The sequence below is a fragment of the Salvia hispanica genome, chromosome 2 (genome assembly GCF_029641045.1).
Source record: "Salvia hispanica isolate PSC_SH4W2 chromosome 2, Shi_PSC_v1, whole genome shotgun sequence".
In the NCBI taxonomy this organism is placed as follows: domain Eukaryota; kingdom Viridiplantae; phylum Streptophyta; class Magnoliopsida; order Lamiales; family Lamiaceae; genus Salvia; species Salvia hispanica.
This window is the reverse complement of record NC_142693.1, coordinates 12,422,768-12,493,468: the sequence shown is the minus strand read 5'-3', so window position 1 is coordinate 12,493,468 and position 70,701 is coordinate 12,422,768. Positions and strand designations below refer to the sequence as shown.

The following is a 70,701-nucleotide window of genomic DNA, read 5'->3' as shown; positions in this document are numbered from 1 at the left end:
ATCGAAAAACTGAATTTAGTCCAAACCCCAAACCGAACTGAACCCGAAAAACTGAAAAATCGAAATTGAAAAACAGGAAATCGAACAAAACCAAAAATACCGAAATTATATGAAAAAACCGAAAAACCGAAAAAAAAACATATATATTTATATATGAATGCGTTAATATGACAACATTCTTTATTGTAACATCATACCACCAATTTAGACTGTTAGATCTGAAGATCGATAGTTCTTGTTTTCAGTTTGTTACCAGATTATCTTACTCTATGAATATTGGAGTGTTACCCTATGAATATTGCAGTGTTACGTGTACATAATTCGTAATAGTTTTTACCTTACCAGATTGCAGTGTTACTCTATGAATATTGCAGTATGCCAGTGTTACTATGTAGTATTTGCAGTTTACATATTACCAAATCTGTTTCTAATTTAAATTTTTGGGAATTGACTAAAATAAATACCCACGCTTGCAATATCCAACACATAAGACTGCAATCCGAACTCTATTTCATCAATTTAATCCTAGACGTCCATCTAATAGATCTAAGGGCTAGGATTAGTGGTATTGCGTCACTTTAAACTTGGTGGCACCCTAATGCTCCCCAATCAATATATATATATAATATATTTTATTTTATAATATATATCTATAAAATATAAGATATAAAATTAATAGAATATATATAATATATATTATATAGAATATATTAAAAGAATATATATAATAGTATATTTAAAATATAATTCGGTTATTTGGTTTTTCGATTTTTTTTTCCGCCCGAACCAAACCAAACCGAATTTTAAAATTTCGGTTTGAATATTCGGTTTTCGGTTTTTTGCTCACCCCTAAGTATTAATGTAATGTAACTTATATAAGATGCTTTATTATGTTTAATAATGCTACTAAGTCACAATATTTAGAACATACACCGATATAACGATGACAATTAGTGTAACAAGTAAAAAAATCCACTAAAGCATACTAATATAATCTAATATGAAAGATAATGTTGTGATGCAAGTTCATTTTGTATTGATCATTGGCAATATTTTATGTTAGTCTCGTGTGTTTTGACATCAAGCGGAAAATATAAGTAAATTTTTGTAGATGTAGATTTTGAAATAATTTTGTATTGTAATATTGTAAATGTTTAATATGGTCAATTATAAATATATTTTTATTCTTTTTATCCAAAATAAAACATTTAGAATAGGAAATAAAATTTCTCTTTAAAAGTGCATTTACAGAAAGTTCACTCATGAATTTTATTAAATGTCCGTTTACCTCAAGGATCAAGCCTATCGGTGAAATGGGTTGGATTAGGCTTTTTTTCTAAAAATTCGGACCTGGTCTAACCAAGGACCACCAAATCTAGTTCATAATCTAGTTAATGATCAGTTTTTTTACACAAGCGTGTATTATTGTTAATTACATATACGGAATGTTTTTTTTCTTGAATACTATTCTTACAAATTTATCTTGTAATAATGTTTAGGCGCATCAGTGTTTGATTGTGCGGACCAGAATATATTTGGCCATGTCAGGAACAGAGAGAGAAACCGGTAATGTATTAAACTACGTTAATGTGTTGTGCATTTGTTGTTAACTCTGTTTATTTCTTCAGTAACGTGTTACTATTCGTTGTTATGTTAATTATGTAAGGCGATGAAATAGCTAATCTAAGATCTTCTAGCATCGGATCGATCCAAGAATTTTTGGATTACCTCCATCAATACATGCAGCCTACAGTTAAACCGAGTCGATATGAAGTCTCGACAGAAGGGTTTCCTAGGTAGTGTTTGCATATGTAGAAGAGTTTGGACTGTCCTTACAAGTATTCAACCGTGAATGAGTTATGTATCTACTTCTAAAGATATAGATGAAATTAAAAATGGACTGTGATCGTGTAATGAATGGGCGTTACATACAAGAGGTAAGTACAATTTTCTACACATGAATCTTTCAAGGCTCTATACTCTAATGCAAATAAATCTTAATTTTTTTTTACGCAGTGAAAAAATTAGTATAAGTGTCTTTACACAGCAACTCAGGGACGGAGAAATTGAAAGAGTATCTATTGACTTGTGTCTTTTATGCCTCCAAGAAAGATATTAAAAAATTTGCATAGTGGGAATGAAACCAGTTATCTTATCACATTACTTGTATAACCATAGTTGTATGATTCTTAATTTGGCATGATTTTTTTTAGGATATTATGAAATGTGATAGCAAAACATATGATCCACGTCACGCCATAACCATTGTTGGTTATGGACGTGAAGACAAATACTACGTATGTCAGAACTCTTACGACGTAGAATGAGGGCATAAAGGCTATTTTAGAATACTACGACACTTAATTGGAGAGCACTATAACTCTGTTGGAGTCCTGTAGAGACTTAAAGTCTGAACTCTCATGTTTTTTTTACATCAAATAGAAAATATAAGTAAATTTTTTGTAGGTGCAAATTTCAAAAAACTTTGTATTGTAATATTGTAAATGCTTAATTTTTTGTCACTTATTATAATATTTTTATTCTTTTTAACCAAAATACAATATTTAAAATATAAAAGTATAAAGTTCTCTTAAAAAAAATGCATGTACAGAATTTTACTCATGAATTATATTCAATGTCCGTTTACCTCAACTATAGTGGTCAAATAGTCTTAGCCGATCTAGCCCCGCTATGAGCCAACCCGAGACCATCGGTGAAATGGGTTGGGCTGGGCATCTTTATATAAATTCAAACTTGGCCTAGCCAATGACCTCCACCGAAGTGGGCTTGGTTGGGCCGGAATAGATTGCATCGAAAATTATTTATTCTCATGTTTAATTTTAATTTTATGTATTTTAAATTACATTAGATACTCTCTCCGTCCATAAAAATATGTCCACTTTTTATTTTTTTTCCTATAAAAATATGTGCATTTCCATTTATGGAAAGTTATCCACTACATCAAGTTATTTACAACTTATATCACATCAAAATACTAATACTAATGTGGATCACGCTATACATGAACACTACTTTAACCACTCATCTCATCCTCTCTCTTATTTTACCAATTTTTTCTTAATTTCCGTGTCATATCATATGTCCATATTTTTATGGGACGGATGGAGTATTATAAATAAAGAATAGTTGCATTTATAGGATTAAACTATTTACAAGTATTTATAAATAGTTTCACTTAGAATATTCATCGTATGATTTTAGAATTGCATTTAATATTACTAAATTAATTTAAAAATATTACACTGAAAATGGGTTAATCTGAACTTGGGTCAATTTAGTCTGACGTCGATGCCGCGAAGGAGGTTGCCACAGTCTTAATGATTTTTATAACTAAATTTATCATTTACTTTATTTTTGTTTGAGTTAACTATTATTTCAAATGCTCATTATGCAAACTTTGTATTCCATTTTTTTGTTTTCAACCTTTTATCATTCTTAATCTTGTAAAAACACTCTGTTCATGTAAAAAAATTTAATTTTATAATAATAGACTTTTATTTTATTATTAATATATACAAATTAAAGATAAAGAAAATGCAAAAAAATAAGAGTTGACGTAAGAGAAAGTGTGCTAGCAGTTTGTTCGAAAACAACATTTTTGAGTTAATCATGATTTCATACTACAATTTACCAATGTTACATTCCATTTTTTCTAATTTTGTTCCACTAATTATTGATGGATTTTTATTGTGTTTTTTTTAATAAATATAAATTAATAACAAAGATAATAAAAAACAGAAGAAAGAAAAAATAATAAAGAAAAAACAATTATAAAATGCTGAGTATCCGCATCCTAATTATCAATTTTGAAGGCACATTTCATTTAAGAGTAATGCGAAAATTGGTCCTGAACATATGCCCATTTTACGATTTTGATTATAAACTTCATCTTTCGAATGTTTGCATCCCGAACATTTCAACTCGCATCACAATCGGTTCTATACTAACTGTTCCATCAATTGCTAACAGTCAACGGAATTTAATCCCGATTTTGACCAACTTAAGCATGTGAAATTGAGAGAGTAGGTTGATTTTCTTGACATTTGGGTGGGGTAATTACACTATACACACAAAAGGTTTTACCATTGTTCAATTTAGTACAAAAAGTATTAAGTTTACTATTCCATACAAAAAGTTTAATTAGTGTTCGAAGTTAATACATTCCTTCCAAATCCTTTTAGCACTGTTAATTTTCTTATTTTTCCCATCTTATTCACTCCAATCTCAAAACCGGGCTGCACCACTCGCTCTTCAGTTGCTCCTTGCTCACCCTCCACCATCGGCAGCGCCTCCATCGCCGCCACTCGTGCCCAACCCGCTCATTCCCTGCATGTTCAGGAGGGGGCTGTCCTCGAGACGTCGAGCTCGTGGCGGATTTGGGCGAAGCAGCGTGGCTGCGCATGCATAGTATCTCGGCGAGTTTGGTCGTGGTGGTCTGGGGGCGATACAAAGTGTATCTACGTCTGGGGGCGATGTCAAGCCAGAGATTTCACTATATAATTTCAGGATGATTTTACAATGAGGGGGCACCTCTATTTATAAGCAGAATAGAGAACCATAATTCTAGTCAAACTAGGAAACATATTCCATAAGGAAATATCTTCTATGGAATAAATCTATCACAAGGAAATATACTTCTAGGAAACAAATCCTAAATATGATAGGAGATATTTTAGGCTCCATAATAACAATCTCCCACTTGGAGACTACCAACTCATACGCCACCATATCCTCGTGATCTCATCCCTGCATCCGCTTAACATCGCCTAACCTTCTCTTCAAGTTCCAAGGCCAATTGAAGCTATGCATAACTTCAATTTCTTTAAGGTCACCACCTTAGTAAACATGTCTGCTGGATTCTCACTTCCAAGTATCTTCTCAAGTTGCAGGATTTTCATCTCCACTAGGTGCCGAATGTAATGATACTTCAACTCCACATGCTTTGTCCTAGAATGAAACGTTGTATTCTTTACCAAGAAAATAGCACTCTGACTATCACTGTAGAGTCTGCTACTCTTGTTCTACTTCCCAAGTTCATCTAAGAAACTCTGCAACCACACCATCTCCTTGCTTGCCTCCGTCGCAACTACATATTCAGCCTCCGTAGTAGACAAAGCAACGGTCTTCTGCAACTTAGAAGTCCATGAAATAACAGTACCACCATAAGTAAATACATACCCGGTTGTGCTTCTTCTCCCATCAAGATCATTGGACGCTAAGTCTGCATCCACATAACCTGTCAGCTCGACATTCTTACCATTGAAACATAAGACTCTTTCTGTAGTACCTCTCAAGTATCTAAGGATCCATTTAATTGCTTTCCAATGTTGCTTGCCAGGATCACCCGGATCACCCATGAACCGACTCACTACTCCCATTGCTTGTGCAATATCAGGCCTCGTACACACCATTGCATACATAATACTGCCAATTGCTGAAGCATAAGGAACTTTCTTCATTTCAGCACGTTCTTCTTTTGTACTCGGCGACTCCTTCTTCGACAGCTTGAAGTGACAGCCCAAAGGCACACTTACTTGCTTCGAATTATCCATGTTGAATCTTTCCAAAACCTTACTACTGTAAGCAGCTTGCGAAAGATACAATTTTCCTGCCGCCTTGTCACGCTTGATTCTCATGCCCAAAATTTGATTAGTCTCTCCAAGATCTTTCATGGAGAATCGTTCAGACAATTGCCTTTTCAACTTATCCATCTCCTTTGGATCACCTCCTGCGATCAACATATAATAACAGGATAAGATAGCTCTTGTCACACCTCTAATAGTAACAACAATGGTCAGCGTAGCATCTTTCATAGCCAATCTCCATCATGAATCCATCAAACTTCTTGTACCACTGCTTTGGAGCTTGCTTTACACCATACAAGCTCTTCTTCAACTTGCACACAAGATTTTCCTTTCCTTTTACTACGAATCCCTCAGACTGTGTCATGTACAACTCATCCTCCAAATCACCATGAAGGAATGCCATCTTTACATCCATCTGAAGTAACAATAGATTTTCTGCAACTACCATACTCAACACCAAACGAATAGTAGTCAGTTTCACAACCGGAGTGAAGACATCTGTATAATCAATACCGCATCGTTGCTCAAATCCCTTGACAACCAGCCTAGCCTTGTAGCGCTTGCTACCATTAACTTCACATTTGATTCGATAGACACACTTGCAATGCAATGCCTTTTTTCCTTTTGGAAGTTCCACAAGCTCCCATGCGCCATTAGGAGAAGAGAGACGAACTATGCCAATTTTCCACCTTCGTTTATCAGGGCCTTTTCCTGCCTCTGCATAACACTCAGGTTCACCACCATCAGTAAATAACAAATAGAAATTAGAAGGCGAGTACTTATCAGGTGCACGTCGCTCTCTAGTCTGTTTAGGCAGCGGAATAATCGGTGATGGAGTGCTTGGTTCTTCTTCAAGCACCTCTTCAACATTCTGACTCTCCTTGCTCCCACTCAAGTTTGAGATGTCTAGCTCGACTACTTGGGGCTCAGAACTCGACGTCTCCAATCTATCCTTGTATAATACCTGTTCATTGAAAACGACATCTCTACTGCTAATAACCTTACGGTTCTGCTCATCGCCTCCATAACCAATGAACGTACACTTAATAGATATGGCATCTAACTTACTTCTCTCAACAGAACTAACATGAGCATAAGCAACACAACCAAAGATACGTAGGTAAGATAGATTCACCTCTTTTCCTGTCCAAACCTCCTCGGGTATCCGAAACTCCAACGGAACTGATGGATCTCTGTTGATTAGGAACGCAGTTGTGTTGACTGCATTGCTGGGCTTTGGTACCCCTTGCACAGCGGAAGACTTGTACAAAACAAATAAATCAGACGTAGGATCTATTTGACCGATTATGCGATTAATCAATTCACATGTTAAACAGATAATTGCATGCTAGAATGCAAATAATTCATGCTCATGGAAAGTAAATCCTAAAACATGAATACTACGGTTTAGGGTTACCGATTTTGATTCTCCAAAGAATCGACGATTGCTCGCGCCTTCTCCACGTGATGATCTTCGATACTAGACCACGGATCTTCTCTCTGGTTCCCGAACTGTATCTCGATATCAGGGTGCGCTGATCTCATCAAAATACTAGGACTCGAATAAAGAAGACAGAAGAAATCCTTTTGGGAAAAGGAGTGGAATTCGAAAATTCCTACAGCTGGGGAAGCTGAAATTTTCGAAAATTACAAATAATGAAATTGTGTTCCTTCTGTCTCCTTTATTCTCCTATTTATATTAAGTTCCTTATGGGCCCAGACAGGGATCTATGGAAGGTTTTGGATATGGGCTCGCCCAATTAGCTTTTTACTAATTAAATTGAACCCACAATTTAATACAAGCTTATATTGGAATATTACGAGCAGCCACTACAGAAGTAATATTGAACTCTCCCCATCCAAATCCGAAATTACAAGTAATCCGGGTTTCCGTTATTTATTATTTATTTCCCGCGCTTAAGATATAAATGTCCATTAATTAATTAATGTCTGCTATGGACTTAATTAATTAATATCTTATTAATTCCAAGAGTGGACTTAGCAAGAATCATTTATTTATTATTCATAGAGTAATAAAACTCCAACTGGCCAGTTTTCCGAATAATAAAACCTTGTTCGAGCTCTTCTTGAGGACATTATCAAACGAGACTCACCTCGTGCACGTTTCAACATAATAGCAATCCTAGCACCGCTAGATATTAATCACCACTACCCAATATATCAGGATTATTGGGTTGCGAAAAACCCGCACCATTTGATAAGTCAAAGTAGTGCATAATCAATACCGTATGCTCAATGCTAACATATGTAGATTAAGAAATAATATTTTATCAGGACCTAGTCTTTCAGTAGATAGCATAAAGACACGTCTTGCTGTTAGATCCGTTCAGTGCTATACCACACCAATGTCATCTTATTTCAGTAAGGCTTAGAAATATGCGGACTGACATTGCAACCTTTCACGATAGGTAGCCAAAGCCTATCTAGGTTGTGAAATTCTTCTTTTTCTTTTGCAAAGCATTGCATAGATCTGACCGTGTTACCTTAAAGTGGACGACGCCCACAACCGGTCTACTAAGCAAAAGACTTAGACTTTGTTTACTTCTTATGCATTTAAATGTTTGTAAGACATCTTATAAATGCACAAGCAAACAAAATGTAATAATAATAATGATTCTATTCGTGCGAGACTACTCGAATAATACTGAATCGGGTTAAAAGTGGATTATAGAGTTTTACGTATACAAGCAAGATTCTATTCAAGCGAAACTTGCTCGAAACATGCTTTTCAGTATACCAAACCTAACAATCTCCCACTTATACTCAAAACATGCTTTCGAGTATACCCACTGCCAAAAACTCTCTCACTTATACACAAAGCAAGTATTTGTACTAGATATATCGAACCACCATTCATTTCACAAGGTGAAAGAAAAATCTGATTGGTTGTTCTCTGATAATATCTTTTTCACCATAATGTCTTTGCTGCGTACTTGATCTTTAATTAATTTCATCCCCATATGTGATTGCTTAGCTTAATAAACTCGTGTGTCCCTTGAGTTAGCCTTCACTAGAGTAATAAAAATAATACTCATAGGCATACTCAAACTTACGATTAAAGCTATTAGGAAGATATTCCTAAATGAAACACATATTCAGAGAATGACTTACTCGATCACTCATAAAACTAAGACAGTGTAACCCCAAGGACATTACATGAATGACTGGTAAACTAGAATATAGTTTCTAGTCTTTCTCAAGCACTAGGGTATATTCATTACCTCAACCAAAATCCTTTGCCATGGTTAATATGATGTATACTTGCTATGCATAAGCACAACTAATATCAAACTTAATACACATTATAGCATACATGAGACAACTATCTCCGAAACTAGTCTCATAATTCTTGATCTCACTAAGTGTCAAACGACACTTGACTAGAGACAAGACAATTCCATCTTGAGAGGTATAAACCTTTTCATGGAATTTCTAATGCTTAAATGTTCCAAGCAATGTGTAGATATAGGATTGCTAAGAGAATCTCAACATTCTTTCTAGCAATCTTAAAAGGACTTAGATGCTAAGAATGTAATTAGTTTCTCTTAAATCATTTATCTTAAACTGGGTAGACAACCAGTTTCCTACACCAGATGTCAATCTTAGTTGTTTGCAACTTTTGTAGATTTTATCATTGTATTGTACCAATAATACCATATGTAATGCACTTTCAACTTCCTTGTGCTTACAGCACTGCAATAGGCAAAAGTCAAATTCCAGACATTTGACAATTTTGATAAAACACATATACTCTGATTTAGATGCTTGCCTAAGACCACGAAGGTCTTTATAAGCTTCCAATCATGCGTTTCTTGATCTTAATTACATATCCATTAGAATGTTCTAGTAGATGATTTCCTCAAGACTTCTATTTATAGAAGGCTGTCTTGGCAATCATAATACATACATTCTAATTTATGTAAGTTCTAATAGACAATAGGATTAAATAAATCCTGGCACAACGATAGCGAGAAGATAATTCTCTTTGGGCATAACCCATTGTCATTGTCTAGCTTTTTGAGATCCATATTTACACTTGCAAATATACTAGCTCCCACTGACTGACACAGCCTATAGGTAGTTTTGCAAGTCTTGTAAAACATGTTGTCTATCTTAGATTGTAGTTTGAAATCTATCACCTTTTCAAGGATGAATATCCAAATGAACCAATACTACATTGTAGTTAAAGGGATTATGTTCAAGTTGATCTAAGACTGAGTCTTACGACACTCTTAGACCCATGAACTTGTTGTGTTCCTGTGGAACGCTCCCACTACAATATGATTCTTACAATCTTAGGTACTGAAGTTGATTTTATTAGTGCAAAAGTTTCTAATGGTATGACTTCTTGGTAATGTGGAAAATCTGATATCTCTCTCTTTATTTTGAGAGTTATCACGCTGTTAGGCTTGTAGTTCATCTCTTGATCTTCATACAAGAATTATATCTTTGAAGATTACAGAACTTATAACCATACATCATTTGGGACAAACCTTAAAACATACCTCAGTACTCAACTCCAATTTCTTGGACACTTTTCCAACACATGTTGGAACAACATTATACCTTGAGATGTGCTTGACTAGAGACGCTCTAGTCCACAACTCATGTTTTGTAGAAGATACTGATGTTGGTAGTTTCTTTAATGTTTATCCCATCAATGATAAGATTTTAATGAGTACAACTCATCACATAATCAAACTTGTCTTAGAAAGACTTCAATTCCTTCTTACATAACTATCCCATTCATTAGATGAATGCTTGGATTCGTTAATGGAGATTAGACTCCCACTACTGATCATAACCCTTTGCTCGTCTCCTTATGGTGTAAACCATTAAGACTTGCTAGTCTTTCTATGTTGCACTTCTATAAGTATTCCGAATCTCTTGAAAAATCAAATGATTCTAACTCATAGTGCATTAAACAAACTTTCTCAACTGTCAAGATATTTAACGAAATGTTAAAATCTTGATAGTCTAGATCAGTTCGAACAATTTCTAAGTATTTTCTTGGCCTTAAGGCTAAGAGCCATAAATACTTTATCATTCAATGATTAAGAAGTTGATGTGTTGTTGAATACTCAACTTGTCGCACTTATATTATTTTAATACTATGATGCCTTAAGCATCAACCATAAAACAATAGTTGAGCATTAATAGCTCCCACTGTAACAAAAACCTAACTGGATCAAGATCTCTTACTTAGAAGTTGCATTGTCATGTAAGTCATTGTCCTTCTATAAAATAGGTCAATCCAACTCACAAAGCATCTTTTCTCGCTTTAAACAAACTTCGATGACAATCCAGGCTCTCCCATTTCCATATCTAGTCTTTTGTTCAAATGAACTAGGACTTAAGAAAAATGCAGCCTTTATGAATTCGTCATCTATCATGTTACTTTCCTCTAATAGTAACACAACGACTATTGTTATGAAGATTTTCTACTTTTCAGTTAAACCTTCTTATAGTCATTTCTTGTTACTTTAGGCGATGACTTGTGTCAGAAACTATTTGAGTGATCAGAAGATCCTCAAAACATTCTGTCACTCTAGGATATTCCAATCGAATCATCTTGACAGATTCTATTGATATCCATCTTTCATCGTCATTAACCAAGACTTGTCGAGCTACTTAAAGGAAAATAGCTTGACCTTATTCCTCAAAGAGCTTGTCAAGTACATGCATAATGCATTCTCGAACATTCTTCGTGGAATTATGTCTAGGAAATGGAGGACATGAATCATTGAGTATAAACTCCAAGCTTTCAGCGATGAGAATTTTATCCATTTTCGTTTCCGGTCTACATAATTTAGGCATTCGAGTTTTCTTTCTTTAAGGATCGCAAACAAATACTAAATGACATAATGAAGATTTGGCAAAGAAACTTATTATCACATACTCATGCTCAATACATAATCACAAATAACCACAAAACAATTATGTATCTTACAACATCAAAAATAATAAATTGTATCCTCCTTTGGAGGTTAATACGCAATAAAATTTTGACAATTTTACTGGTCACAACACCGTCGCATCAATATCTTCCTCCTTTGGAGGTCAACACGCCTAATGCTGCCTAAGCACGACCATCAGATTTAGCATTACAGTATTTTATTGAGACAACACACTCCCACAACAATGTTCATGTGCTGATAACAAAACCAAGCTATCTCATAAATTCTGATTGAACCCTGAAACTCGCAGTTCCTTAGGATTATTGTCCCCACTTTGCAGGTGGCAATAATATTAGGAACCACTTTCTAGTTCAGTCTATTTATTATGTGAGAAGTCCGCCCTTATGAACTTACTGTTTTCGTAGGATTATTGTCCCTACTTTGTAGGTGGCGATAATATTAGAAAACCAGCTTCACAAAATTTGGCAGTCCAATCGATGGAGACCATATACAACGCACTTGTTGTAATCATCACTAAGATATTTTGTATGGTTTTTTTTCATAATTATCACATAAGCAGATAAAGCAGATAATCCACTTAAAATAGATAAACACCAATAAACAGATAAATCCATTTAATGCATGGCATTTAAACACACATGATAATTATCGACGATTATTTAATCTAGTCAAGGGAGAATCAATTAAATAATTAAGTTTTATATTGGATAATAATTATCCAATTACTGATAGGATTTATCAAGATAGAGTTAACTATCTAAATCCACTTAGGATTATTCTAGATTTTATTTCGATAAAATCAAATCCTACAATTCAAGATAACGTTGATCTAGGATTATCATTGTTTAAATCGTGGGATATTACTAGATAGAAACAATTCCATCATATTCCATAAGATAAAAATAAAATCCTATCAACCAGGATTTATACAAATCTTAATTCTATTTAGAATAGATATCCAGAATATATCAGACATTACTTAGGATTTCTTAGATAAATAAATTTATCTAAATCCAATTAAATAAGGATTTTCTTATATATCATTAACATCCTAATCTATCTAGGACATACATCCAAAAGATAAGGATAACTTGGATTAATACTTATTTTAATCCATCTAAGATTTGTCTTAATAGAATTAAATCTATTCAAATCCATAGGATAAAATAAATCAATATTAATATTAATCCTAATCCATCTAGGATTTAACTTGGAGTAAATCCATATAAATCCACAGAATTAGATAATATTATATTATAATTATTCAAATCTATCCAAGATTTATCTAGGAGCAAATCCATATAAATCTATAAGATAAGAATAAAATATTATATTATCACTATCCAAATCCATCTAGAATTTGTCTATGAATAAATTCATATAAACTCATAGGATAAGAATAAAATAATATTTTCATTATCTAAATCCAACTATGATTTGTCTAGGATAAATCCACATTAATCCATAGGATATAAATAAAATTAGATTGTCATTATCCAAATTTAACTAGGATTCATCTGGGAATTAAATCCCTACAAATCCATAAAATAAGGATAAAATCCGCAATTAATCCATGATTTAATACAAAATCAAATCTTTTATAATATATAAAACCCACAAAAGATATATTCAAATCTTATTTCCAAATTAATGTTGAATTATTTTTGAAATTGAATCCAAGGATTTGGAAATCCTAATCAAAATTTGGAAAGCGAAGTCGTGAGACGAGACAAAACGACATCACGCATAGGGAAATCCTAATCTTGCGTCGTCGTACTCCCACTGAACCGCAGCCACTGCTGGGCTCCCACTCGTCTCGCGAGCTCGCCGAGCCTGACGTCTCCGACGCTGCTGCGTCGACGTCGCTTCTCCGGAGCTGCTGTCGCTGCTGCTCCGTCTCCGGCGCTGCTGCGTTATCATCGCTGCATCGCAGCGAACGCGCTGCTGCTTTGCTGCTTCCACCACCGCATGGTGGAGCTGCCGCTGCGTTGTTTCCAAAACTCCGACGCTGCTGCGGAGTAAACTCCACGACGTCGTAGCAATCAAATTACGTTGCAATTACTTAGCCAATTAATTACCTTATGATCAAAAAGGGGTAGCAAAGCAAGAATTGGAACAAAACGCCACAAACAGGTATATATATTGCAACTAATGAGAACAAAGGTTACTCAATACGTAATGATCACTAATTTGGAAGAAGAGAATTAATTCTCCCAATTCGTTGAAATTAGGCAGAAGTCAAATTCACGCAGCATACATGTTCTTCGTGCATCGACATGTTAATCTATACGAAAAATAACAACCACGCAACGAAGAAAATCAAGCATTCAAGCAATTCACATAACATGAAATTAATCCACATAATTAGAGCCAAAAAATGGCTCCGATACCAATTGTTGGGCTTTGGTACCCCTTGCACAGCGGAAGACTTGTACAAAACAAATAAATCAGACGTAGGATCTATTTGACCGATTATGCGATTAATCAATTCACATGTTAAACAGATAATTGCATGCTAGAACGCAAATAATTCATGCTCATGGAAAGTAAATCCTAAAACATGAATACTACGGTTTAGGATTACCGATTTTGATTCTCCAAAGAATCGACGATTGCTCGCGCCTTCTCCACGTGATGATCTTCGATACTAGACCACAGATCTTCTCTCTGGTTCCCGAACTGTATCTCGATATCAGGGTGCGCTGATCTCATCAAAATACTAGGACTCGAATAAAGAAGACAGAAGAAATCCTTTTGGGAAAAGGAGTGGAATTCGAAAATTCCTACAGCTGGGGAAGCTGAAATTTTCGAAAATTACAAATAATGAAATTGTGTTCCTTCTGTCTCCTTTATTCTCCTATTTATATTAAGTTCCTTATGGGCCCAGACAGGGATCTATGGAAGGTTTTGGATATGGGCTCGCCCAATTAGCTTTTTACTAATTAAATTGAACCCACAATTTAATACAAGCTTATATTGGAATATTACGAGCAGCCACTACAGAAGTAATATTGAACTCTCCCCATCCAAATCCGAAATTACAAGTAATCCGGGTTTCCGTTATTTATTATTTATTTCCCGCGCTTAAGATATAAATGTCCATTAATTAATTAATGTCTGCTATGGACTTAATTAATTAATATCTTATTAATTCCAAGAGTGGACTTAGCAAGAATCATTTATTTATTATTCATAGAGTAATAAAACTCCAACTGGCCAGTTTTCCGAATAATAAAACCTTGTTCGAGCTCTTCTTGAGGACATTATCAAACGAGACTCACCTCGTGCACGTTTCAACATAATAGCAATCCTAGCACCGCTAGATATTAATCACCACTACCCAATATATCAGGATTATTGGGTTGCGAAAAACCCGCACCATTTGATAAGTCAAAGTAGTGCATAATCAATACCGTATGCTCAATGCTAACATATGTAGATTAAGAAATAATATTTTATCAGGACCTAGTCTTTCAGTAGATAGCATAAAGACACGTCTTGCTGTTAGATCCGTTCAGTGCTATACCACACCAATGTCATCTTATTTCAGTAAGGCTTAGAAATATGCGGACTGACATTGCAACCTTTCACGATAGGTAGCCAAAGCCTATCTAGGTTGTGAAATTCTTCTTTTTCTTTTGCAAAGCATTGCATAGATCTGACCGTGTTACCTTAAAGTGGACGACGCCCACAACCGGTCTACTAAGCAAAAGACTTAGACTTTGTTTATTTCTTATGCATTTAAATGTTTGTAAGACATCTTATAAATGCACAAGCATACAAAATGTAATAATAATAATGATTCTATTCGTGCGAGACTGCTTGAATAATACTGAATCGGGTTAAAAGTGGATTATAGAGTTTTACGTATACAAACAAGATTCTATTCAAGCGAAACTTGCTCGAAACATGCTTTTCAGTATACCAAACCTAACAATCTGCCCAAAAATTCTTTGGCAATCCACTTTTCAACCTCATGCATCTTGCTCGCTCATTCAACGTTCTGTTCATGCGCTCCGCGATTCCATTCAGCTGTGGAGTTCCTTTCACAGTCTTCTCCATGCGAATTCCATTCTCTGCGCAAAACTCCTTGAACTCTGCAAGTTCATATTCTCCTCCATTATCGGATCTTTGACACTTCACCTTCAGCCCGGTTTCAGTTTCAACAAGGGCTTTCCACTTCCTGAAAGTATCAAATGCATCGGATTTACTCTTCATAAAATAAACCCATACCTTTCGAGTGGAGTCGTCGATGAATGTCATATAATATTCAGAGCCTCCTAGGGACTTCACAGGTGCAGGTCCCCATAGATCGCTATGGACCAACTCCAACTTCTGCATCTTCAATTTTCTGCCTCCTCTTGAGCACATTATCTTTATCCCTTTCTCGCTCATGTGGCCAAGACGACAATGCCACAAATCTGCATTATTTGCTTCACTTGCAAGATCAATGCAATCTTTGGAGTTAGTTGTGGTATACAACGTACCCTCCTTCTTACCTTGAGCTACTATCATAGCTCCCTTGGTAATCTTCCAATTGTTGCAGCCAAATGTTACCGCGTACCCTTCTGCATCAAGCTGCCCAATCGAAATCAAGTTTCTTTGTAATCCAGGAATGTGTCTGACTCCATTCAGTTTTATTACAGATCCATTGGATGTCACTACCTTCACGTTTCCCTTTTCCACGATATCTAAGGGCTCGTCATCAGCCAGATATACTTTCCCTAAATCGCTAGAAACGTAGTTTTCCATTACCTCCGCATTGCTGCATGAATGGAATGACGCTCCAGAATCCAATACCCACGATTCCATCGGACTACTCACACTTAGGACCAACGCCTCGCCATCGTCATCTGACAAGGTAGCGTTTGCTGTATTCTTATCTTTCTGATCCTTATTCTTATATTTCTTCGGTGCCTCACACTGATTTCTAAAATGCCCAAACTCATCACAATTCCAACATTTAACTTGATCCAAATCTTTCTTGGATTGACTCCTTCATCTGGATTTTTATCTTCCACGATTTTGCCTTCCCTTTGATCTGCATCTCTGTTCTGTACTCAATACTGAACCAGAAGTAGAAGATCCTGATTCTTTCCAGCGAACTTCCTCACCAATCATCAGATCTCTTACTCTGTCAACTGTCAGGTTTTTCTCTGCAGTAGTAACTGCTGTCACTGTGCCAACCCAACTCTCAGGCAGGGACGATAGCAAAATTAGGGCACGAATTTCATCAACGAATTTAATATCAACAGAGTTCAGTTGCGAAGTAATCATGTTGAACTCGTTGAGGTGTTGTTGCACCTTCTTTCCCTCTTGCATTCTAAAATTAAACAATCGTCTAATCAGATGTACCTTGTTTGCCGTTGATGGTTTCTGATACATATCCTCCAAGATCTTCATCATCTCCTTCGTGGACTTTGCTACAGTCGTGTGATAAGCCACCTCCTTGGACAATGATAGCCTAATCGTGCTCATCGCTTTTCTGTCCAGCAGCTCCCACTCCTCCGGTTCCATCTTTTCGGGTTTGGCTTTTAAAGGTTTCCACAGATCTTTACCGTACAGGTAATCCTCAATCTGCATCTTCCAAAATCCGAAATCAGATCCGTCGAACTTCTCTACAGCAATCTTCCCGTCGATCCCCATCGTGATTTCTGCCTTTTAAACCCTAGGCTCTAGATACTAGTTGTTGGGCAATAAACACAAACAATCACGAATATAAAGGAGAATGAACACAACGAATTGTTTACCCAGTTCGATACAAAGTGTATCTACGTCTGGGGGCGATGCCAAGCCAGAGATTTCACTATATAATTTCAGGATGATTTTACAATGAGGGGACACCTCTATTTATAAGCCGAATAGAGAGCCCTAATTCTAGTCAAACTAGGAAACATATTCCATAAGGAAATATCTTCTATGGAATAAATCTATCACAAAGAAATATACTTGTAGGAAACAAATCCTAAATATGGTAGGAGATATTTTAGGCTCCATAATTAACAGTCTAATGGAGCATCGACAACGCTGACACCAATAGTAGTGGTGGCAATCTTTGAACGCCGTTCATTACCACGCCGGGTCGGCGAGCTGTAGACGTGGTTGGTATGTTTAAACGTCATTTTCTCTTTCTATATAAAAATATACTGTATTAATTATGATGTTTGTGGAGATTAAGGATGGCTTTGCATGAGATTTCTTATGTTTCAGGGTTTCTGACTACCTGTTTTTGTTTCCATAATCTTTTATTAAAGAAAAGTAGTTTTGGAATGAATAGGATGGAAAAATTTAGAAAATTAACGGTGTTAAAAGGATTTGGAAGGAATGTATTGATTTGGACACTAATTAAAATATTGGTGAAATATTTTGTATATATAATGTAAACATTGTATAAAATATGTAAACTTAATAATTTATGTACTAAAGTGAAATATTGATGAAACATTTTGCATATATATATGAGGTCTTGTTAGGATGAGATTTTTGGGCATAATTGAGAAATGAGATGCAATCTCAGCCATTAATTCACAAGATTAACTTAATGTCAACAACTATCACATTATGTCAACACGGGGGTATAATTGTCATTTCATTAAATTCTATTTGAAATCATTTTCTAAAATCCTCTCTAAAACTCTAGCTTCAAATCTTCAACATTCAAATCTTCAAATCTTCAAATCTTGAACATTCAAATCTTCAAATCTTCAAATCTTCAAATCTTCAACATTCAAATCTTCAAATCTCTTGAACATTCAAATCTTCAAATCTTCAAATCTTCAACATTCAAATCTTCAAATCTCTTCAACATTCAAATCTTCAAATCTTCAAATCTTCAACATTCAAATCTTCAAATCTCTTCAACATTCAAATCTTCAAATCTTCAACATTCAAATCTTCAAATCTTCAAAATTCAAATCTTCAAATATTCAACATTCAAATCTTCAAATCTTCAACATTCAATAAAATAACACTTATAATTTACATATGAATACCGAGAATATCGAATGTCAACAACTCGTATTAAAATGTCAACAACTAACAAATAACACTTACAATTCACATATCAATACCGAGAATATCGAATGTCAACAACTCATATTAAAATGTCAACAACTAACAAATAACACTTATAATTCACATACCAATAGCCAGAATATCGAATGTCAACAACTCGTATTAAAATGTCAACAACTAAAAAATAACACTTATAATTCACGTATCAATAGCCACATTATCGAATGTCAACAACTCGTATTAAAATATCAACAACTAATAAATAACACTTATAATTCACATATCAATATATCGAATGTCAACAACTCGTATTAAAATGTCAACAACTAACAAATAACACTAATATTTCACATATCAATAGCAAGAATATCGAATGTCAACAACTTGTATTAAAATGTCAACAACTAACAAATAACACTTATAATTCACATATCAATAGCCCGAATGTCAACAACCCGTATTAAAATGTCAACAACTAAAAAATAACACTTATAATTCACATATCAACTACGATGTCAACAATGAATAATAAACATTATTCATGTCAACTACGATGACAACAGCAAACATTATTCATGTCAACTACGATGCCAACAACAAACGTTATTTATGTCAACTATTATGTCAACAGCAACATTTTACAAATAATTAATGTTAATAACAAATATTTTCATGTCAACGACCTATATTATTTATGTCAACAACAACGTTTTACATATAATTCATGTCAACAACAACGTTTTACATATAATTCATGTCAACAACAATGTTTTACATATAATTTATGTCAACAACATTTTTCATAAAATTTATGCCAACGACCTATATAATTTATGTCAACAACAAACGTTATTATGTCAACGAGCTATATAATTCATGTCAAAAATAAACATCTTCATGTTAACAACTTATATAATTTATGTCAACAATAATATATTAGGCAATATCACAAACACCTTATCTACACAGCTCAAAAATTCCAGCAACACAATCGAATTAAAAGCTACATCCATATATTTCACAAATTAATTGTAATTTGTTTTCGATTTTAGAAAACTCGAATCCACAGAATTAACAAATGAATTCACAAATTTCGAATTAAAAAGGCAATCAGTAATTCGAACAATAACCACTTCAAATCCTACCCTATCATACGCTTCTCTTACCTCACCTACGTAAATCAGTTACATTCATCAATAATATACTCTATTATCTAACTCCTTTGCCAAAGCGAGATTCAATAATTTCCTCATCAATTAACTAGTGATCAATTGCAGTTATTTTAACTCATTTTACTTCATATCACTTCAAAGCAATTCCAGTAACACACCAAACAACAACACAAAATAGCAACAAAGATATCAAAGATAAACACGGTGTTACTAGCTACTTACGTGCCTTGTGAATCTGGACAGACTGAAGCTGAAGAAGGCCCAGTTCCAGAGGGAGGCAGCAAAGGAACTGGAACAGAGCATTTCAATGGTCAAAGCTCCAGGTGCTCTTCTACGCAATATGTCACTCACCTTACCTATCAAGATCAAGGTTTCCAAACCAGAGACAGTGGAAAATCGTATGGAGGAGTGAGTTCAGCTCACCTTCACTTTTGTTCACAGTTAAATGAGGTCCTCTGTACTCGAAGAGGTATTAGTATCAGTAGAAACTAATGATTCGACATTACAACTTATCAGAATAGGAATTAATTTTGTTCATTATTGAGACAATATCTTGTTTTCTACATCTCCTTGAACTCAGTGCAAGTTTTGTGATATGTTTTATAACTTTTAACAAGATATCAACAACTAAAAAATAACTTTTATAATTCACATATCAATAGCGAGATTAGCGAATGTCAACAACCCGTATTAAAATGTCAACAACTAAAAAATAACACTTATAATTCACATATCAATAGCCAGAATATCAAATGTCATCAACTCGTATTAAAATGTCAACAATTAAAAAATAACACTTGTAATTCTCATATCAATAGCCAGAATATCAAATGTCAACAACTTATAGCAAAATGTCAACAGCTTTCACCGACGACGGCTTCTATTGGCATGCAATCAACGATTTCTCGGTCAACAAATCGAATGAAATTGAGCTGAATCAGCAGATGGTAACAAGAAATTGTTTTGTTTTAAGACAAACATCAAGTAACACACATCAACAATGCAATATCATTCAAAACTTCAAATGTAGAAGAAATTGTTCAGCATATCAGCCAGTTTGATTACCCACACAAACCTCTGTGATCAAATTCACATGATCAGATCTTCCCTCCAACTCATATCTAGGCGGGGGGGAGGGGAGGGAAAACACCGAGACATTGCAAGTTATAACTGAAAGAGATTCAGTGACCTCTCCACCAATTAAAGGCCTGCACTCATTTCCATTAACCGTCACACTCTCACTGTCAAGATTCAAACACTCAGTAGAAATTAAACGATTAATTAAACTCCTAATTCATCGAAATTGAGATTCAATTAACCGCAGGAAGTGTTCCTCGCCGGTTTGGAGATGACGAGCAGCACAATCGAGTGGGCGATGGTGGAGCTACTCGGCCACTCGGTGGAGAAGGAAGAGCTCCGCCGCGTCGTCGGAGAAGGCAACAGATTCGAGGAAGCGCAGATCGACTGTAACATCTCAAAATACGCTTAAATGAAATTTATTATTTCAACAAGGAAATATCTGGAATATGATCAATAGATAAATAATAAGAGATTTTCCTGTATAGTTAAAGTGTACTACTACTGTATACATACATAAAACCTTTATAATTAAATGAAAAGATATAGTACACATATATATTTGTGTACGTATAAATTCTAGTTAGTTGATACTCCCTCCGTCTCATTAAATATGCAACATTTGTTTTTCGGTACGGAATTTTATGTAGTGTTATTTTGTGAGTTAATGAAGAGAGAGTAAAGTAAGGGAGAAGAAAAAGTAGAGAGTATTATTTCCATTTTTAGAAACGTTTTATTTTTAATGGAACAGACCAAAAAGGAAAACGTTTCATTTCTAATGGGACAGAGGGAGTATATTATTTGATTATCATCATTTTAATAATATTGCTTTGATGTCTCAATCTTCTACTAATTCATGTGACTTACACGTGAGTGAATAGAATGATATTAGTATGACACGTGTTATGTGTTAATGACTAAAATCTAAACTAGTAGCCAACACTTAAAAAAAAAAGGATAGAGGATATGTCATGGGAAAAAAAAACGGAGGAAGAGGAGACAATCGGCCTCCATATCTCACACACCGGCAAGTTACAAGTAGGCTCCTTAATTTCGAGGAGAAACTATCGGCCATAGCTGCTCCAACTCTCAAGCTTATCTTACTGCATTTCTTTCAGTATTTTTGGCAAATCGAAATTTTAATTGGTGAAATAATGCAGAGTTGAGGTAGACCTTTGATCCTACTCCATTTATATGACCCAAAATTGATTAAATATTGAGTTTAGAAATCTGAAAGTTTCATGCATCTCATGTTTCTCATGTTTGAATGGGTGGTGATTAAATTCTTAAGATTGTTGTAAGATATATGATCATAATATGTGTTTTCATGTTTTCATAATTATTTTTCAAGTTGATGAAATTATACTATTATAATTATAGGGTATGGATTGAAAATATTAGCCTTAAGAGATAAGGTGTTATTATATGATTAAATGGTTGAAGTAGCTACAGATATATATTATAGGTTGTGAATAAACATAAATTTCTTACTATGATCTGATGACATATAAATATGAAATAAATTATGGGGAATTAATATGAGATAAGGGAAATTGTTTTTGTTTTAATAATCGTGATATCAAATGGTGACATCACTTATTCGGTGGATTTCTTTATTGAGTAAGGGGTGTTGCATCGACGATCTGCCGTACCTGCAGGCGGTGGTGAAGGAGACGTTGCGGCGGAGAAGGAGTCAGCCTCCGTTTCGTCGTCGGAAGAACCAGAGCCGGTGGAATCGGACGGCGAGGTCGAAATCGGCAGTGATCTCGACGGCGATGATGATGATTCTGCCGTTGATCTGGAATCGAATTCCACTTCGCCATCTTTATCGTCTGATATCCTATATCGTTCCATCCGTGACGAAATTGAAAATCAAAACCCCGAATTGGCGAAGAAATTCATAGAAGTGCGATGAATTTGATAATTTGCTAGCCTGATAAGTTTTGGCGGTGGGGATAAACAGGACTGGCGAATCTGGGAGGGATTTTCCTCTCTTTCCATTAAAACATAAATTACAATTATACCCTTTCATAATAAATTAATCTTAAAATAATTTTTGTGTGGCAAAATCTGGACCACTCATTTAATAAAAATGTGTGACTGATATTGCATCTCATTTTTCAATTATCCTAAAAAATCTCCTAATTATCTGTTTGGAGCGGAGCATCCTGAAAGCTTGAGAAATTGAGTTAAAGGGTAATTTGGTCAGTTTATAACTATTGAGAGAAATAAAAAAGGAAAAAGGGAAAAAATAAAATAATAGTATAAAAAACTTAAAAATTTTTATTCTGAAAGATAAATTTATCATAATGTAATTATAAATCTCAACTAGAATTACATCTATAAATTTCTGGTATTTCGAAAAAGAAAACAAAGCTTCGACTTCTTATAAAAGTGAACGCCGCCGCCGTAGCAATTGCCGTTATTATTATACCCCAATTCTCATAGCCGACCCTTCGACCTCAACTTCGGCGGTCGAGATTATGGCGGCTACTAATCAGCTCAATGTGGACTACCGGCCGTCGTGGGGATCTCGGAGCGTCGAGTGTTTCGAAAAACTCGAGCAAATTGGGGAAGGGACTTATGGGTGAGTCCAAAGTTTCCCCCTTTTCTCTAAATTTTCCGTTTTATTGAATAAATTCGATTTTTAAAGTGGCTGTTATTAATTTGTCTGTTATTTGTTTCAAATATGCGTGATTTTTGTATAGGGTTGGTGTGAATTTGATTAGGCATTCAATTGCTTCTTTTTGTATCTCCTTAATATCAGGGTGTTCTAAATTTGTGCTGGAGAGAGTTGTTGGTTGCAGCTATTGAATTTTGCTATTCCTCTATTAGCTACTCCAGTTGCAATTTTTTTTTTTGCTTTCTAGGTTGGAGATTGGTAGTTTATCACTATTCCTTGTTTTGTGCTGCTGCTCAAACAAATATTTCTGATGTGAAGGAGATATTTCTCCCCCATAGCCCGTATGATAGGGCATTCTCAATGGTATTAGGGTCATTTAGAAAAACAATGTTCGTCTTAGACTCTTCGAGCTTGTACACCCTTGGTTAACGTGCTTCCATGCATAAATCTTTAGCAGAAAGTAAACCTGCCTCATAGAGCTTCTATTTAAAAGATCAAGTTGTTAGATACTTAGAATAGGTAGTCATCCAACAAATAAATGTTTTGATGATGTTGATTGGTGGTTTTGTTGTAATGGTACTTATGATAAGTTGAACTGAATTGGATTTTCCTACGAATTTTGAAGCAAGGTTGTTAAACTCCTACTTTTAAATAAGTGAACCTCATACTTGAATTGAATTTCATACATTTAATACAACTATGAAGTGATCTATGAAGAATGTTATTATGAATGCTTTTGTTTGTATGATATGAAAAATGGCCTTTTGCAAGTGTATTTGTATGCCTCGTAATTGATTTATTTTTTCTTCTATTTATTGTGCGGAGAATGATAACATGGTTTGGATATTATTAAGATGGAGTTATGAGTCTTATCCTACTCTTTCTACTGACATTTTTTAAAGGACATTTTTTTGTTTATGTTCTGTTTCTTTTTCCTCCCTCAGTCAAGTATATATGGCCAAAGAAAAGAGAACTGGAGAGATTGTCGCATTGAAAAAGATACGAATGGATAATGAAAAAGAGGGGGTATAGCTCTTCTCGGCAGTCATTGCCTATCTTTAAAAATATTCTGAACTTGACATTGGAAATGCCAATAGCTGTTTCTTTCATAAAATATTTTACATTATTTTCCCATCACTTCAGTTTCCCATCACTGCGATCCGAGAAATAAAAATTCTAAAGAAGCTACAGCATGAAAATGTTATTCACTTGAAAGAGATAGTGACATCTCCTGGTACATTTTTCTTGAAATTTACTTCTAACTTCACCTGATATGCCAATCCTCATTTTGAACTCATTCTGGTTGCTTTATATAGGTCGGGAGACCAACGAACAGGTACAGCCAGGTAATAACACCTAAGTCTCTGCTCTGTGTTGATGGGAGCTCCTAGCTCTCCTGCTATTGATATCGAACTCCAATATTACACCTTTTTATAACTGCAGATGCAGAGAACAATAAGTACAAAGGAAGCATTTATATGGTGTTTGAATACATGGATCACGACTTAACTGGCCTTGCAGATCGTCCTGGACTAAGATTTACTGTCCCACAAATAAAAGTACTGCAAGCTTTCTCGAGACTTTTATTATTTGCCCTTCCATGTTCAGTGAATTTCAGCCAGTGGAGAATTTACTATATATTGTTTTGTAGTGTTACATGAAGCAACTACTCACAGGTCTTCATTACTGCCATGTTAATCAAGTCCTTCACAGGGACATAAAAGGTTTGAATGTGTGTTATGGGTAATACTGAAAATTAAAATTGTGTGAGTGGTCAAAATTTGATTGTACCTCACTGCAGGGTCCAATCTTCTTATTGATAATGAGGGAAACCTAAAGCTTGCAGATTTTGGACTTGCACGTTCCTTTTCTAATGACATTAATGCTAATCTTACAAATCGTGTTATTACATTGTGGTACAGGTATATCCTTTCTTCTTTGTCAAGCATAAGTCCTATTTTGTTCTGGTAGTAGTGATGACTCTGATTTTATCTGGTCTTTTTGCTGCTGATATGTAGACCTCCAGAGTTACTTCTTGGAGCTACAAAGTATGGTCCAGCTGTTGACATGTGGTCTGTAGGCTGTATATTTGCTGAGCTATTGTATGGAAAACCGATCTTACCGGGAAAGAATGAGGTTAGGATTATCTATGGACCTTGTGGCAAAGTTTCTTATGCTTATTTTACTCCCCTTGATCTTGAAAATGTTTTGTGTGGATTGTTTGCATATGACCTTGCACAGTTGCAGCATACCATATAATATTAGAAGAAAGGCGATTCTCACAAACTGTTTGATACAAGTACTCAACGTATTACAGCAGTAACCAGTTAGTGTAGATGAAAAAGAAAAGTATTAAGTTATAACAGAGTTATTTCTCTACCTCCTTGAGAAGAACATATGTAGAACTTATATATCCTTGTGTAAGCATCTCGTTTTCTAGTTATTTGGAAACACTGCTCACTTTTCCTGAGGAAGTTGAGAAATAGGAGTAGAAACATGGGAAAGAAAACGTGAAGGGGGGTGATTTCAATGTCTTGTTTCTTTCAGAAGCGATTCATGGTAATCAGGTGTACCTTTGAGTCATTGTCAAAATTTAACGTGATTGTATCGATTTTTCTGTATAGAATATGATTGAGTTAGACTTGAGCATGGCTTATGGACATTCTTGGTGTTGTTCATCGTGGATTTCCTGATTTTACTGGTGTTTAGTGAGCTTAGGGGCTTCTTGGTATGATGGAATGAAATGGTGGAATGGAATGTGATTCCTACTTCCGTTCTATTCATTTGCTTGGTGTGATGGAATGAATGAGTGAATGGATGAAAATGCAAAGGAAATCCAAGGAAATTGACATTCCATTCGTATCTTCATTCCATTCCACCCTCATTCCATTCCATCATACCAAGCATGACCTTAGTATCATCTTTGTATTCACTCCTATTGCAGCCCGAACAGTTGAATAAAATATTTGAGCTTTGTGGAACCCCTGATGAGTTGATATGGCCTGGTGTTTCGAAGATTCCTTGGTATAACAAATTTAAGCCCACTCGTCCGATGAAAAAGCGAATTCGGGAGCTCTTTAGACAGTTGAGTACTGAAGCCAAGTTTTGTTATGTGGTGTTATTTCCGAGTACTCTATTATTGTTTAGGGTTTACTGAATGATCATTCGCTGTGCAGTTTCGACCGACATGCTTTGGACTTGCTAGAGAAAATGCTAGTTCTTGATCCTGCTCAGGTATATTCCTCATCTAGTAATGTTTTTTTCTTCTGCTACGAACAATTTGTTATGATGGAACTGAGAGATTGGAAGCACAACCAAAAGTATTACTATGAGAAAAAAAGTGAGTTGAAATAAGGAGGTCCTCAAAAGTCAGAATTGAGAAATCTTGCCCTAGCCATCTGTCGCTCAACTTATTAAGTAATCCCTCCGTCCCACCATAAGCGATTTGTATTCCTTATTGGGACGTCTCACCGCCATTTCCTTTCTTAGCAAAAAATAACATCTTTCCTCTCTCGTACTCTAATTCTATAATTTATTCTTTCGCCAACTGTATTGTCTTCTCTCTACACACTTTATTAAGGGAGCACTTCTTACAACTGCTCCAACTCATAAGTAAAACTGCCCACTGGACTAGGACAGAAATTGATCAAAGCGATGAACTAAAATAAATTACTAAATAAACTTGCTCGTGCAGCAAGAAGATATAATCTTGCGACTGTTACATGCCACTTGTTACCATAGTTCTTGAGTTACTACTATTAGAGCCCTTGTCTCATTTTCTTCTCTTTTTCTGCGTCTCTTTATATCTCACAGAGAATCTCTGCAAAGGATGCTTTAGATGCTGAATATTTCTGGACTGATCCCTTACCTTGTGACCCAAAAAGGTATGCTCGATAAAACTTTCTTGATATTACGTTGGGATGTATCTGAAAAATGTATTACATTTCGATTAAGATGTTTGATTTGAGAAATGATTCCATGGTCCATATAACCAAGATTATTCCAAAGTGAGCCATAAAACCGTTAATACAAGTTTCTTGACTGTGCAGTTTGCCAAAATACGAATCATCACACGAATTCCAAACAAAGAAGAAGAGACAGCAACAACGACAGAACGATGAAAATACAAAACGGCAGAAGGTGCAGCATCCACAACAACATGCTCGCTTGCCCCCTATCCAACAATCTGGACAGTCCCATCCACAGCACTGGAACGGCTCCGGTCATCAGATGAACAACAACTCTCAGATGGCAATGAATGGTGCGCCTAGTCATCAACAATACGTAAAGCCACGCGGCCCACCAGCAGGTCCCAGTAGATACCCTTCAGGCGGGGCTGGTGGAGGCGGTGGTGGTGGTGGTGGTTACTACCAAGATCGTGGAGGATACAGTAGTGCCCCATTCCCCTCACAAGGGCGAGGACCCCCACCGTATCCTGGAAACACAGCTCCCTCAAACGGCCCCCGGGGGGCAGCTGGTGGTTACGGGGCTCCTCCTAACTACTCACAAAGCGGTCAATATGGCGGAAGGGGTCAGAATCCCATGGGTGGCAACAGAAACCAGCAATATGGCTGGCAGCAATAGTAAAAACAAGTAGCCGTTACTTCATACACGCGTAATTTCATTCACAGACGATGTGGAGGATCTGGTGCCTCCATTGGATACAGTTCTACAAATTGTTACTAGGCTTTGTATATCTAGTGATTCTTGTTGATTAATTGGTATAGATTGTCTCAAGAATGAGTGGGGTGATTGGTATATGTTGGGATTCTGTTCTCTTTAACTAGAGATGGATTTTTGAATTTCAACATGTAACAGATCAATTTTAAATTAATAATGTTGTTAGATTAAGAACAGCTTTACATAGTTTCTGGGCTGAACACACTTGTCATATCTAAATGCATCTGCTGCTGTGGGCAAAACATATGTTTAGCTCTCTTACAACATCATGCATTGTTTGAAGCCCGATGGAGTATGAGATTTGCTATCCATAGGAGAGTTCAGGTCGAACGTCTCGCCACTGTTGCTTGTTGCTGCTCTAGTTCCCCAAGACATTGATCTTCGCTCTCTTGGGGCCATCCAAATTTGAACCACATGAGAACTTCGGATGGTTCTGAACAATGATGTAGACGTCATCGTACTTGGACTCTCTTTGTTCTTCATTGAAGAACGCCTGATGAGAAGACTTCTCGTGAATATTGTCAGCATTTTCTCAAGTTGGCCAGGTTTTCTGAAACAGTGTTGATGATACCATCATATTTGGCAACATCCATTTGGGCCCGCCCTCGATGCATGCAAAGATTGTCCCCAGTCGCGCTCTCACGCCCAGCTGGATTTGTTCGTGTTGTACATGTCAGCAATTCTTTCCTAAAACTTCTTCACCTTCTGACCGGAACTGACAACTGGTTCCCTGAAATGACGACGTAGCACCTAGCAACCACCTTCTTCATTCCCTTTGCCTTTGCCCTTGCCCCTCGCTTGTGAACCAGATCCGACACCCGGAGGGAGCTACTGGCTACATTGCTGATGCCTTAATTAATTTTATCTAAGCATGTCAAGAAATGTAAGTTTAAGCAAGCAACCGAAACCAAAAATCAGCCTCTTGACTTTAATTTATTATGGATGTGGTGGTAACACAAACTCAATCTTGTGTATAATTCGATTTGGAGTAAATTAAAATAACACATATGTCAAAATCTTGTTATGTTTCATAAGTGTAAGCCAATCTGTTTTCCAAAAACCTGCACAACTCTGTATCCTCAATGAGAATTACCCTACACAACAAACATTCAAGACTTCCAAACATTTTCACTTCTACCCATCCTAGCATGCGCACCCTCCGCCTTGCTGCTCATTTTGGCCCCCGTTTGCAGTCGCCTTCAAGTTCACATCCACCATATCATCATGCTTCGCGGAGGAGAGCGCCTCCATCCCCGGCAGCGCTGCAGCTATCTTCCGGAATAGTGGCTGCCAACACAACAATTTCATTCAAGGCATATATATTCAATTATGTTATACTCCTAACTAGATCATGATACCTTTATATTGAAACCGGCTTTAGCACTAGTTTCTACGAACATGACTCCGGATTCACGAGCCTTGATATCGCCTTCTTCAATTGAAACTTGCCTAGGAAAAAGCAAAATATAGATTTTTTTTTCTCTTTTCTAGAAAAAATGTGATTTAACATGTTGGTGTCCTTACCGTTTTTCGACAAGATCAGTTTTATTTCCGACAAGAACGATGATCACATCACCACCACGTTCTGTTCTTACTTCCTCAATCCACTTTGAAGTGTTCAAAAATGACTGTCTGTCTGCATATATATACATATAAGTTATTTTTTAATAATCAATCATGAAACATACAATTATGCAAAGTAAACCAAGAATTGCTTACTAGCAACATCGTAGGCAATCACAGCTACCGAAGAATCCCTAATGTAGCTCGGAATTAGACTTCTAAATCTTTCTTGTCCAGCGGTATCCCTATAATTTATACGTCGCGTTTTAGTAATTTCATACGCCGTGTTTTATAATTATGTAGAAATGACATGATAGATGATCCATTGTTTTATAAAATCTTCATTACAATTTAAATAAACATCCATTACCAAAGCTGCAAGCGAACTGTTCGATCTTCAAGGTACATTGTTTTGGACAAGAAATCTATTCCAATTGTAGCCTACATGCATATATATAAAAATCACATCAAAACAATTTATAAATAAAAAACATACAAATTTAATTATGTCACCACCATCGCTAGTGCATGATTTATAAAATTTTGACATTACATATCAAATGGATGTGGAATTTGTGTATATACCTGATAGGTTGTATCGAATTTATCGTACATGAAACGGGTGATGATGCTGGTTTTTCCGACCGACTGATCGCCCAAAAACACGAGCTTGTATTTTGCTAATGGTGACACCACCGCCATTACTCTCCCTCTCTACAATACAACAATATGAATGTTGATGACGATGATGAATACGAGATCTGGATCAAGATGGAGAAATTTAAGGAGAGAGAACAATGTGACAACGTAGAATGGGTGGATGAATGGTCTGATTTTTGTGAAACGAGTTTTACACGTACAACAAATGCTCTTTTTGTAAGTAGCATTTCATTTTCAATTTCAATGTTATTCATGACATATGTTTGTGGCTATTGATGCTTACTCAATTATGTTACTTATATTTTCTTCGTATCTAATTAATGCATTATATCATCAAGAAAAAATCAATATTATATTCCAACACTCATGGATGGTATTTATAGAAATATTGATTAATACCACGATCTTAATCAATACTGACTTACCATTCAAATTCAGATTACCATAATCGAGACACCTTTGAAAGTTTTTAAGATATCATATAGCTTGATGATAGCTGAATATAACTAATTTGGACAAAAGAATATCTGTTTGGTTTACAAACTAAAATTTCGTTATATCACATCGAATCTAATTTGGACAAAAGAATATTTCAGAAACCTGGTGCCATCGAAACTCTGGATCCAAATCTCATCCAAATAGTACTGGGTTGGGATTGCGCATATGGAAGAAAGAGAAAAAATATTTATTTAAAAATTATATTATCGTGGATTAAAAGAAGCTCATGTATAAGATGCTCTTAAGCACTGATATGTTAATAGGTCTATCACTTACACCATGGCTTAACATTGTTTTTCCTAAATTTGGCTCCAAAATATAGACTTTGTTTTTTGTAGTGTGTGCATTCTTTGGTTATAAAAGTGTCCACAATAGTTTGGCCACTTCAAGGCCAAGTCACATTTTTTTGTCCACAGCCAAAAAAAAAAAAACTTGTCCACCTCAATAGTAGACAAATCACAGTCACAAATCACATTATTTTTTTCGGTTGTTGGCACAACGCACATTATTTTATCTCAAATCACACATTATTTTATCCCAAAAAAAACCGAAAAAATCAAACACAAAAAAAGTTTTTGCGGCAGCCGCGGCCACCGGAGTCCGGCAATAGTGAGCCGCGGGCTGGGCCGCGGCGCCCCTCCATGAGCCGTGTCCTAGTTGGCCCGCCCATGTCCACCACCCCCGCCGTGGCCCTCCGTTTCCTCAGCTATAGGGAGCCGCGGCTCCCTATTGTGGATGCTCTAAGTGGTCAAAACTTGTGACCATCTCATATTGAAGACACAAATCACTATAGTTAGTAGAATAAAACTAAGGGGGTATTCGGTTGCCAAGATTAAATCTCATGATTAAATATGTATTATGTTTGGTTCATAAGATTGAACCCTACAACTTAATCTTACCTAATAGTACTACTATAGTAGTATTCACTAAGCCACCCAAATATGAATGAGACTCGTCACAACTCAGACGCAACATTCCTTGTGTCCATACAAACACATTTTGGTCCCTTTTAGTCCAAAATCTAAGTGACACTGAATCTTATGAACCTGTTCAAGAAATCCCACCTCAACAACCTCCTTTAATGGCACAACTTCCTTCATCCACAAACTTCCTTCTCACACATTAACTCACTCCTTGCCCCACTCCTTCAACTTACTCACCTCTTTGTCGATAAAACACGATAAGCATCATCACTAGTGGGTGCAGCAACGGCCGAAAGAAGATGGAAATTTCTACGGAACAGACCCTAGCAAGCAACTCGGATGGTATCACCTCAGAAGAGGACCGGCGGGTAATAGTTCCCTCAAAATTCATTGCAGAAGGAGCAGACTCTGGTTTTGAGAAGAAAGAACATTCATGGTAACCTCTCTGTGATCCCATTATTCTCATCAGACACAGAAACAGCATGAATATAACTGTGATTAGATCTACCCAACCGTTTTATACTCTTACACATATTTGCTGCTCAACATGTTTCATCCACGGCTCTAACTCAGCCACGTGGTTCTACTTGCGCAGGCTTGCCATGTCTCAGATTCCAACAGATCTGTCAATTCAAGTTCAAGAAATCACCTTCTACGTTCACAAGGTACTTTACACAGACAACATATTTGCAACTAGACAAGTAGATAATAGAAAAAAACACCATGCTTCAAAGCTTTTTTTAAAATAACAAAACTCCAAAACTCAAGCAAATATGGTAATTGCAAGTAATGAAAGCGAAAAATCATGAAGACGTCAACCAAAAAGAATAGAATTACAATGGCAATAAGCATTTTCATGATTGAATGTTACCTCATCAATACCTTCCTGAAACAGTATCCACTGATCTCCAAGTGCGGCTACTTCAGCCGAATAGAGCTCCGGCCCCAGATTTCAGATGCATGCTGCGATCTCAAGCTTGATAACTTTCCTGGTGGTGCAGAAACATTTGAAATCATATTGAAATTCTGCTACGGCCTCCCTATAAGTTTGAACGTAAGTAACGTAGCAGCCCTAAGATGTGCATCAGAGTTTCTTGAAATGACAGAGGCACTGGAAGATGGAAACCTGATCTCCAAGACTGAAGCTTTCTTTACATTTGTAGTCCTCTCTTCATGGGGAGACTCCATTGCCGTCCTCAAATCATGTGAAACACTGTCCCCGTGGACAGAGAACCTTCAAATTGTCCGAAGATGCTGCGACACAATAGCTTGGAAGATTACCGGAGAAACCTCAACAATAGGAGGGCTAGCAAATGGGGAAAAGTGGTGGTTCAATGATGTGAGCACTCTACGAATAGACTACTTCACGAGGATCATAACAGGACTCAAGGCAAAAGGGGTGAAACCTGAGATTATTGGTTCATGTATCATCCAATACAAGGAGTACTGGTTGCCAAGTACAGAGCCTGAGAGAGAAGCAGCTGGGAGCACTAACTATGGACGACGCGAGATGCAATGGAAAATCATAAGTGGAAGAAAGCAGGAAGAGGACATTGGACCAACAAAGGAGCAGCGGTTGATGGTGGAGAGCCTAGTAAGCTTACTACCTCCGGAGAAAGAAGCAGTCCCTTGTAAGTTCCTTCTGAAGATGCTAAAGATGGCATTACTCTACTCGGCATCCCCAGCAATAGTTTCAGAGCTTGAAAAACGAGCTGGTTTGGTGTTAGAAGGTGCAGATGTGAATGATCTTCTAATACCTAGTTATGCAGCAGGTGATCAAGGGAAGCTGGTAGAGTAAGTCACCGCCTGCTCCAATTCTCATTAAATTTTCAAATATAACAGGCTAAATGCAATCTTTTACCAAGTATTGGTAGCAACTGAGCCCAGTAAACAGGTTAATTATGATTTATCTTTTGACATATTGGCTCTTGCATAATTATCTGGTTGCTACAGTTCCACTGAAGAAAAAACTATGCACAACACAGAGATTGTGCAGAGGATTTTGGAATATTTTTTGATGTATGAACAGCAGCAGCTGCAACAACAGCATTCTGGACCATTGGCCATAAGCAAACTTCTAGACAGCTACCTAGCAGAAATTGCAAGAGATCCTAAGCTTCCAGTTACCAAGTTTCTGTTTTTAGCTCAGTCCTTGCCAGAAAATGCTCGGACAAGTGATGACGGCCTCTACAGAGCCATTGACACCTATCTCAAGGTTATCTACCATACAATTACTCCCCATGTTAAAACTCTCATCAAATAAACTGAGAATCAGTATTTTCTTTACAGACTCACCCATCACTACCAGATCACGAACGAAGGAGGCTATGCAAAGTCATGAATTGTGGGAAGCTTTCACTAGATGCATGTGCACATGCAGCACAAAATGATAGGCTGCCACTGAGAACCATGATTGAGGTAAATTTACATAATTTTCTTCAGCTACAAACACTTTTGATAAGTACTACAGCTCATCAGATATAGCAAACAAAACCATATTGAAGTCTACTATATATGCATTTGCACCTCAATATTTGTATGTATGACTGACAAAGAGATGGCACCCAGGTCTTATTCGCAGAGCAAATGAAAATAAGAGCGGCTATACAAGGAAGTGGTCAGACAGAAACTGCTGATAAATCGGATCTGGAGAGTAATGCATCAGCAACAAACAAAGAAGTCAACACCCTCAAAATAGAACTTGAGAAAGTGAAATTGCAAATGAGTGAACTGCAAAGTGATCGCTCAGAGTTACAGCAACAATATAAAAAGCAGAAACCCAAACAAAGGAACTCATCAGCTTGGAAAGTTGGGTGGCGGAAAATCAGAAAGTCTGCTCTTTTCAGTTTGAAAGCAGACGAGGAAGAAACTGATGAGAGCCGAAACAGACCTAAACAAACTCGCAGAAGTGGCTTACTCCGCAGGCGCAGGCAATCAGTATCATGAAATCATTAAATATATTTTCCCCAAACCTCCAGAACAGTCAGTACTAGAAATGGCAATTCATTTATAGCCAACTGGTTTAGTTAGGTTCACTAATAACTAGATAATGCCAAAGCTTGTAATTGTATTCCATGAGTTGTAAAATATTATAAGACTTAAACAGTAAGGCAAGATACTTTCGGTATTTCATGTTCTGACTCAAATATGAGTAATCTCCGATGGCTACCTCTCCAAATATGTTTCATCCATAGCATGCATCAGGTTGTAGATTGCTGTCCAAGGAAGAACTACGCAAATCCTGATGCAGCTTAGTTCCTAATTGTGTTGTGTCTAGACTCTAGAGAAGAGTTAAGAGAGTCGAACTAAGCACCCTACATGACCCTAAAACTACATCTAAGTTTATCCTTGCTCGGTAAACCGCACCCGCATGATACTGATGCTTGTTCCTCACATATTCAACACATTTCATCATAGGTTAACATGTTCACAACAACACATTTCATTAAAAATTAGTTGCTTGATGTTTAAACCCAAGCCATCACAAAAGTAATTCAAACTTACAGGCCTATAACATAAAACGTGGCATTCCAAGTTCATTTACACTTTGACTGAAAACGTGAGGGAATAAAATAAAGTTGAATAACTGAGTAAAACATAAAAGAAAGTTAAACAAGGTCTCTTGCATCTAGTGCCTTATATAAACTGCATGAGTTTGCATGAGTTTCTTAATAGCTCTTCAGAAGGGCAGATTCAGAAACCAAACTTCCAAGTTAAGCTACTTCATTATTTTCATAGACACTTTACTGTACATTTTCTTCACATTTGATGAATACTAAAATCAGAGACAATGTAACAATGGAAGTCCAAAAGTTGATACATTTCTTATACCTCGTTTTTACCACTATTTAGTTTTGATAATCTGGATCAGCGGTCTTCCATATTTTACAAGTGACAGTAGTGTTGCTTGTAGTATGAACCAACAATGTAAATGCCACTTAAATTTGAGACACAGAATGTGTAATTATCTGTTCTTGTCTAATTTAAGTTAGAATTGCATCTGGTATAAAGGTCTTCAATGGAATATGTTTGGCTAAACTTTCAAATGTTGGAAAATGACATAGAACAGCCGTCACTTGAATTTTGAAGATCAATGTTCTAGCTTGTTGCAGGTAAACTTAGTAAAAATTTAACATCAAAACATTCCAGTACGAATTATGACGAAAACAGTTGAGGCAAATGAAACTTATTTCATGAACACTATTACATATATCAAAACAGAATCCAGTAGTTCATATTCCTAAGAAATTGAAGGAAAACGAAAGGGGAAAATTCAATCCTGCGCACTTTAAAAACCCCATATAGAAATTCTGACAAACAATAGAAGAAACCGGAATCCCTATGCTACATTGTGCCAAAGACTAGTAGCATCCTATATTTCTCCTTATACTAAACCTTGAGAGCAAATAAAACACATTACCTCCTCCCAAAAGAGGTCATGCTGCTCCATGGAAACTTCACCTGAGCTCCGTCAGCCGCCTTCTGATCTGCGCCCTTCCTGCGACGCCCAAACGTCTGCCCCTCCGGCGTCTTATACCTCCGATTATCCCGCGCAGAGTCGAGCCAGTGCGACTTCTTCACAGCTTCCGGATCTTCGACAATGCTCGATTTCGACTGCTTCGTCTTCCTCTTCCTCTCCTCCTCGACAACCGGAATTGGGAAAAGCTCCGGATTGATCGATAGCGGGCTCCGAAGCGTGACGTAAGCCTTCTTGTAATCAGGCCTCGCGATCACTATCCCGCCGTATTTTTTCTTCTTTCCCTCCATATTAAGCGTCTGCACTTTCTCCACCTCGAATCCGTACAACGACTCCAGGACCCTCTTAATCTCGATCTGCGAAAAATTGATAGAAACATCAGTTAGAGAAACGAATTTTCCCCTTTTTTTAGAGTTGGAATTAGATACCTTAGAAGCTGAGGGGATTGTCTTCAGCGCAATTTCAGTAATATTGGTAAAAGATGAGGGCATGAGAAGTTTGATTGGAAGATTCGCGAAGTTTACAATTCTTCTCCCCAGTCGGCTTCCCATTTTTTTCAGCTGAGACGTTTTTCAACAGAGAAGCTTTAGGTCTCTCAGCAATGGCGGATTTCTGCTTCGCGAAATGAAGTGTGAGTGGAAGGGTTTATACTGGGCTTTTTATGTTACTACTTGTGATTGGGCCGTTTTGCGCTTTTAAAAAAGCGCTTAATGTTTACGCGTTTTTACTTGAAATTAAATCGAGCAAAGAAAAAAACCGTATATACACTCCCGTCTCTGCAACTCCACCACCACCGAATCTGCCGCGCTGCCATCTCCGCCTCCGGCCACCGACTATTTTCTCTCTGTCTGCTGTCTTCTCTAATTTCACAAGGTATCAGGTGCTTTCTCAATCTATTGTAAAAATTCATGAATTGTTTTCTTTCACTAACCTACAATTCTTACTTATCAGTAGAGGTTGAGCTTTTTAGACTGGTGTTATAAATGCGAAATTAATTTCCATAAAATTAATTTTTGAAATGACATGTTTGAATGGTAAACAGCTTGCTCTCAATTAGGTTTATTTTGACGAATGTTATACACCAGTATATTAAGCTTGAGTGGTTTTGTTGTCATTGTTCAGCTTTTGATTCAAAACTACATGAATCGGACATAGACGGTGATTGCGGAAGACAGTCATTGTTGGATTGAATTTGAAGAAGTAGAGAAATCGTTGCTTTGTCATCTAAATATACAGATACATAAGCTCAAGTAGGAGAATTACATTGGTCAGACAAGATGCCGCAAGTGAGGATTGTGGCTAGAAACTTTATGGATATGGTGGCATCCTTGCCTCCGGTGAAACTTGACAAGCTGTATGAAAATTCATTCATATGCGAAGCCATCTTGAGGTTATATTCTTACACACTATATCTGCTTAATATGTTCTATTTCATATTTGTTAAATCTTCGAATGATGTTGCTTTCGAGATCCATATGAACTAGAATTGTTGGTGCTATTCAAATATGTTTGATAGATGACCATAGTGAAGTTGATACTAATGCTTTTAATGGAGAATAGAGCATGGGTAAGAGACGGAGGGGTGGAGAGAGGATGCAAATCTAACCTTTTCAAAAGCTTTCAATACCTGCAAACTCTACTAGCCTTCAAAAGGAATCAAGGTTGTTTTCTGATTTAAATCTTGTTTGAACATTTCTGACCATTGAACTTTCAAAGACTATTTCCAATGTGACATGTCTACCACCTTTGGTCTAAAGCCTTGCTGTTGTTCCATGAGATCCCAAATTCATTTCTATACATAGGTTGTGTCACATGCATGCCCAACTTGCATGACTTTTTCCTGGAATTATTTGTGACTGCTTTGGTTGATTGAGTCTTTTATGTTTGAGCTCATTGATTAACCTTTTCAGTCTGTAAATTCAGTTATAAGTTGTCATGGTTCTGCGGATTTTACTATTAATATTGATTTTTCCTACTCTTCCACTCAGATCTTTGCCTCCACTAGCAAAAAAGTATGTGCTGCAGCTTCTGTATATAGAGGGTCCAGTATCTGCAAAGTGGCTGGAAGAATGGGTTCTTGCTGACGGTGCCTCGAAGCATAAAGTAGCTATAGACAGGCTGATTCAGCTGAGAGTCCTGACTGAAACTGTTGAACGGTAATATAGATATGTTCTCATTGTTATTTTCAATTTTATACTTAACTAGTTAGATTCTAGAAGTGCCTTGGCTTCAGATCAAATGTATTTAACTTTGCTTCGATCATCCTCAAGCATTATTTGGATTTCCTTTTTTCCGGTCCTGTGGCAGGAAGAAAGAAGCTACTTACCTATTTAATCCGCCATTTCAGCGAAATCTCCAGAAGCACATACTGCGTGGGTAAGCTTTTAAGTTTTAAACGAACTGCCTTTGTTTTATGCTTATATAAATTCTGAACATGGTAGACTCTTTGGATCCACAGTGGAGTTTCACCTAGGGAACCAATGCCGTCAAACGTCACTGTGAGGCTTCCCAGTACAGAGGAATTAGATGCCTATGCTGTCGAACAGTGGGAGGTGTGGGTTTTTGCTTATGTCTTGACAGTTGTCTCTGTTGTCATGCACTAATGCTCAGTGGATTATGTGGTAACTTACTGCTAAATTATCATAACCTCATAGATGGCATTCATTCTTGTTAAGTATTTTATGTTACTTGAAAGCTTTGTTGAATGCATTGCATGGGGTCCATTTAGACGATTTTTCCATTCTATGTCAATCTGTTGACCACTCATATTATGACTAACAAATTTGTGGAAAACCAGTTGTTTTTGCTGCACCTAATAAACTCTACCGAAGTGGAAAGGTCGATGAACATAAGCTCCTCAATGATGAAAGTGTTCCAGCATGGTCTTCTCAGTCAAAAGTACCCAATACTCACGTTTTTCATTAGTCTTCATATTTTACATCTTATTGTATGAAATATTAGCATTGGCTTTCAGAGATGATAAGGAACCTTCAAGATTGACGGAGAGCGGCTTCCAGTTTCTGGTACGAGCTAAATAGATTTACGTGGGGTTACTTGATGAAGCTATAATTGACAAATGCATGTAACAGCTGATGGACACGAATGCACAACTTTGGTACATAATTAGAGAATATATAACTAACTGTGAGGTATGTGGGTTATATTCTCTTTTTTTGTCTTTGGACCTGCATGATTCACCAACTTATGATATAATTCCAGTAGTTCTTATAAAAAGTTGTTTGGATGTTATCAATTTCTGCAGGAACAAGGTGTGGATACAGCTGACCTTATATCATTCCTGTTGGAGCTCAGTTTTCATGTTATGGGAAAGGTAATAGGTTGAGATTGTTTATGCTGTTATTCGTAATTATACTAGTGCTACAAACATGTCTAGTACTTCAAACAAAACCTATATATGCCAGATATTAGTTTACTTTTATCATTTTTTAAAAATTCAAGGATTCTCTAAGGTATATGTGAATTCAGTTGATCGTCCAATTCCCTACAACCGAAAGTAAATGCTACAGAGATGCAGCAGGTTCTGAATAAATGTTATCATTTTTGCAGGCATATAACCTAAACACTTTGTCAGATATACAGAGGACCATAGTAAAGGATCTTGTTGATTTGGGATTGGTAAAGCTCCAGCAGGTTGTACCTTAAGCTTATTTTGTTGTTTTTGTCGGAGTTTAGCTCCCACTGATCTTCTGTAATTCTGTTGGTTCAGGGCAGGAAGGAGAGTTGGTTTATTCCTACTAAACTAGCTACCAATCTCTCCATTAGCCTAGCAGATACGGCAACCAGAAAACAGGTGTGTTTCTGAGGATTTGCTGTTTGATACAATTGACCATCTTTGAATTCAGAAGATATCCTAGTCTGATTATGTATTCGCATATTATTCAAGGAGTGATACAGATCAAAATCCTACTTTACAGTGCTGAAGTTGCTGTAACATTTTCCTTCCCCTTGTTCTTTTTGAATTTTATCAGGGCTTTGTTGTCGTGGAAACAAACTTTCGGTTGTACGCATATTCAACATCTAAATTGCATGTTGAGATCTTGCGCTTGTTTGCAAGGTGTGCCATCCTCTTATCCTTCTTTCATATTAGTAAAGCTTACCATCAGGTCAAGTTTTCTTTTTGCAAATAATTTGCTTTGGTGCTCCCTTCTTCACCTTGATTTTCTGAAAAGTGAATTACATTTCTTTTCTTAAAAAAAGTTATCTCGTAGATATTGTTTGAAATGATCAAATCCATTCTTGCAAAATGCTGGTGTTTTTCACTTTCAATTGATTGTAGTCTTGCGCTGCAATTTACAGGGTCGAATACCAGCTACCTAACCTTATTGTTGGCGCTATCAACAAAGAGAGCTTGTATAAAGCATTTCTAAATGGCATTACCGCTGAGCAGGTAAGTATCACCTTCTAATATGCTATTTAGTCATCTTGCTATTTACAATTCAAGCTCTTTCGTATCGTTTCTTTCTTATATTATTGGGTTTTCATGTTTAGATAAGCAGTAGATATATCTTGCCTGCTTATGTTGTCATTTGAAACGATTCACAAAAAGGGTCGAATCCCAATAATTCTTTGATAATAGTACTTATATACCAATACTATAGGAAAGATGACAGGCCATGTATCCTTAATAACATAATAATTACCGAAGAAACTCAAGCAGATCATATTGGTAATTAGCCATTTACTTGTGCCTCTTTGTCACTAATCTTCGGATCAACTTAAATTCTTCGATGATTTGAGAATCTTATTCAGTGTATTCTACCATTTTCGTCTCTCATTTTTCTCACATGGTGAATGCAGATAGTGTCGTTTCTTCAGCAGAATGCTCATCCTCGAGTCGCGGAGAAGATACCTACTGTGCCCGAAAATGTCACTGATCAGGTATTTGATTTTCTCTGTATCATGTTCAGCTATATTATTCATGAAATTTTTAATTTTATTTTGCGTAACAGATTAGGTTATGGGAAGCAGATTTGAATAGAGTGGAGATGACGCCAGCACATCTCTATGATGAATTCCCATCAAGGGTATGTAGTAGCTTTTTGCACAAACACAAACACGAACAGGCATTCTCATACATTTATCCTACCCTTACTAGTACTACTACTACTACTCATGGCCTTCATCTTCCAGGACGTCTTCGAAGCCGCCTGCGACTTTGCACGAGAATACGGGGGTTTACTGTGGGAAAACTCGAAGAAGATGCGGCTCGTCGTCAAGGGAGAAATCTTCACGCAGATGAAAGAATTCCTGCGCCGGCAGAAGCAATAGTTACTCTATAGAAACTTCAACTGGGAAATTTCTTCATCCCAAAATCCAAGGAAGCTGGGGATCTCACAATTAATAATACATGCTTCCTTCCATGTCTATTTATTTCCAGTAAACAGTTCACACCAATTTTAACGCTAAATTTAGTTGTAAGAAGTCAAGAAACACCAAAAATATAACACAATTGTGCAAAATATTGCAGTTTAATTAGCAAAAACAAACATGTATTCTATACACAGCTTATTTTATTTGGAAACATTATACTCCCTTTATCTTCCATTAAATATCTCATTTCACTTTTACTTTTTGACAAGTGGACCATTCTATGTTTCACTAACTCATTCCATTCACATTTTATTACTCCCTCTGTTTCATAGTAATAGAGTTATTTTTTTTTATAGTAAAAGTCAACACATTTCTCCACACCTATTTACTCTCTCTTACTTTGTTCTCTCTTCATCTCTCTAACTTTTTCATTTTCTACTTTATTCTCCCTTTACTTAACTCACCTAACACAATTTTCTTAATCTTCGTGCCGAAAAGGAACGTCTCCATTACTATGGAACGGAGGGAGTATAAAACAATACCACGAATTTTTTTTATCCACTTTACTTAATAAAAAAATTAACAAGTGCAATAATTTGCATGGTTGCCAGTGGCTTTCAATGTACTAGAATTGTTAAATATAAATATTACTAGAACCAAAACAACAACTTGACTCTGTGGCCCAATGGATAAGGCGCTGGTCTACGGAACCAGAGATTCTGGGTTCGATCCCCAGCAGAGTCGAACTAACTTATTCAAATCTTTTACAATTTTTACTTTATTTTTAACTTGTTTACACTCTCTTCATTTACTTTTGTATGTCACGAAAATCTCAAATCTATTCTCTTTGTTACAAGAAAAACACATTAATATTAGTGCTGGCATGAAATCGTTTTGTTTCGGTAGAAAGTAAAATAAATAAGCAGGTCGAGGTGTCAAAAATTAGCTAACATGGCTCATCGGAAGTTTACATGGACTCTTCCTTCACATAATTAACAAATTTCGCAAACCATTACGATATAACGTAAAATATACTATAGTAACTCTCTTCAAAGTTACATGGAATGGATCATTAACATCCCATGATTAGAGAAACACAAGTCAAACATAATCCTAAGACAACACTTGCTACAACATCGAGTTACCTGACATTGAGATCAGATCTGGCTTCGTAGACCAAGGCGATGGCCAGCAGAAACGAGAACGAAACCCACAAGTTATATCAAACTAAAGCGATGCTGCTCTCACCACCAGGTGGTTTCCTGACACCACCAAAATAGTCTCTAGACTCAGCCTTGCCGTCCGAAAAGATATCATTTCCGCTCATTTCTTTCAACTTGGCCACGCTCAACGGCTTCTCAGCTGATCCCGGAGGAACGTCTCCCTTGAAAATGTTGTTTCCTGTCATCTCTGCAAACTTCTGGTCGTGAATTTTCTTTGACGACTTCACCACTGGTTCGTCTCCGAATAGTATGTTGCTCTGACCCCCTGCAGGCTGCCAGTATGCAAAAAACATGAAATTTTGGAGCAGAGACAAAGATTTTGATGATGGAATACAAACATACAACACTCACGTTAGAAACTATGACAGAAGTGCGTAGAGCTCGCGGTGCAGGTTCTCCCATATCTTTGTTTTCCTCTATTCCAGTAGCCCGTGCAGATGATCGAGCTGGAGCTTCGGAAGGAGGGCCAAAGATGTCAGTACCACTCAGTTCCTTCATTTGGCATCCGAGATTAGCTTCCTAGTCTGGCTCTCCGAATCACTTTCTGTCGTCCCACTCAGCTCACGCTGCTTTGCCACCCCAGGGACAGTGGTTGCCTTTTCAGGTGAAATCTCCTCTTCTGTGCTGAAGGAAATCTGACTTATCCCTATTGCAGCTTGCTAGTATTTAAAAAAGAAAACATTTTCAAGAAAAACAAGCCAATTCAATCTCCTGATGCATGCTCTGAAAAAAATTGTCAACATTCGAATACCTGCACAATGCATACTGATGTTCGGTTATTGAAATTACCATCAGATACTCCAGATTCTGTTGAACCATCTTCACTGTCACCGGCAAATATTTTGCTACCATTCATCTCCTTCAGTTTATAGCCGGAGCAAGGCTTCCTAGAAGCAGCAATGCGAATAGTGAGGTTAGCTAATCAACAACAAAATTGGAACTTATCGAGGAAAGGCATACACTGCGGAAAATCTCAAGAGACAGAAAGAACATATTTAACTATAGTTCAACTATTACAGCAACTTCATACACATATTATTTACAGCCAAGTCCTCTTAAACCTATCCAAACAAAGTCCTATCAAAATAGATAACTTGATAGTTGAAGTGTATCAACTCTTCAACTATAACAAAATAGTAGATCACTTGATTAACCGATGACAAGATCATACATAAATGTTAGATGTTCTTGATGGTTGAAGATCAGAATTTCATTTTGTTCGAGATCACTCCGAATTGCTATTTCATAAACCTATCCAAAACTTTCAAATATAAATCTGAGATATATCATTCATATTTGCCAACAGATTCATCTAAATTTGGTAAAAGTTAGAATCTGCAAGACTGCAATGTAAATTATTTCCATAATTCTAATTATTTCTTTAGCTAGTAGCTTTTCAAATAGACTAATGCATCTTCTTCGACAATTCAAGGAAACCTTAAAACTTCGCTGGCGAAATTATCAAAAGCAAATCTCAGTTATAAGTAATTCAAAAATCACTAGAATGGAGTACATTCCTACCTAGGCAATCAGACAAAATCAAATCCATAATTATTGGAGAATTACCTTTTATTGAGATTATGAGCTTCTTCATCAGTAATGTGACCGCCAAACAGCACCTTACCAACTCGATCCGGCGGCTGAAAATGATATAGAGAGAGTGAGGCATTGTGGCGCGGAAAGAATAGGTGATTTATAGGAGGTACCTGGTTAGCACGAGCGGTGTTGGAAGTGGAGGGAGACGGAGCTTCTGACCAAGTGAGCAGATCTGAAGTGGAAGTGTGAGACTTCCGAACAGGTGTTGCTCTCGACATTTCTCTTTCTCCTCTCCCTCAGCTTCTCTTCTTCTAAAATTGGAACTCGGAAGTTTAGTTTTTAGAGCATCCGCAATGGTAAATAGGCCAGCCATAGGCCAGCCATTCTCTCCCCTGCCACGTCAAACACTCAAAAAACCTCCTGCCACATCAGATTTAGGCCAGCCATAGGCCAGCCGCAATAAAAATAATTCAAAATACACTACATTTACGGAATTAAATTTACGACACATATACGGGAAAAATAATCCATTCCATTAAAAAAAAGTACAAATTTTTTTTTAAAAAAAATACATGATTCTTTTCAAAAAAAAAAGGGCTTCAACACACGGGCCCCGCCGATCTCTACTCCTCGTCGCCGTCTCCGTCGTCGTCGCCGCCCCGGCTGCCGCTGCCGCCACCCGTGGTATCTGAGCCCACGTCGGAACCCGCAAGCCGTGCCCTCGCGGCGGCTAAATCGGCACGCATGCTCTCGAGCATCTCCTGAAGAAACATCTTCTCCGTGGGGTCTGTGGCGGCCCTCCACTCCTGTAAGACCTTGTACATCTGATCCCGCGTATGGTTACGCGAATGGAGAGTGTACTCGAGTGGGGCGGGTGGGAGGGCGGAGGACTGGACCTCGCGGGGCGATAGGGGGGATCCGCCCCTCGCAGCTCGCTGCGCCCGCTTCTGGCCAATCGGGCGGGGGCGACCTGTAAATGAAGGAGGAGACGGAAACTCCTCGACATCCGGGGGGAGGTCGTGGGATCCGCCGCTGCTGCCGCTGTAGTCGCCGCTATAGTTCAGTCGCTGCTTCTTCGGCCACCCAGCGTCACACCCCGCCCGGAACTTCTCGGAGTCCTTCAGCAACAAGAAGCACTCCCAGAAGGTGAACTCCTTATACTTCCCCTCCACGGGGAACTGACCCGCGGCTATCCTCCGGGCGTCCTCCTCGGTCTGCCCACTCTTGAGCTGACGGAGGGCGTTGGCGTACAAGTTCGCAAAACGGCCCACCGCGGCCCTGGTGCGCTCCCACCCCTTCCGGACCTCCTCGTTGCTGAAGTCCTTCCCCTGCGGGAGTGCCTCCTATAGGCAGCTCTGATCTTCGCCCACATGTTGACGACCCGCTGGTTGTTCGCAACCAGCGGGTCGTCGCACACCTCCAACCAGCCCCTGGCCACCCCGACGTACTCATCCTCCGTCCACTTCCTTCGGGTCGGGGTGTGGTCAACCGCGGGCTGCGATGACTCGCCAACCGCCTTCGCCTTCCCCCTCGTCTTCTTCTTCGGCGCGGCCCGCCTCGCCGGAACGGGAGTATCCGGATCATCGAGATCGATCCCCATGTCATGCAACGACAGAAGGTCATCGCCATCGCCAGTGAACTGCGTCTCCGCTGGGGTCGAAGTGTGAGACGACGCCGTCAAAAAATCAAGAGACGGCCGATATACCGGGTCCCCTCCCGGTGACCCCTGCCCCTGCAACTCCCCCTGCATCCCGGGATACATACCATGCTGCACCCCCCCTGCCCCCCGCCCTGCCACATCATCCCCATCATCTGCTGCAGCATCATCTGCTGCTGCATCTGGGGCATACCCCCCCACCCGGGGCTGACTGCCCGCCGCTCCCCTGCCCGCCCGTCATCCCCCACGGCATACCCCCCGGCATCCCACCAGGCATACGCCCCCCCCGGCGCACCAGCCATCATCCCCATCATCTGATTCCAAGGGATGTTAAATCCCGGGCCCATCTGCCCCCATCCAGATCCCACAGGTACTGTGGGAGTCTGAGAGCCACTCGTCGCCGGGCTGGACTCGTTGTTGTGATCCATCGCTCAATAATGCTCTTGTACAGAAAGTTAGAGAGAGAGAAAACTCGTTAAAACAAGTGGTGCAAATGAAAATGAAACGAAAATCGCGTTTATATAGGTTTTTAAAAAAAAAAAAAAAAAAAAAAACGGAAAAACCCGCTGGCCGATCGCTAGCCGATTTGGCCTCTGCAATGGCGGCCAGCGCATCGGCTAGCGCATCGGCCAGCGACGAGCGATCGGCCAGCCCACGCCGATGCGCTCGCCGATTTCGCGCTGGCCGATTGCAATGGTTCGGCTAGCCGATCGGCTAGCGCGACGAATCGGCTAGCCGGTCGCTAGCCGACCATTGTGGATGCTCTTAATCAGCTAGCTAAAATTACTAACTTCAGTTTTCATTTATAACTGTTTTAAATTTTGAATCATAAACTTATACAGATTGAATATTACTCGATCTGTTCCAGATGAAATACGTGTTATTCGGTGCCAAATTTATGAGTTAAATGCAAAGGGAATAAAATATGGAAAATTATAAAGTATTACTCCCTCCGTCCTTGATTAATTGTCACTTTTTCCCATTTTAATGGTCTTCAATAATTGTCACACTTCATTTTTACCATAAATGGTAAGTAGTCTCACATTCCACTAACTCACTTCACTCACATTTTATTATAAAACAATATAAAAAATTGGATCTCACTAACTACTAACTTTTTCAACTTACTTTCTTTACATTTCTTAAAGCACGTTCCCGGTCAAAGAGTGACAATTAATCAGAGACGGAGGGAGTGTAATAGATACTCCACTAATAAAATAGAGATAGTGATGTTTATATTTTAATAAAGGGATATTGACCTCTAATATCATTGAACTTTCAAAAAGTTGAGTTTTTTTCACGAACTTTTAATTTGACAAATAATATCATGATGTTTACCCGAGTTTGTTATTTTTTACTAATAAAAAAATTATGTGTACATTAATGGATTGAAGAACAATTTTGGAGAGTGTACTTCAAGAAAAACTATCATCAAAGATTAAAGAACTTGAAACACTCGAAGTTATTGTCGAGAAATTACGGAAAACATCTGTATCTCGATATTATTTGCCATAATTTTTTCTTCGGTGGAAAATAACAAACTTAGGTAAAGTTAGTGATATTATTTGCTAAGTTTAAAGTTCGTGGGAAATATCCAATTTTTTGAAAATTCCATGATGTTAGAAAAATGTGTCATTTAGAGCAATTCGCGAAGCATAGAAGGAGAGGGGCCGCGGCAAGGGAGGGGTGCATCGCCTGTCACGCCAAGTTGTGGGTTGGCGGCGACGTGCGGGGGGAAGGGGTAGGTGATTTATGAATGTGCGAAAAAGCATACCTGATTATCTTGGTTTGAAGAAGAAATCTGGAAGATTTTTTTTTTTGAAAAAAGATCTTGATGGGGAATGCGATGGAAGGGAGAGAGGGAACGCGAAGGAAGGAAAGCATACGTGATTGGTAGGCGGTAATAATGATAAAATTAGGTTTCATCATGCTGTAATATTGGCCTCTAATAATTTTACTTGGCTCCCAGTTAAATTTTAGGGATATTGGTCTATAAAATTATAAAGTCTGATCAAATTTTGGTATTTCTCACAAATTTTAAAATTGGTCTATAATATCACAAACATTTCATTTTGTTTGTTATTTTCCACGTCAAGTTAATCACCTTATCCAATCAACTTCCATGCATTTTTTATCCTACTTAGAACTACTAAATCAACATGATTTTCTACGTAGTTTTTTATCCTACTTGTCACGAACTTAAAAAATAGTCTAAAATATCATAAATATTTCACGGTTGCACATGCATAATACTCCCTCTGTCTCAATATAAGTGAAGAATTTCTTTTGGGCACATGATTTAAAGAATTTATATTTAAAAAGCTAAAGTAAAGAGAGTAAAGTATGAGAAAGTGAAAAGTAGAGAAGTAGAGAGAGAATAAAGTAGATGAAGAATAAAGTAAGAGAAAAATGTACATTTCACAATTGCCCCTATATGACGTTGATGTCGTTGTTTGAAACGACTACCCCAAAAGAGAAATGTACTCTCTCATCCCACATTAAATGAAGTATCTCATATTTAGCAAACAATTTTATACAAATTTAATTTTTGAATTGAGTGGGGTAAAACAAAATAAAATATACACCCCCCCTTCCACGAAAAATTATGGCACATTTGCCATTTTTGGTTATCCACGAAAAATAGGGCACATTCAAAAAAGGAAAGTTTTCAAAAACCCTAAACCCTAAACCCTTTTCCCTTCTCTCTTATTAATAATATGGACTCCACGTTCCACTAACACTACTTATCTAATTTTTTTTCATTTATCTTACTTTACCAATTCTACATTAAAACTTGTGCATTCACAAAGTGCCTATTTTTCGTGGACGGAGGGAGTAATAATTTTGCATAGTTGCAATCTGTCTTATTAGAGCACCCACAATGGCAGTCCGTTGGGAGCTCGATCCCGTCCTGCCAGCGGCAAGACCCCACGGGTGTCCTGTCCCATGGGGACTCTCGGTGTGGAAGATGTCTCGTCCCATCCCTTTGTGAGTTGAATGTATAAGAAATAAAGTAGTAAAAGAAAGGAGTAAGTGGAGAGGGTAGATAAAATGCAAACTTATATACAGTGACGGATCCGAGAATTTTAATAAGCCGGGGTAGATAAAATTTACTCCCTCTGTCTCATTTAAGATGACACACTTTTCTTTTTAGGTTATCCCAAATAAGATGACACATTTCTATTTTTGAAAACTTTATTTTTTCAATTAATACACTCAACCACTTTTTTCTCTCCTCATTAAATATTCAACTCTTTTTTTCTCTCCATTTATTACTTACGCTCACATTTTCTCTCTCCAATTAAACACATTAACCAAAAACTCCTAAAATCTAGTGCAGACAAAGAAATGTGTCAATTTAATCGGGACGGATGGAATACTAATCTATACTAATATAAAAGGCGAGTTTTGGCCTTATTTTGAAATATCCATAAGTTGTGGGATGAATTTAGATATTTATAATTTTTAAGTAATAGGATTAAAATGTAGGTTACAAATCTTTATGATTATGAGTTATTAAGAATAATAAAGGTAAACATAATATAAAAATAGTGGCATGTTTAATTTTTTTTAATATATTTATAACACGAGAATTATTCTACTTTACATTTACATATTAGTATTAATTATTAATATGGCTCCATATACGGCTTTTAATACATGCCCTCTTATAATCATAAAGATTTATAACCTTCATTTTAATCTTATTTTTTAAAAGTTATAAATATCTATTAATCCCACTAAAGAAAGTAAGGCGTAAAGGCAATAAAAATGACATTTAAACAAATCAATCAGTTTTCAATGTAAATTTAAGGCGGTCAATAATGTTATAATTCCATCAATTTATGATTGTTTCTTCATACTTTTTACCTATAAATACGTATCATTGGTTAGATAAAATTCATTCCTCTTTGTCTTTTCTCATTGCATTACGAATTTTCTGCAAAAAGATATTTTTACTTCCAACATGATTATTACTCTTTATCGATAGTAGTACATTTATATGAGTCTACTATACACATTGTTTATTATTATTATTATTATTATTATTATTATTATTATTATTATTATTATTATTATTATTATTATTATTATTATTATTATTATTATTATTATTAACATTGTCTCAGCTTTTATTTTTTTTATACCATTGGTGTTATCATTGACCCTGGCAAGGTTATTATATAATCTAATTTTCGACTCATTGAAATTAAAATTGTGATTCGCAGTGAGTGTTGATCGTCATTTTGTTTTTATTTTCTACCAATTTAACGTTTAAGACATTTGAATATATCACGCTGATTGATAATGTAGTTGAGGAGACGCAATTTGACATTTTTAAATATTACTCTCAACTATAATATTGTTATTTGTTTTTTTAACATTGTTGCTACTTCTATTTTTTTTAGATATTATTGGCGCAATTGTTGACCCTAGCAAGATTATTAAACATGATAATTGTTGATTTATGGTGAGTGTTGATTCATCTAAAGTTGTGTCAATATAGTTTGTGTATATTATTTTGCAGAATATCAGAATATTAGTGATGCTTCATGGATAAGTTCTTATTATTCCTATTGGGATGCATTTTTTTGGCATGAAGAACCGTTGGGGAAATCATCTAGAACAAAAAAATCAAAATTTTCAAATTATTATTGTATGAGTGGAATATTAAGCTTTCTATGATGTATGCTCCTCATGTTGTCTTTCGAGATTTAATATTCTATAAAGATTTTTAATGTTTTTGTTATTTGAAAAATATTATATTTTATATAGTTGAGTTCACTTCGATGGAAGGTTGGATTGATAATAGGTTGAACACTGGTCAATCACTGTATGTGTAAAATTGCATAGTCAATAAACTCTTTTATGTTGTGTCACTATTTAATTTTTATTTCATACATATTATATATTTTATAAATTTTGTATAATTTTATTTGGGATCTATAAACCATGTATAATTTTATATTTTCTCATTTCATTTATTTAATTGACTTTTTAATTTAAAATTCAGTAGGTCGTGCAACGCACGGGGTTGATACTAGTAATAGTAAAATATTACATATAACAAACATTACAATTTTAGAAAGAATTAGATAATAATTGTTATAGACGAATCGTTATATCTTGAAATTGTAGAAAATTATTTTCACTACCCATTTTATACACTCAATCGACCAAGGACAAATTTATTTTAATAAGTTTCACAAATATTCTGTATCTTAGGAAATTTAAGAATGTTTGGAACTAAGCTTTTTCATTATTTGTAATAATTAAATATTTTGTGATGATTTGATTTTAATTATTAAGGGTGGAATTAAATTATGATGAAAATATTTTATAAGATAAAAAATTAAATAAATTAGAGATACATTGTTCGATAATAAATTAAATTTGTTAGAGATAAAATTATAAAGTACTTTCTCAATTGGACTATAGATATGTTAGAGAGAACAAAATAAATTAAATACTCTTGTGATGAACTATCAAAATTGGGTAAATATAGATATTTATCTCTATTTTTTCTATCATTTGACACGTCAAATGTATTCCCGTCTTCAATGTGTAGCACAACTACTATAGAGATATACTTATTGAATAAAAAAAGTTAAAAAACAGATCTTGTCTACTTTCCCTATTCATCTTTCTTCTTCAGGCCGCCGCGCCATCCCCTTTTCTTCTTTCCACAATTCGTCTCTTTGCATACACTGATACTCATTTACAACTATTTATCTCGGCCCCTTCTCCACTTCATCGCCCAAGTCTTGTGATCTCCTTCCTAATTAAATTTTCAATTTTAGAAAATCAGGCGGTGGGATTCGCTGGATCTTGGGGCGGAGACTGGTCGGAGGACGGCCATGTAAAGGGGAGTCAGGGTTTGGGGCCGGCGAAAGCCCCCGCGCCAAATGTAGATCCGTCGCTGCTTATATATTGTACAAACTCAAAACTCCCCAACACTGTTTCAATACAATGTCAACACGGTGTAAAATTTCAAGATTTTAATGTCAACACAACATCAATCATTGATTACCGTTGAAATTCTGTTGACATTTTTCTGTTGATGCTTTTTTGTGATCCGTTGATATTTTTCAATGGTCCATATCATAGTTTTGAGTTTGTATAATATTTAGAATTTTCATTTTATCATATTCCTAAATAGAGATAATGACATTTTCATTTTAGAATATATTTTAATTAGACTGGAGCATTGAAATATGCCGTTTAGAGGAAAAGATGGAATATACAGTAACACATTATTAGATATATAAAAACATGTTTCAAGAACTTGAAAATAAAATATTTAAAATTTTATTTAATTTAATTTTGTCAAAGGAAATCTAAAAATAATTCATTATAAAAAAACAAAATCACGAATTAAATTTGTAGAATTCTATTTGTTGCGTGTATAATTGGTTAAAATTAAGACTTTCTACTTATTTTTCAAAGAAAATCTAAATATTTTTTAAAAAACCATATAGTGAATTAAAATAACATTTATATTTATATAAGATTGATTACATAAATTGTAAAACAAAAATAATTTTATGGAGTAATTAAATTGTAAAACAAAAATAATTTTAGATATTTTTAAGCATAAAAATAGACAAAAATATCATATTTTTTAAAAATGTTGAAATGTTACTATTCATTTAAATAAAAATTTGTTTGGTCGTAGTATAATTTTTTATACAAATTCCGTAATCACGTCATAGTTGACTTAAATTTTTTTATTATGTTTAATTTTAGTTCATAGCGTAACTTGACATGCATGTCAAATATTACATCCATTTCTAATATTGAAAAATATTTTTTTTTTTCCATTTCTCGCTAAGTATAAAAAGTAACCTATCACTTAAAATGACAATTTTATTTTGAATTGTGTGACAATTTACACTACTCTTCATATTATAAGAAGCCATACAAACTTATAAGTTTATGTTAAATTTATATATTTATAATTCATCAGTTTCCACAATTTATGCTATAAACATAGGAGTAGTATTATCTATCTATACATATCTATACATATATAAAAGGCGAGTTTTGACCTTATTTTAAAATATTTATAAATTTTGTCCTTATTTTAAAATATGTGTAAGTTATGGAATGAATTTGTGATACAATTTGTCCTTATTTTCTCAATTATTATTGAAACCATTATCCACTAATTAGAATAATTTTAATCATTATAAATTTATGATGAATCAATTGCTTGCATTAATTACAAAAATTAACTTTTGGAACCTAAAGATTTAGATATATATCTATGTTTATTATAATAATAAAAAATTGTTTTCTCTATCAAGTGATCAAATATAGAGAGAGGCTTGATGAAAAGGTAACACATTTTTAATAATATTTATCGAGGGTTGCGTTAGTGTGTTAACTAATTTACAGTAATAACTAATAACTTTCAATTCAGTGTATTAAAATTATTAACACAAAGACATAATTATATTAATACAACATGTAAATTTAAATATCAACACAAAGATATAAGTTTATCAACACAAGAATATTGATAAATTTAGCCTCATTTTGAATATTTATGAGTTTTGGAAATAAATTTAAATATTTATAAATAACTATCATGAATATTTATATAGATTACAATCAATAATTGGCGATTACAAATCATAAATAGGATAACGAGCATTAAACAAATTATGTAACCTCTATTGTCTTAATTTTATAATTTATGATTTTTAATTCCATGATCTATCATGTCCCAATTTTGTGCCTGCAAAAGGCAAAAGCATAGAGATGTGAATGAATTATCCACCAACAAAAACACTATTCATTCACTCTCAAGCTCTCAACATTTTATTGTACTCCTACATTTTAGTAACATTGTATTACATGATTTTTGGAAACCCATCAAGTTCATCGGTTTCTAGCGGGTTTGAGATGTTATATACGTTTGGAGGAAGTTGTTTCATCTCTAGGGATAATACGTCAATCCATGAGCATTAACCATGATGTATTTTATCTTGCGGAATGAGGATTTTTCTCTACAAGACTTATAGTTCGGTTTATTTTATAATTTTCATTGTAATCTCCATTTCATTTTATCGTTGTTTTTTTTCTTTGATTGCAATAGTTAGAGTACCGCGTGTTATAGTTCGAGAATTTTATTCCAATATTTTTAACAATTCTTAGAGAGGGAAAAATTGTAGTAACATCCTAAACTCGAAACATGCAGTTCTCGATTCTCGAATATAGTTATTTTGTTAAAAGTGTGATTCATTATTTTTAGTAGAGAGATATGAAGGATTGTTTTAAACATATTTTTAAAAAATGTGATATACTCTTTTTGCTCCCCCAACTAATTGTCTTTTGTCTTGATTTCATTTTAAATATGTTTAATTTTATGTCTATAGTTGTGAAATGAATTGACTATTGAGGAGTATAGATTTATTGAATTGTTAACCATACTCCATTTTACTTTTTTAAATCTTATATAGTTATATTATTTCTAATTTGAATTAATCAATTAATAATTCCAAAATGTATAACGAAAAAATTATTCCGCCGTGCATTATACGTGGGTTAACACTAGTTTAATTAATTGAAGACTAATTAAAATATAAGATGATAATTGAAAAGATTAATATTTGTGTGGTCATTTAACTTCGTGAATTTATTCAGAGAAGAGATATTGCAATAATGAATATAATTTCAATTTAAACCCAAATGTCAGACAAAGTAAATTCTCGCATTTTCAGTTTTGACTCAAAATGAAGATTATACATAGAAACACAGTAGTACCATGCTGTGCTCCCAAAGCGACGTCGTATATTGTGTTCCTTCTATTTTTTCTTCCTTTTCCGTATAATACAATCTCTCTCTCTCCCTCTATTCCAATCTGCGCCTCCACTTGCGCCTCCACTCTCCCTCTTCCTCAATCGCCACCACGCCGCCCCTCCATCGCCCTGCCTCGCCACGACCACCGCGCTGCCTTGCCGGATCTGATCTAAGTTGACTGCTGAAGAGAGGCGGTTCTCCGGAACCGAAGCTATAATCGAAGGTAAGATTGGCATCAAAATGTGGGAAAAGAGAGAGAAGTGAATTGGTTATTCGACCTTATATTTAGTCGTTCGTCTTCTTCTGCATTCTTCTCGGAAAATTTTGAGGGGAAAAGGTTTTAATGGGACTAACATCTGAGAGTGATGTGAAGGAAGCAATGAAATTATGTATGTTTGATTTGAGGAGGGGCCAAACGGAAGGGCAGGAGTTGGATAAGATTCTCTTCTTCTATCCTGCTGATTTGCCTATTACGAATCAACTCTCGGTTATTGGCCTCAGCGAAGGATTGATTACTTTTACCAGGTTGATCTTTGCCATTTTATTTATCATTACCTGTTTAATTTGGTATCACAAAGTATATGGCCTTTTAAATGCTTGCCTTTTCTTGTTATGTTTTTACAAGTAATGAATGATTCGTCTTCAGTTTGAAATGGAGCAACTAGTTAATTAATTACTATGACTCACCTTTGATTTCTTTGCTGGTTGGTTATTAGGCGCCTTACTTTTTGTTTCCTGCAGGATTTTCTCTCCGGATGCTCCGTGTGAGGTGATTGAAGCTGAGAAGCATTGTCATGTTTTCTATGAAGTAGAGCCGGATATATGGATGGTGATGGTATGATAATGTTTTCTTATTTCTCGTTTATTGAAAAGCATTTAATATTGGCTAATATAGGAACAATGTCAGGAGATTATAGTGTATTTTGTTCCTTTAGTTCAGCTAATGTACTAATGTGACCAAAAGATGTTTGTTTCTTTGTCTGCCTTGCAATGAATTGATTTTCAAGAAGCTCATTGATCATTTTACCTTTCAGTTTAAGAAATGCAACTTACCTATTTCTTTTGTTTAGATTAGCATGACTCATTTCATACAATTTACTGTAAAACCTATACATTTTAAATCCTATTGAAGTGATTTAAGAGGCTTATGAAGTAGTAACAAATGAAGTACTATAATGTTATCTGCAAAATACTTATATTCTATATATTGACCGTCTAATTCATTATTTGCAGTCCTGACTTAATTCTCTGTTCTCCTTGAGTAGGTAGTAGAAAAAGAGAATCCAGAATCCATTTGGCGAGTTGATGCTTTACGGAGTGTTCTTAAAGAAATCCATTCTCTTTTTGTGATGTTTCATGGATATATTAGGGCACTGGTTGACAAAGAACCGAGTGGAGGACTTGTTAGAAGCCATTTGTACTATTTCATAATGGACTTTTTAAGTGGTGAGTGTTAACTTATATGCTAAGCTCCTTGTAGATAAACTATATGATGTTTTTCTCTCATTTGCTATTATTTCAACTTAAGTTACTAATTGCCAGCATTTGAAAACCGATCTCCATTGGAATATTGCTGCTGGGGTAATGCTGCAGTTGCTGTATCAAATGATTCACATTTCATTTGTGCACTTGGAGCAATCTGAAGTTGACATTTTCACACCTTGCATTTTCTCTTTGGGTCAGATTTTTCCATCGGGAAGAAACTTCAATTGCCAAATTTTCGTGACTCTCTCAAAGAGCAGGGAACGTTGCAGATGTTAACTGTGGGGCGTGAGGCTGCTATAGAAGTTCAGGTTAGTTTCTAGGTATTCTATGCCTTTTTTCTAATGTGTAGCTTGAGTAATTCCTCATTGATGAGGAAGGATGTTTATGCAAAATATTGTTCAATGAATATGATTAGTGAATGGTACTCTTGTTAGTCAACGAATTTAGCGTACTTGGTATAAGACCCACAACCAATTCAGAATCCAGTCTGTCACCTTTCGTGGTCCTGGAGTTCATCTTCAACTAAAAACGAACAAAAAAATACCGGGAAAAAAGGGAATTCCTAAATCATGGGAGATAATTAAGGGTCTTAATTCTTACAACTAAAAATGTCATGCATTATTTGACGATTAACTTTGACAATAAAAGGCATATAATGATATGGAGTGATAGGCGGGCATACCATAAGCATTCACTTATATATCAGCATACGGAGCATATTACACAATTGACAAAATAACAATGAAGAAAACTGAGATAGGAAATAAACAAAGATACATAAAATGGCCATACTCCAAAAAGGCCACAACAAAATAGTTGAACTAAATTTTATATTTGTACACTGTAAAAGTAGGGAGCAAAGCCACTTATAAGACTCTGTAAAAGACTCCAACTTGAATAAAACTCTAAACGATAAATACTAGAATCATAAATCAAATGAAACTAGATTTTGAACTTATCTCTAAAAACTAAATAAATAATAATAACTAATACATCAAATATGTTTTGTATGGGGTATGACCATGGCTATGCAAAGGTCGACCAGCTAGCTATCCATCTTTTACTCGTTCAATATAATAATTTCAATGTATATGTCTTAAAATTTCCCTAATTTTGGTGCTAATATCAGTCTATGTTTGTAAATTGTGTTCCCTTACATTCGCTTTCTTTCAGTCCCTCGTGACATTGTTGGAATCTTGTGTGGGGAACAAACAATGCTACTCAATGACCATGTTCCAGGATCTACTTGTCTCCACAAATCTTTCACCTGTATGGTTTGATCTTTGTATACTTGTTTTAATTCTCGTTTGTTATCTTTATGTTCCCCTTTTGGAGCATCTAATTTCATTTCGATCTGTTATGTTCATTCCTTTTTCTTTTTCAGACCGACACTCTGAACCTATTTACTTATGCTGTCCTAAGGCTAACTCCTATTGCTCTATTCCGTGGAGCAAGTGCATGGTCCTCTTTGCGTAAAACAGACACTGCATTCAATACTTATGCTGGAGCTTTACAAGTTACTTCTATCTCTGCCATAGACCAATATTACAATTCCCACGATCCGCCCTCTCTAAGAAGGCACAATTACCCTTTAGTGAGGCCTTTGCAGCATTCCAAGTGGTCTAAGGGGAAGGATGGTTTTCTTACCACTGATATTTGGGGAACAGAAGTAAATAGTTTACTGCCTATGTGCCCAACTGTTTGGCTTCATCTAACGGAGGAGAAAATGTTTTTATTAGCTTATCAGCATAGAGGCCTCACTGTTATGCTTCTGGTTCCAGTCTCATCTGTCAGTGGAGATCAAGGAATATCTATACTGAAGCAGCAAATTATCGAAAATGTAAGAGTGTGTCCCTCTAATGTTCTACGAATTGTTTTTTTTTTGCTTGAAGATATTCTTCTGTCTTGGATGCGTGCTTGTCTTGGATGGTTACATCAGCATGATTAATGATTTTGTTGATTATATTCAAGATATATTTCTATTGGAGATGTTTAGTGCTCCTTATAGTATGAAATTGATATTGGGATGTTGGTGTTATTATTCATTGGCTAAGATAATATGCTATTTTCTGCTAATACCAGGCATCATTGAAGATGCTGAAGGTTGAAGAGAAGCTATCAAGAGGATGGGGTGGTGAGAATGCATATCATGTGAGTGGGTATCGTTATCTGTTGGTGGATGGTGATAGATATGTATCTAGGGCGTCTCCACCTGGAAAAGTAACAACTTTGACAAAGGTTAGCCTGCTCCTTTAGTATGATTCCTATTAGTGATTCTGATTTCATCTGGGTCTTACATAGATATACTTTCAAAGGCTATTAGGTTCATTTTTTTAGTTGCTTTGAGTTTAATTTCCCACATTGAACTATTTTGTCTCGCAGCAGAAAATTTGAATTCTGTTAAAGTTAGTTCTGTAGAGAATGTTTGCGTGCCACTACAATGATGACACATTAATGATAAAGTTGTATAACAAATTATTCCCTTGTGCTAGGAGTACTGTAGGATGTGTTTTCATACTGATTTGCATATAGGAGAGACATGTTTTCCAAATCCCTGATATTTGTATCTTATATTGGTCATATCTCATGTTCAAGGAATTTGGTTATCTTTGTCATGATGGATAGGAATCATTAGTTGCACTAAGTAAGCTCCGTGAAGAGGTCGACTTAGAGAAAGCTAGAGCTAAATGGGACTACTCAGGTCGTGAAAAGGATATAGAGATATGCATTAGAGCCAAAAACAATTCTTGGCTCATTGCCCGACTTGTTAGAGGAAAGGAACTTTATATGGTTCTGGAGAAAGGGAGTGAGACCCTTCTGTTTGCTGCTGATGCTACTGAGAAGTTCAGTGAAAGGTAGTAACATTTTTGCTGATATTCAACAATTCTATTTTCTACCTACGATTGCTTTCTGAAAAATCAAGTTTGATATATTAGAGAGAGAATATATTTCTGTTCACGTCAGATCAAAAAAGAAGTTGATATTTGAATTATCCACCATAAATTTTTGCAGGTACTGCAATGGTGCATTTTCCTTGGACTAGGCAACAGTTAAGACAGCCACATTCTATAGATGACTGCTTAATGTATCAAAAAAGAGAAGTAGAGCTCTAAGAGATTGATGTGTGTGTAGTTTATTAATCCATAGAAAATCTACTGTTATATTTGTATGAATATTTTTCATTATCTCCATTTTCTAGTAATTTTTTTGGATCTGTTAACTTACACGGTTGTAAAATGGGATCGTTTCATTTGTAATGTAACATAAGAAATAAAATTCCACACAATGCTAGAGAAACATAAATAGCCTAGAGAACTACTCCTTGTGTTGGATCCTCGAATCGTGTATTCCATCTCATAAGTTTCACCAAATATTTTTTATCTTGTTTTTAATTTTTTTATGGTAATTAGTTTTGGAAGTTATGAAATAACACCAATATAGATTTCTAAATAGTAATTGAAATGGATTTGCGGTACTTAAGTCTAGTACACTAGTTCTTGTGGATACAATATTCTTCACATGCTATTAGCTACATTAGCCATGTATATTTACAGGTATAGCTTGTGCTAAATAATAGATGAGTCAAAATCTCAAAGCTCACAAATGATGAATAAAATATAGTATGTTGTAGTGGATGATAAAAGAAGTGAATGAATGGTCTTGGTTGGTATAGAATGGTATGAATATAATTGAATTGAGCCTTAGGATTATACTTTTGGCCGGGGAGATTTACAGCTTAAAAAGACAATAAATTTGTCGAGCGAAATAAGATATATGTTGTTTAGTGGGTGATAAAAAAGTGAATGGTGGTCTTAGATGCTATATGGAACGCAATGGAATGGTATGAATACAATTGAATTGATCCTTAGGAATATATTTTTAGCGGGGAGATATAGAACTTTTTAAAAAAAATAAATCTGGTAAAATTTGTATTTTCGGGACAAAGTCAGCGGACCATTAGGTTGGTCAAAACCAATACAGCGGACCATTGGATCTGACATGTCCTCGATCGACCATTCTGGTTGATCTTTGAGTTCACTCTTGCAAACTCATCGGATCGATAACTTTGTAAAATTCGCAGTTCCGACTTCAAATTCAGTATTTTATGTCCTTGATTTCTTTCTAGCCGTTTTTACTATTAAAACTCAACCAATTTGTTAAACAACCAAATGATGATAGTATGTATAATAAAACATACTCAAGTCTAATGTTAGGTTAGCCTAGCGTCCAAGAGATCGATCACGAGTTTGAGAGGAACGATTGAAGAGTGTGAAACCCTAGTTTGAGTTTTAGAGGAGAGATTTCTCACAAGAACTGTGAATGAGATAATAATGTTTATTTCTTAATGAAAAAAGATCTACATAAACTTTCAATTTATTGAATACTAACTACACTTAATAGATATAAATATTTCATATAGCTAACTAAAATAAATCAAATTAAATTAAGAAGATATGTTGGAGATTTGTGATGTGATCTTGGATGGGATTTGCTAGCTCGAGTGTCCTATCAACTTCCTCACGGATGAAAAACCCCTTGTCCTCAAGCACTTCCCTAGTAGGTCCACGGTCAGTTTCTCAAATCTGACGCAAGTAATAGTGGAGGAAAAACTAACACACAAAGAGATGTTTTCCATGACTAGAAGAGAAACAATGGAAGTAATCAAGTAATCTTTTCAGCAAAAGCCATGATAACTAGTGCACATATCAAGCAATGAAGCTTGGGTAGAATAGTCATTGTTACTCTTCGATACTCGCCCAAACCCTCCACATTAAAATATTATCAATTTTGGAGTATATCCCTTCTTAAGGATGCCCTATTTTCAAACTTGATCCATTTTACAACATTGACTAGGTAAATGTCGGATCAACAAAAACAAAAGTTGGTCTTGCTGGAGAAGTTGGGGATGACAGTAAAACCCATCTATAACTAGCTCTTCACATGTGTTGAATCCGAGAGAGTTCTAGATGAACTCCATTAATTCAATCTCAAAAGGTCCATAATGCAAAACTCACCTGGGAAATGCATTGCGTGGAGGTATAGTGCGAGCATCACCGTATAGATCGAGGAGCGTTTCTGCGTCACCTGAAATCCATTGACTATGACGTGCCTCATTTTTCAAACTACCATTGCCCTCTTCGCATATTGGGAGTTGCAACTCAAAGTCCACACCCAAATATGCCAATGAAATATTTGACTTGAAACCAATATTTTAAAAATGGTGATAAGACTTGAACACATGACCTCTCCTCTAGTTAACAACATCTCTACCATTCCACCATCATCAAATAATTTGAACATTAAATATTCTTATATATTAAACATTAAATTTTCTTTATCTACGTACACTAATAATTCATTTTAATTTTATATTCTTTAATACTTGTTAATTATAATTTACTTGTCACTAATATTATTATTTGTATATAAGGTTCATTATTTACTATAAATAAATGTTTTTGTAGTATATATTTAACTTATATACCCTAACTATTGCTATTAATGATTATTCTTACCTAAACTAATTAATGATTCATATTTAATTGTAATATTATTTTACCACATAAACGTTTTCTATTATGAACTCTATCTATTTTAATACATGAAATACTATATTTTTGATCCACACTAACTAATATTTTATATATTTAATTATATTTACTGAATTTTAATATTTTAATATTTATATATAGAGCTAATTATCTATAAGGTTTAATGTTTTGTGATATATTATTAATTTTAGATTATCATTTACTAAATTTAATATAGTATTTTTTATTATATATATATTTAATTATATATATTTGCAATAGTAAAACGATTTGATCAGTGGTTTAACTGGTCCGACCGGTTGAACCATAAACCAGTAGCTTCGTCGGTTCGCTTGCTGGTCCGATTTTTAAAACATTGCTTGGAACTGTCAACGCAAATGAAGGAATCAACATATTTATTTCATTCATTGCAAAGGATGCGGTTGACTGCTTAGATTCAAAGGAAACAAGCCCAACAATATCATTTACAGATTTAGCCATGTTCGAGCTATTATCCAAACTCCCATCAAACTCTTTAATATCGTACAAGTCTGTAACCGCCTCTATAATTGAAGAATCCTACGTGAGTGTCTCTTGTGCATCAATATCATCAATATCAACCTTATAATCATTGTGGACATCAATGTTGTTGGGAAAACCATTGCACGATGGACTCCCACCTAGTTACTTTTGATCGTCTGCTTGTAAAATCTTTGTAGATAATTCAAGGGCAAAATGGTGATGGACGAACACCAAGAAATCCCCCATGAGCCACCAACATTATTTGGTCGATAATAATTACTAATTTGACGCCAGATATTCAATAAGTTTTTCCACCAAAGACAAACGAAAAGATTCAGAATTAAAAAATAACTAACGTACCATGAAATATCATTGAATTCTGAAAACCAACCTAATGGGTCATCTCTGTTGAATAGAATAAGCTTTTCCACCAAGACACGCGAATAGATTCGGATATTAAATATAATTGAAATATCATGAAATATTCGTAGTGTAGTGTTGAGCGATTGTGTAGAACTAGTAGTGGTGTATGATGGCGGAGGTCTCCATGTACAATGTTATAAATATTGATCGACAGAAAACAAACAAGAAATACAAAACAAATGCAATTAGGATCTACGTGGTTCGGTTGTAAAACCTACATCCACTGGCAAAAGAAATACTTCACTATGATGGCGTGATCATAAGGTTGCATGTAATACACTCAAGAATAACATCTCATGTCGACACATCTAATCGAATTCTGTGTCTGTAGAACTAATCAAGCGAAGTGCAGTTGTTTCTTCCCCTTTTGGTGAATCAAGTATTCTTCTCGGTTGTTGTTATGTTTGTTACTAATGTTGGACCACCTTTTATATCAGATGTTGATCCAGTTGATGCACTATTTTTTAGCACTAAATAAACCTGCAAGTATACAGAGTATATATAGTATAGCTAAAGGTCAGTACCGGATATCGAACACGGGGAAGGCAAACAAACACAAAGTGTCTATCCTCTACTAAGACTCAATTACTATTTGGAAGAACGGAAGGTTTTTGAAAACTTTTGGAAATAGAAAACAATATAAAGCATATAAACAACTAAATGCAGATAAAACACAGAAACAATTGATAGAGATAAGGGAATCCCAAGGATGTGCGTTCACAGTTATGATTATACAAATTCCAAACTACAATACCCTAGCACAGTTTATACTTTGAAAGGACGAGTCACATAACTTATGCTCATGCGATGCAAACGTTGATTACAAGATTAGGGTTGTCAATCCTAACACGTAACTCCATAAAGCTCCTAAACCCTTGAAAAATCCTCACTCTTAATTAACAGTGCCATTTTAAGGGAAGCTAACTGTAGCGTCTACTAAGTGAATCTAACTCGCTAGAACTCTCTCACAGTTATGAAGCAAGTTATATTAAATCATGCAAGATTGTGTCACTCAATCATGCAACATCAAAACTACTTAGGGAAAAAACAAAGTAAAAATAAAACGGATATTAAATAGAAAAAGGAATTGTATAACCAAAGTCGTTACTAACACATCCCTAGAATCCTATGAGTTTAGTTACACATGATGAAATAAGCTAAACACATAGATTGAAGGGAAGACAATTTGAACATAAACTAAAGCAAATAAAATCCGTAGGTTGAATCCTTGTCGTTCTTGATGTTCTTGAAATCCTTCTCCAAGTCCTTGCACAAGTGAAGTACTCTAGCTCTTGATCTCTATGAAATAGTTTGCAAGTAGAAGCTCTCTCTTTTTGATGAAGCTTGAGGTCTTATTTATAGGGGAAAGCCGCCTTTCTCCGGCGGGCCGCCGCACCTTGGCCGATGGTCGCCGCGTTGGAGTCCATAGAGTCTGTTTCTCCGGCGGCGGACCGCCGCATGGCTTCCGGCGGTCGCCGGGCGAGACTTCTCTTCCAAGCGTGTTTTTCCGAGGCGGACCGCTGCATTGATCTGCCCGCCGGGCGCCGGCGGTCACCGGTCGCCGTCTGACTCCAGATTTCCAGACTTTGCGTTTTGGCTCCCTTTTTCGGCTCAATTATGCACATTTCTCACAGAACTCGTCAAAATACCAAAATAGACAAAATATGCAAATAATGGATGTGTAGAGTGACTTTGACATCGAAAACGGACCAAATAATGGCCTTAAAATAGTGCAAAATCCGAGCGTACCAACTCCCCCAAACTTACATTATTGTTTGTCCTCGAACAAAACAATAAAGATACAAGAATAGACGCACGGAATGCACAAGGACTAGACGTCATAACTGCCTCAAAAGATGGAAGAATAGATTAAACATGTATTAACGCAATCAAATCAAGCAAGGCTTATTAGTGCACTTTCATTACTAACTCGTGGAACACCTTGAAATCAAGCACTCACATGTGGCAAACTTCCAAAGATGGGAAGTGGTCTCTCACTCTCAAAGTGTATAGATGTAATGTGTATAAGCACTCAAATCATGCATCATGCAAAGTTTACCATAGGCTTGCTCAAAGTCTAATCCCTCCTCTACTAGATGTGATTAAGCATCAAAAGTCCGAAAGGCTCTTATCTTTGGTTGTAATGTAGGCTCTTTGGTAGGTGAGGAATATTTGGCTAAAAAGTGACTCAAATAAAAATATCCCAAGTAGAGTAAAAATGACTCCACTTTTCTAAACCCAAGGCACTTCTAACACTTTATTTTTTTCCTTCAACTCACTTTCCAATCCTTTATTTTTTTTTTCTTTTCTTCTTTCACAAACTTTCACACATTTTTTCCTTTTTTATTTTTTTTCTTTTTTCTTTTTTCTTTTTCAACCTTTCTTTCTCTTTCATAAGCATCCTTTCTAAGATTAAGCACATATCTGGAATTTTTCTATTTCACAACTTGTACTTTTCTTTACATTAAACACACTACTTTTTATATTTTCCTCCTTATCTCTCCAATTCATTTACAAAATAAGATAGCAAAACTAACTAACCCAATGAATTGTCCCCATTATTTTGGCTTCCAAAGAATAGGCTTAAAGGCTCAAAATTGTCTCCAAAGGGAAAATTTTTTAAGTTTTTAGAGGGTCAAAAATTTGGATAAAAGTAGGCTAGAAATGATGGCCTAACATCCTCCTAGATCAACTTAAACACTATGTAGACTTAGGCAAGACTAGGAGCAAGTTCTAGAAACATATATACGAATGCAGATAAATCACACAAGAATGAATTTAAGGCTCAAATCCTCACAAGGGGTAAAGCATGCTTCAAGGCGAACAAGCAATTTACTAATTATGCACCTTTTCACCAAATCATCAAATCAAAACGTCAAGCCATACTTAAACATAGATGGAATGTAATATCATCGGCAACTCGGTCTAAAGTGTGTCCCTAAGCATGTGTGTTACTAAGTTCTCCATGATAAGTTCACGACATGGTTTCAAGAAAACATTTTTTTAGAACATAAGATTCTCCTACGGGGTTTTGAAAAACAAAAGCAAAAACTTTAAAAAGAAAAACCCTAAAACAAAAAAACTAAACTCACGGTCCACCACTTCATCCCTCCAAACTTATTTACAACAAAGTGTGAAATAAGTTTGTAGAGTTGGTAGGGACGTGAGTAAACTATTGAAAAAAAAACGTACCTTGAAAAATTTCGCGTCGACGCTTGACGGGGCGAAAATTTGAAAAACTTCGAAAAATCACGCTGGAAATTGTGCCCAGGTGGCGGTCTGCCGCGGCATGTCTGGCGGTCGCCGCGCATCTCCAGATTGTAGCGAGCAGGTGGCGGACCGCCGCAGAGCATGAGGCGGTCGCCACGAATAGGTCATAACCTGCGAAAAATTTCCAACGCACAATAATTAAACTAAAACAAAAAATACTTAAAATTAAAGCAAAAATTGTCAAAAACAAGATTGGGTTGCCTCCCAACAAGCGCTCTTTTAGAGTCATGAGCTCGACGTTACCCCCTTTTACTCCTTGGGTGGTTCCTCCAGATCAAGCTCCTCCTCAACTATCTTGTCCGAACTGTAATATTTCTTCACACGGTGGCCATTGGCTTGAAATAATTGTCCCTCCGGAGCTAGCAATTCCACTGTTCCGCTATCATATATCTTCTTGATCATGTACGGACTGGTCCATTTAGACTTCAACTTGCCGGGGAATAGAGAGAGTCTCGAGTTGTGCAACAAAACTACATCCCCCAGCGTGAGTTCTCTTGGGCTGATCATCCGGTCATGGTAAACCTTCACTCGTTCCTTGTAGGTGGATGAGCTGTCATAAGCTTCCATCCGAAATTCATCCATCTCATTAAGAAACAGACGCTTTCCTCACCGGCCTTGTGGAAGTCTTGGTTCAACTTCTTGATTGCCCAATATGACCTGTACTCCATCTCAAGAGGCAAATGACAAGACTTTCCAAACATAAGTTGATAAGGGGACATACCTATGGGGCCCTTGTAGGCGGTACGATATGCCTACAACGCATCATCTAACCGAAGTGCCCAATCCTTTCGGTTCACGCTCACCGTCTTTTGAAGAACCGACTTGATCTCCATGTTTGCTAACTCAGTTTGCCCATTCGCTTGAGGATGATAGGGCGAAGTAACTCTATGAATGACTCCATATTTGTCCAACACGCTGTCCAACCATATATTGTTGAAGTGAGATCCTCCATCACTAATAAGGGCGCAGGGTGTACCAAACCTGCAAAAAATGTTTTTTCTAACAAAAGCTGTGACAACTTTAGAATCGTTAGTTCTGGTTGGAATCGTTCCACCCATCTAGAAACATATTCTACTGCAAGTAAGATATATTGGTATTCTCCTGATTTTGGGAATGGTCCCATAAAATCTATCTCCCATACATCAAACAACTCTACCTCAATGATGGTATTCATAGGCATCTCCTTCTTCTTAGAAATTCCCCCCGTCCGTTGGCATTCATTGCATTGGAGAACAAAGCTAGCAGAGTCGCGAAAAATGGTAGGCCAATAGAAACCACTCTGCAAGATTTTTATCGCGGTTCTTTGCACACCAAAATGGCCTCCAGTTGGGGACGAATGACACTTTTCAACTATAGCCGCCCAATCCTCTTGAGGGACACACCTCCTAAGTATAGTATCTGCACATCTTTTGAACAAGCAGGGCTCATCCCAAAAGTAAGATCGTACATCTCTATAAATTTTCTTTTTCTGATAAGGAGTAAGATCCAGAGGATGTACCTTAGCCTCCAAATAATTTACAATATCGGCGTACCATGGGAAATTGGCTTGAGTGAAGAACAAATGCTCGTCGGGGAAGTCCTCGTTGATTTATTGTGATAAATTTTCTCCTTCCACCGGGTGTTCTAACCTTGACAAGTGGTCTGCACCACGTTCTCGCACCCCTTTCTATCTCTTATTTCCACATCAAACTCTTGGAGTAGCAAGATCCATCGAATAAGGCTGGGCTTCGCATCCTTCTTTGCAAACAAGTGCCTAATAGCTGCATGGTCAGTATAAACAATGGTCTTAGTTCCAACAAGATAGGCCCTAAATTTATCAAAAGAATAAACAATAGCAAGCATCTCCCTTTCAGTAGTCGTATAATTAGCTGCATGGTCAGTATAAACAATGGTCTTAGTTCCAACAAGATAGGCCCTAAATTTATCAAAATAATAAACAATAGCAAGCATCTCCCTTTCAGTAGTCGTATAATTAGCTTGAGCAGAATCTAAAGTTCTACTAGCATAATAAATGACTCTAAAAATCTTGTCCCTTTTATGCTCCAAAGCTGAGCCAACTGCAATATCACTTGCATCGCACATGATTTCAAATGGTTGACTCCAATCGGGTGTGATGAGGACATGAGCACTCACTAGAGCTTTCTTCAAGGTCTCAAAAGCCTGCAAGCAATCAGAAGTAAAGTTAAATTTCACATCCTTCTCAAGCAATTTACAAAGAGGTTTAGAGATTTTAGAAAAATGCTTGATGAATCTCCGGTAGAAGCCTGCGTGTCCTAGAAAACTTCTTACTCCCTTTTCGTTGGATGGAGGTGGGAGTTTCTCAATGGCTGCAATATTTGCCCTGTTGACTTCTATCCCTCCAGAAGACACTTTATGCCCTAGAACTATACCTTCTTTCACCATAAAGTGACATTTTTCCCAATTGAGAACAAGGTTAGAAACCTAAGCTAGGTTGTCAAGACAATGATCATAAGATTTACCAAACATAGAAAAATCATCCATAAAAACCTCCATCACTTTTTCAATCAAATCATGAAATATAGCCATCATACATCTCGAAAAGTAGCAGGAGCATTACATAAGCCAAATGACATCTTCCTATAAGCATAAATACCATAAGGACATGTGAAAGCAGACTTATGTTGGTCTTCGGGAGCAATTGCAATTTGATTATACCCAGAGTAGCCATCAAGAAAACAGTAGTAATCATATCCCCCTAGTCTATCAAGCATCTGAATGAAAGGCAAAGGAAAATGATCTTTCCTAGTGGCTGCATTTAACATCCTATAATCAATGCATACTCTCCACCTTGTAGCTACTCTAGTGGCTATCATCTCTCCATTTTGGCCGGGCACTACCGTCATCCCCCCTTTCTTAGCTACTACTTGCGTAGGACTTACCCATTCACTATCAGATATTGCATAGATAATTCCTGCGTCTAGTAACTTTATCACCTCTTTTCTCACTACGTCTTGCATAATAGGATTAAGCCTACGTTGGTTTTGCACACGAGGTTTATGCCATTCCTCAAGTAAAATTTTATGCATGCATGTGGTTGGGCTAAATCCTTTCAAATCACTAATAGACCATCCTATGACAGACCTATACTTGTTCAAAACACACAAGAGCTTCTCACACTCTTTCTCACTCAAAGCAGCGGACACAACAACCGGGTAGGTGTTATCTGGCCCTAGGAACGCGTACCTGAGGTGTTCGGGGAGAGGTTTTAGCTCTACCTTTGGCGGTCCCCTTGGCTTTCCCACTGCTTTCTTTCTTTCTGCCTCTTATTCGGGAGTGCGTAATGGCAAGAATGCGTTCCCCATTTGAGGGATTCTTTCCGGTAGCACTTCAAATTCTGTAATGATGGCACACACATTAGCATCACAAGAAGATAAGTCAGCACTAGGTGTGAAAGAATTTATTAGACAATATTCGAGAGGATCCTGGGTTTGGTGATAAGTGACTTCCACTTCTCCCACATAGTCGGTGACGACTTGGATGACACTACATTCTTGGTAGCCTTCTGCCCCCTCCTTTCCATGAAATTTTAGGGCGTCGTAGATGTTGAATGTAATGCTTTCATCGTGTAGCTTCAATGTAAGCTCTCCTTTCTGCACATCTATCATGGCTCCCCCAGTAGCTAAAGATGGTCTTCCAAGAATTAAGGGAACCTTCTTGTCCTCCTGCATGTCTAACACAACAAAATCGGCTGGAAAAATAAATTCTCCAACCCTTACCAAAACATCTTCTACTATCCCCATTGGTGTTGTTGTGCTCCGATCTGCCATTTGCAGTGTGATTGAGGTGGGGCGGATGTTATCAACATCAAGTTTCCTGTAAAAAGATAAAGGCATCAAGTTAATACTAGATCCTAGATCACATAACGCTCTGCCTTCCACATTATTCCTTAAAACACAAGATAAAGTAAAACTCCCTGGATTTTTGTGTTTAGTGGGCTGTCCCTTTTGGATGATAGTGCTGCAGTTCTCTGTTAAGCCCACTGTCTCGTGCTTCCCCATTTCTTTTCTTCGCCACCACATCTTTCAAAAATTTAGCGCAATTGGGCATTTGTTGCAGGGCCACTACCTGTTAATGTGGACTTTGCTCATTGCTTCCAAGAATTTGGCAAACTGAGCATCAAGTTTCTTGCTCTTCCAAGAATTAAGGGGTGTAGACGGCGGGTCGCCGTGTTGGGGTGCGGCGGGCCGCCGCACGTCGTCGGCAGACGTGTTGCTGGGCGATCTCTCAGCCTCCCTTCTTCCTATGCCTAGGTCTCCTGCCTCCGGAGGTTGATATGTAGTTCCGCTACGTAGTTGCACGGCGTGACCATTTCCTTTCGGGTTTACCTCCGGCAGGCTAGGAAGCGTCCCTGGAGTATGCCTGCTTCTTATGGTTGTGGCTAGGATCCCAAGGTTAAATTCCAGCATCTCGACTTGAGTAACGAGGGTTGCCAACCCTCTTTCCAAGGTGTTTGTATTTCTTTCCAAATTTTCCAACCTCTGGTTCGTCACCTTTCTATGTTTGAGAACTTCACTGATGCAGATTTCCAACAGATTCTCCCAATTGGAGCGGGATTGATCCTCCATACCTGCACATATTTTAGAAGAATTATCAGAACAGTAATCTTGTGCATCGTAGGAGTAGTCAGAGCAGTTTGAGTCGCAGTATGATCCCCCATGGTCGGGG

General features: G+C 36.5%; 7 protein-coding genes, 1 non-coding gene and 1 pseudogene across 14 annotated transcripts; 5 read left to right on the top strand and 4 right to left on the bottom strand.

Moving 5' to 3' along the window:
• Window positions 1-23,160: 23,160 nt before the first annotated feature.
• LOC125220587 (cyclin-dependent kinase C-1-like) lies at window positions 23,161-28,297 on the top strand. Of its 2 annotated transcripts, XM_048122744.2 has the most exons (12): window positions 23,166-23,395; window positions 24,376-24,457; window positions 24,575-24,665; window positions 24,748-24,777; window positions 24,875-24,990; window positions 25,083-25,155; window positions 25,233-25,353; window positions 25,450-25,567; window positions 26,376-26,515; window positions 26,608-26,665; window positions 27,245-27,315; window positions 27,481-28,297. In XM_048122744.2, the coding sequence occupies exons 1-12, from the start codon at window positions 23,292-23,294 to the stop codon at window positions 28,013-28,015; spliced, it is 1,539 nt and encodes a 512-aa protein (XP_047978701.1). In that variant the 5' UTR covers window positions 23,166-23,291; the 3' UTR covers window positions 28,016-28,297. The 2 variants fall into 2 exon arrangements, with proteins under 2 accessions (XP_047978714.1, XP_047978701.1); XM_048122757.2 differs by lacking the exons at window positions 24,376-24,457; window positions 24,575-24,665 and having other exon boundaries at window positions 23,161-23,395.
• A 26-nt stretch (window positions 28,298-28,323) lies between these two features.
• On the bottom strand, window positions 28,324-30,534 carry LOC125220623 (ras-related protein RABH1e-like). The gene is made up of 6 exons (XM_048122781.2): window positions 30,260-30,534; window positions 30,045-30,115; window positions 29,831-29,919; window positions 29,636-29,747; window positions 29,470-29,560; window positions 28,324-29,398 (listed from the first exon to the last, which is right to left on the bottom strand). The coding sequence occupies exons 1-6, from the start codon at window positions 30,374-30,376 to the stop codon at window positions 29,255-29,257; spliced, it is 624 nt and encodes a 207-aa protein (XP_047978738.1). The 5' UTR covers window positions 30,377-30,534; the 3' UTR covers window positions 28,324-29,254.
• Window positions 30,535-31,818: 1,284 nt separating this feature from the next.
• DOT3 (Phototropic-responsive NPH3 family protein) lies at window positions 31,819-34,887 on the top strand. The gene is made up of 6 exons (XM_048116891.2): window positions 31,819-32,191; window positions 32,351-32,420; window positions 32,651-33,549; window positions 33,709-33,970; window positions 34,045-34,173; window positions 34,324-34,887. The coding sequence occupies exons 1-6, from the start codon at window positions 32,055-32,057 to the stop codon at window positions 34,699-34,701; spliced, it is 1,875 nt and encodes a 624-aa protein (XP_047972848.2). The 5' UTR covers window positions 31,819-32,054; the 3' UTR covers window positions 34,702-34,887.
• A 1,038-nt stretch (window positions 34,888-35,925) lies between these two features.
• Window positions 35,926-36,873, bottom strand: LOC125220637 (Ribosomal protein L23/L15e family protein). The gene is made up of 2 exons (XM_048122794.2): window positions 36,661-36,873; window positions 35,926-36,588 (listed from the first exon to the last, which is right to left on the bottom strand). The coding sequence occupies exons 1-2, from the start codon at window positions 36,781-36,783 to the stop codon at window positions 36,172-36,174; spliced, it is 540 nt and encodes a 179-aa protein (XP_047978751.1). The 5' UTR covers window positions 36,784-36,873; the 3' UTR covers window positions 35,926-36,171.
• Window positions 36,874-36,954: 81 nt separating this feature from the next.
• LOC125220609 (transcription factor-like protein) lies at window positions 36,955-41,774 on the top strand. Of its 2 annotated transcripts, none has more exons than XM_048122764.2 (16): window positions 36,955-37,105; window positions 37,355-37,622; window positions 38,221-38,388; window positions 38,540-38,608; window positions 38,691-38,784; window positions 39,030-39,130; window positions 39,207-39,255; window positions 39,322-39,381; window positions 39,495-39,563; window positions 39,800-39,883; window positions 39,960-40,043; window positions 40,222-40,307; window positions 40,550-40,640; window positions 41,051-41,131; window positions 41,203-41,277; window positions 41,384-41,774. In XM_048122764.2, the coding sequence occupies exons 2-16, from the start codon at window positions 37,510-37,512 to the stop codon at window positions 41,519-41,521; spliced, it is 1,362 nt and encodes a 453-aa protein (XP_047978721.1). In that variant the 5' UTR covers window positions 36,955-37,105; window positions 37,355-37,509; the 3' UTR covers window positions 41,522-41,774. The 2 variants fall into 2 exon arrangements, with proteins under 2 accessions (XP_047978721.1, XP_047978729.1); XM_048122772.2 differs by having other exon boundaries at window positions 36,970-37,112.
• Window positions 41,775-42,234: 460 nt separating this feature from the next.
• Window positions 42,235-42,307, top strand: TRNAR-ACG (transfer RNA arginine (anticodon ACG)). The gene has a single exon. It is a non-coding gene; the product is annotated as a tRNA-Arg (tRNA).
• Window positions 42,308-42,496: 189 nt separating this feature from the next.
• Window positions 42,497-44,634, bottom strand: LOC125201731 (uncharacterized; annotated as a pseudogene). The gene is made up of 5 exons (XR_016135355.1): window positions 44,493-44,634; window positions 44,353-44,426; window positions 43,538-43,673; window positions 43,138-43,445; window positions 42,497-43,058 (listed from the first exon to the last, which is right to left on the bottom strand). The product of XR_016135355.1 is annotated as an uncharacterized LOC125201731 (transcript).
• A 10,154-nt stretch (window positions 44,635-54,788) lies between these two features.
• On the top strand, window positions 54,789-59,493 carry LOC125201295 (vacuolar fusion protein CCZ1 homolog B-like). Of its 4 annotated transcripts, XM_048099348.2 has the most exons (11): window positions 54,800-55,007; window positions 55,158-55,309; window positions 55,526-55,619; window positions 56,050-56,230; window positions 56,327-56,365; window positions 56,468-56,577; window positions 57,443-57,538; window positions 57,654-58,109; window positions 58,352-58,507; window positions 58,895-59,124; window positions 59,282-59,493. In XM_048099348.2, exons 2-11 carry the CDS (start codon window positions 55,164-55,166, stop codon window positions 59,310-59,312), a joined length of 1,539 nt encoding a protein of 512 aa, XP_047955305.1. In that variant the 5' UTR covers window positions 54,800-55,007; window positions 55,158-55,163; the 3' UTR covers window positions 59,313-59,493. The 4 variants fall into 4 exon arrangements, with proteins under 4 accessions (XP_047955307.1, XP_047955304.1, XP_047955306.1 ...); XM_048099347.2 differs by having other exon boundaries at window positions 54,796-55,309; XM_048099350.2 differs by lacking the exon at window positions 59,282-59,493 and having other exon boundaries at window positions 54,789-55,309; window positions 58,865-58,989.
• Window positions 59,494-66,264: 6,771 nt separating this feature from the next.
• Window positions 66,265-66,597, bottom strand: LOC125186964 (uncharacterized). Its single transcript, XM_048083458.1, has one exon. The coding sequence runs from the start codon at window positions 66,595-66,597 to the stop codon at window positions 66,265-66,267; it is 333 nt and encodes a 110-aa protein (XP_047939415.1).
• Window positions 66,598-70,701: the final 4,104 nt, after the last annotated feature.

Bases quoted from the DNA above. Each gene is read 5' to 3' on its own strand.
- LOC125220637 (XM_048122794.2), bottom strand. From the start codon at position 36,783: ATGGGAAGCCGACTGGGGAGAAGAATTGTAAACTTCGCGAATCTTCCA. The intron at 36,589-36,660 runs GTATCTAATTCC...AATTTTTCGCAG, and splicing joins CAATCCCCTCAGCTTCTAAG to ATCGAGATTAAGAGGGTCCT.
- LOC125220587 (XM_048122744.2), top strand. From the start codon at position 23,292: ATGGCGGCTACTAATCAGCTCAATGTGGACTACCGGCCGTCGTGGGGA. The intron at 24,458-24,574 runs GTATAGCTCTTC...CCATCACTTCAG, and splicing joins TGGATAATGAAAAAGAGGGG to TTTCCCATCACTGCGATCCG. The intron at 24,666-24,747 runs GTACATTTTTCT...TGCTTTATATAG, and splicing joins AGAGATAGTGACATCTCCTG to GTCGGGAGACCAACGAACAG.
- DOT3 (XM_048116891.2), top strand. From the start codon at position 32,055: ATGGAAATTTCTACGGAACAGACCCTAGCAAGCAACTCGGATGGTATC. The intron at 32,192-32,350 runs GTAACCTCTCTG...CTACTTGCGCAG, and splicing joins GAGAAGAAAGAACATTCATG to GCTTGCCATGTCTCAGATTC. The intron at 33,550-33,708 runs GTAAGTCACCGC...TGGTTGCTACAG, and splicing joins GATCAAGGGAAGCTGGTAGA to TTCCACTGAAGAAAAAACTA.
- LOC125186964 (XM_048083458.1), bottom strand. From the start codon at position 66,597: ATGGATGAATTTCGGATGGAAGCTTATGACAGCTCATCCACCTACAAG.
- LOC125201295 (XM_048099347.2), top strand. From the start codon at position 55,128: ATGGGACTAACATCTGAGAGTGATGTGAAGGAAGCAATGAAATTATGT. The intron at 55,620-56,049 runs GTATGATAATGT...CTCCTTGAGTAG, and splicing joins CGGATATATGGATGGTGATG to GTAGTAGAAAAAGAGAATCC. The intron at 56,366-56,467 runs GTAATGCTGCAG...TCTTTGGGTCAG, and splicing joins ATTGGAATATTGCTGCTGGG to ATTTTTCCATCGGGAAGAAA.
- LOC125220609 (XM_048122764.2), top strand. From the start codon at position 37,510: ATGCCGCAAGTGAGGATTGTGGCTAGAAACTTTATGGATATGGTGGCA. The intron at 40,044-40,221 runs GTGTGTTTCTGA...GAATTTTATCAG, and splicing joins ATACGGCAACCAGAAAACAG to GGCTTTGTTGTCGTGGAAAC. The intron at 40,308-40,549 runs GTGTGCCATCCT...TGCAATTTACAG, and splicing joins ATCTTGCGCTTGTTTGCAAG to GGTCGAATACCAGCTACCTA.
- LOC125220623 (XM_048122781.2), bottom strand. From the start codon at position 30,376: ATGGCGGTGGTGTCACCATTAGCAAAATACAAGCTCGTGTTTTTGGGC. The intron at 29,561-29,635 runs GTAAGGACACCA...GCTTTTTCCTAG, and splicing joins ACTGATCTTGTCGAAAAACG to GCAAGTTTCAATTGAAGAAG. The intron at 29,399-29,469 runs GTATCATGATCT...TTGTGTTGGCAG, and splicing joins AAGCCGGTTTCAATATAAAG to CCACTATTCCGGAAGATAGC.